We start from the raw sequence: 72089 nt of genomic DNA, 5'->3' as shown, positions 1-72089 counted from the left end.
TGATTTTTAATGATTTCCCACAGTATTTCCAAGCATTCATTAAATGCAAAGCACTGTGCAAAGATTTTGCACTTAACCAGTTAGATTAGGGTAATAATTATATGTCAAGTCGATAAGCTCTTGAGTAATGGAGGTGATGAAGAGGATAGATCAAATCAAATGTGAAGACTTACAGAACCACATGCATTCAAATGAGGCTCAGATTCACTCTGTGATGAGTGAGTCAAGATTTCAGATTTCCAAAATTGAAAAGTACCATGCTATTGTCTATTTTAAATTGGCATGTTATCTTTACAAATTATGTATAAACATATGCTAAAACTCCAATTAAAAATCATAAAGATCATTTAAGGGAAGTTAACTTGTACTGATAGTTGTTACTATTAAATAAAGTTTACAAAGCTTTAATGAAAATCTCCCGTAACCACAATGTCTTTAGGCAATTGTGTATATATAGTCTTAAAATACTATCTTAACAACCATTTATCAGTATACCTATAAAGAAGAAGAATGCTTATATTTTCATTTAGAGGTTTGATAATATTTATCTTTCTTTAATAAATTTTTATTGAATTTATCTTACTTGTTTCCCAGCCTATCATACTTAACTATGAAAAACAATTTCCTAGTAAATAAATGTTGGGTTTTAGTGAGCTAAACCAAGACAATATTGTCCTCAGATTATTTTCTCATATCATACACTCAATATACTTTTACAAGTAGGCAGGTCATTTAGTTCTTAAAGCAATGTCCACAATAATCACAAACAAATCCTAGGTGTTTGGGCAACTGCTAGTGTTTATATTTCTGTAAAGATAGGATATCAGGGTATAGTTAAAGAAATTTCCAAACAAGAATCAATCACTGAACTGATATGGAAGGAAAATTGTACTTTTCATCTGCATTTCTTTTAAGTTGTAATGGCTTGCAGAACCTTGTCTGAGTACAGGCATGAATTTTCATAAACTGTTTAGGAAGACCAAATAATTCTGATTATATTGGAATTATTTATATTCTGCATTTTGCTATTGATCTGTGGGTTATTTAAAGCATTTAGATATTAACTGCTACTTCCAATGTTTGATTTATACTCGTTTTGTGTCATTACCTTTCTGGAAGATACAATATCAATCATCCAATTTTCATTTCTTTGCCTGAACTTTCAGTGGGATAACAAACAAATAATTGCAAAGTCAATATCAAAGTATTTTGCAAATGTAATACTATTATTGATTTTGGAGAATCTCATATATTTTTCTAATGTATTTTGGTTTTATTCCCTTTCTACTCCTGCTTCTTAACTCCCCCAGAACCTTTTCATTTCTCCTTACAGCTTAATATCCTTCCTTTGTCTTATTTTTATTAGTTCTTTGAAAATTCCATGTGATATATTTGAATCATAATCATCTCCTTCCTTAGATGTTCTGACACTTCACTTCCTCATTATCCAAATTTGTGTCCTTATTTATATTTTTGAAAAAAAATTTAAAATGCATTATGTATCTTTGTCTTACCAACTTCTTGCTCTTATCCTGCCAATCTCTGAGCCCTATCCTAGTCCAGCTCCGTTTCAACTTGATGTCCTCTATCCCCACGTCCTTATACCATAGCAAAGGAGCCATTAGCAGTTGATGGTCGCTGAGGGAGGCAGAGCTATCAGCAACACTCAGCAGTAGTTGCTAATGCCGTAGTGGATAACCCCATGTTCCACTGCATATGGACAGCACTATCAGAACTCGTAGTACTATTATTTTAAAATATCCCTTCTTCACAATGTTTGAGTCTAAGAAATTTGGAGTTTGAAGTCTATCCTTAGTTATTTATTCAACAAAATGATTGGATTCTGTGTATGACATAACATAAAAGTTTAGTCTCATGCTTGTTTGTATATATACTTCATTTTCCGATGATCTTCATTCAGATTATTACTTGGCCATATATATTTGGCTGAAGATTCAGAGAAACAGTGCCGCCAGCCACAAGAGAGACCTTTTACCTCTACCAATGTTCAGACTGAAGGGATGATCCTCTCATCAGACTGCTTCTTCTGACAGTAACCTCAGACAGACTGTTTCAGACTGTACTGAGCTCCTGTCTCCTCCAGGCTTATATTTTTCTCTCTGAGCATTCATATTTTTCCTGTCCCTACCTTCATAGTGCTGGGATTAAAGACATGTGATTCCAGATCCTGAGATTACCTCCATGTGAGCTGTTTCTCTTTTTGACTGGATCATTTTCATGTAGTCCAGGGTGGCCTTGAACTGACAGAGATCTGTTTGCCTCTGTCTCCCAAGTCCTGGGATTAAAGGTGTGCAACACCACTGCCTGACCGCTATGGTTAGTGTGACTAGCTCTGCACTCTGATATTCACACAAGCTTTATTTGTCAGATCATAAACAAAATATCCCATATTTCTAAGTTCTTATTCTACTCCATTGCTCTATATGTCTGGTTCTGTACCGACACTTTGTGTGTGTGTGTGCATGTATGTGTGTACATGCATGCATGCATGTATGTTTCCATGTGTGTGTGTGGTGTAGGAGATTATCCTATTTGTGTGTTGATTTCATGGGTTGAATAAAGAAGATGCCTTGGCCTTTTGATAGGGCAGCCCTTACGTGGGTGAAGTAGACAGAACAGAACGCTGGGAAGAAGAGAAGAGTCAGGTAGATGCCATAAAGCTCTGGCCTGAGATGGACGTAGGTTAGAATCTTTCCCGGTAAGCCACAACCTCGTGCAATCATTGTCCATTTCTCCCATCACTTTCCCTAGTAAACTCAATGTTGCTTGTCTCTCACAGAAAAAGTTATACAATTCCATCCTGAAGTGTTTAAAACTGTCACCAAAGTTATAAAACTATTATTAACATAATATTGACCACAAAAATTACTGTTAGGATTTTCTTAGGCTTAAGGATTAAATATAAAATGCACCCTTGATCAGTAGCAAAGTTATAAAACTATTATTAACATAATATTGACCACAAAAATTACTGTTAGGATTTTCTTAGGCTGAAGGATTAAATATAAAATGCACCCTTGATCAGTATACTGAATCTCCCCCTAGTCCAACAGGTTCTGGTTTGGGGGATTCTGGAAAATTTAGAAAGGAGATCTTATTTAGAGGAGGTTGGTTATTAGGTACTGTTGTGTGTTCAACATGCTCTCCACTGTCCTTGTTTCTGCTTTCCAACATCCATGAAGTGAAGAAGATTCCCAATCCCAGGTTCCTGCTGCCATGCTGTTCTTTCAAATTGCAGGACAGCCAATAATTCTGGACTAAAATATTTAAAACTATTAGCCAAAATATCCCTTCTAATTCTTCCAGGTATTTTGTTCATAGTTACACAGAGGTTCGTAATGCAAGTGTCTCTGAAATATTTTTTTAATGAAAAGTGGCAGTCGTATTCTGTACAGACCCAAGAAAGTTTCTTTATTCCTTTATCCATGTTCAAAATTGGTATTTCCAGATCATGTACTACATTCCTTAAAAATTACCTTATTTCTCTAGACTATCATTTCTTCTAAACATAAAACCATGAAAGAAAATGGACTTTTCTGTGAGTTTATATTAAAGGTTTTCAAAGATGAGCAAGATATATGTTTCAAGCTACTCTGCATCTAATGAGCTGTTGAATATTAATTTAGATCATATCCAAGATGATCATAGGCATTTTCAGCTTTTGTAACTTACAGAAAATATTTGAAAAAGAAGCAGCTATTTTCCTCTTTTATAACAAACTGAGAAAAGAACCAGAGAAATGAATGGTTTTCCATAATAGGAATTTTATGCTAGTGTGACTCCAATGAAGGAATCACACTGCAGGGGGAAAATAAAAAGAAATGTACACCTAATAAATAACACTTTCCTTTATAGGTTTGCATAATTAGATCGACTACCACAGGGAGAAAAATAACTTTGCAAAGTATTCAATTCTTGCTAATAGGACAGCAAGATATCCACTAAATTGCCCCAGATACCTGTGCCCCAGTGCTATGTCTTACTGATTCCTAATTAGTTCTCGGTAATTCTCTTTCCCTCAAGTGGAAATCAAAGGGAAACCAACATCACAAGTACTAGACGTGTTGCACTCCATCAGTGCTCTCTTTATCACATGAGCCCTCCTCACTCTAGAATGCTTTTGCAATTTGTTATACATATGAAAGAACCAGGAATGTGGGGATGCAGCTGAGAGGCAGCGAGCATGCTTAGCACATGCAGAGACCTGCTTCCATCCCCAGAATATGTACAAAATTGCAAGAGTGGTGAAGGTAATGGAATATGTCTTCATTTTTCAGGTAGTTCCCCCTTCTAAACGTATAGAAGTGATTCAATAAAAATAGAATTAAGGTGTTAAATAAATGATTAATACCCAGATAAGACAAAAACTCCTTGACAATGCATCAGAGCAGAATGCTCTGCAATGCTAAGTGTTGGGATAGCACCAAATATTTTCCCATCCAGAAGCAGCTAAAATACACATGGATTTAGTAAGAAAGAAGAGCAATCCCTAGGCTCAATTCTTGAAAGCAAGAGGCAGAGGGTGAATAAATGAGGCATATAAGTTCACACCTATGAAATAGGCTGACAGAAAATGCACAAGGTTTTTCCATTGTATGCTTTAGGTAAGGCAGGAGGACAGTGTCCCTCTAAGCTTCCTGAGATCCTACAGCAGAAGGAAATTTATGCATATGTATACACACACACACACACACACACACACACACTGAAGAAAATGCTTTCCTATATTTGTTTCAGGGAGAAAACGTGAACAAAGTCTAGAGTAAGAAAAAAAATAATAGGAAAACTGAAGTAATTGAATCCATTCTAGAAATTATGAATCCTTATAAATCTAGTAGATTAATATATTGCTTGTTTTGTTTGTGAGACATTTTACTCTATAGTGCAGCCTTTAATTGTATCTGATCCCCTGGTTCATCTTTAAGAGGGCTGAGATTATGGGCTTGTGTTACCATGTCTGACATTATCATTTATTGTATATGTGAATTGTGTCATATTACCATGACTAAGTGAAGACACAATACTCCTAACCCGCAGCGATCAAGAAAGATAATTAATTAACAAAAAGGAAAACAGGCAAGCCACAAGGCAATACTAGAAAATAGGACTGGGAACCAATGTTGTCAATGTCCCAGTGGAAACAGTACCCCTTAGAAAAAGCTTTGCAGAGTAATCTGAAATTCCATGGGTCATATGGTAGGTATATTAATATAAGAATGTAAGGCATTTGATTCTGAAGTTTGTCCTTCTGAATGTTTGTTCCGGGCCCTTACTTGCTACCCATTAATGAAACTGTACCTTGGAGAACTTAATTCCATACTTCTAATATATTTGCTTTCCACCCATCCCATAGCTTTTTCTCTGAATGAACTTTTTTATACAAGTTAATTCAGAATTCTTTAGTTATTGCTGATATCCTTCTTGTTAGTACTATTTTAGTATAGCACCGTTCTGCAAAGTCTATTGAGTGTATAATCAAAGCCTCACCTGATAGTGTCTTAAAGATCTAACCTAAATGCTTCCGCATCTCTGGGACTACGTTAATCAAATTTTGTTATTTGTTTAACAAATAGTAGAAATAAGAAAATCAGGAAAGAGATGATAAAATTAGAATGCAGTGTATTTCAATAAAAAATGCAGTCCACTGTTTGTATGTCATAAGATCACTGTACATAATGCAATAAATCAAGCACAAGTGAATTATTAAACAATCCAAAGCATCATTTATATTATAACTTGTATCTATAACTGTGATATTGGATCATACTATGACACTTTTTCTTCTAATACACAATGCTAATGCCAAGTTTCTAAAAACAACAATAATTAATCTGAGTGAAATTCATTTTATAGGTGATACATGTGACTAGTGCATATATATTTATGAAATATATGTATATGGTTATATATACATAAATATATAATTCATATATATATAAACTATATATATATTAAAGATAAGCTTTAAAACTCTCCTCTATGTTTTGTTTTTATTTTCTTGACAGTTGTCAAAATAAAACCACACAAAACAGAAACTAAATCTTCAGGTCCTCTAGCTAAATATTAAAGTCATGGCATAGATTATATTACCGACTTGATAAATAAAACTGATGTCTTTAGAGTGTATTTTTCAAATGCTCTGGTGAATTGTAAGTTTTCATAGTGCCTTCAATAAGTATCATTGCTAAAGAGAGAAACATTGATTTTCCAATATTTGTCAAGCTATTTACAGAGTCAAGAACCATTTCAAAAAAGCAGTAAGAGGAAAATCTGAAAAGATGTGGGAGAGAGAAGGACAGCTTATTTCACCTGGGAACTATTTTGAACATGATAAGTCATACGAATCACACCTTTGATAAAGTTTTAAATAGAAACAGAAGAAAACGGATAAAGACAAACTATGTTTTGCAAAATAAGATTAAGAATTATTTGCCAATCACTTTTATCATTATTGATCATAAATGTTAAAAAAGCACTGTATGACAAATAATAAATTTGTAATTTAGTTATCAGTAAATGAAGACAACATTTTGATGCGTGCAAGTTAGCAACTACTTTAACATTCCTCCATTTTGTTTTCTAATCTATTTTTTTCTCAATAAATAAACTTTGCTTTTGTCTATACAGTTAGGTTGCTAATGTCACTGGCTTGAGTTAGTCAAAACTCAACTTTGGTAGCTTTCTTGTTCTATGTAGATATAATTTTAATTTTCATTTAAAAACATTGATATTCATACTCTATTTGTTAAAGATCTAGCAACTATCAGCATGTTAAATATTCAGTATATATCCAGAATGATTAAAATGTAGATTTTTACTCATTGTTATATTATAAAATAAAATTAAAGTGTAAGTATCTAATGTACATAATTGTTTGCATAATTCACTACATATTAAAAACATTAATGATATTGTCACTTATTGAGCTATGTGCTCGGTAATATCCATTGAATCAATTCATTATCTCGAATGTCAAAGAAATTGTTAGCTTGTGTTTACCAACAGACAACCTAAGACAGGAAGGACTTATGTAGTCTACAGTACTTCAAAGAAGTTATATGTGGGATATTGTGAATGTGTATCGCACCCCATGGCTTCCCGCATCCACATTCTTAAGTAGTGCACTCTCTAGCTTTCAGTTGGGCAATTTGATCTTTGAATGCATGAGATTTATATCTGAAGAAATCATTAGTGTTGATACAAGCAAATATATGCTATCAAAAGCAAAATTTTTGTTACAATATTGCTACAAAACAACACATTTTTCTCAAAACATGAAAGAATAAATCTAACTCAAAGTAGAAGCTGGCAAGATGAAGGTGCCTGCCACAAGTCAGAGGATCTGCGTTTATACCCAACAACACACATGGTAAAAGAAGAGGACCTACGCCTGCAAGTTTTCCCATGTGTATGTCATTTCACACAAGGGTAAACACACAAACACAATTAAAATGTAATATCAATTTTAAAAGTAAAAAGAAGTTAAATATCTCTACATTTTAAATTATTGAAGACCAGTTAAATAGAAAATGATATAAACTTGATAGATGGTAAGCATTTGACACACATACACACATACCATCTAGAGCAGAAAGAACATAGTGGAACTGAGAAATATTTTCCAGTTTGATATCAAAATAAAAGTAGCCATATCAACTAACAGAGAAGAAAAAAAAAACAGGAAATATACAGTGCCTCCATAGACAACTGATTGTCAACATACTGCACAGAACAAGAAGCAGACGCTTAACAAAATGTCTTTTGGAAATGATATTTAATTGCTAAATATTGGAATTAGGCATGAATCCATTACAAGATTTTTACTTTTGATCAGACTAAAGGCTTTTTAAAATAAATTTTAAATAAAATAAAACTAAATTTCTTTTTCTTCCCCTTTCTTCTATATACAAATAAAGATCAATAAAATTACTAATTATAATTAAGAATATATAAATAGAAATGTAAAACATCACCAATTATCATTTAATAATGCTAGCAAAACAATTTTCACAATAACTCAACATCTGTGTTCTCTGAGTGACTGACATGTTGTTTTCCTCTGTCCTCCAACCATGAATCTATCTTGTTCATTCTCATTCAAACAGAATGACAATAGAAGAGAAAAAATTGAATGTCCTTTTGAGAAAATAAAACAGACATGACATGTGCCATATGGTTTTTCTCCTCATAACTGTTTTGAATATATTTTAAAGTGTGGAACCATTTCATAAGTGCCCTTGCATTTCAAGCAAATGTATAATAAAGTAAAATTATTATTCAGTGAGAGCTATTAAAACTCAAGAAATTAATAAATGAGCAATACAGAAGAGCAGTATGTAAAAAGGTTCACGTTAAATTAAGGAAAACATATTCAAAAGTACAGAGGAGAGAAAAATAAGTCATTGCTAACCATGTAAATCTTGAAAATAATCTTTTCTTATGGATCATCATTGCCTAGCATCCCTTCTTTGAATGTAAGTCATTCTGTAACAAGTACAAGTACTCAAATTTGTATTGAAGGATTCCAGTGAATTTCTATTAATTGTAGGCATCAGAAATACAAAATTCAAACATCACCATTTTACGTAAAACCTTCCTGATGCTGTTGAATGAGTAATTCAACAGGAGGGGATACATATCTTTCACTTTTAATAGTTGATATCATTTCTTTACTTAAAAGAGGAAATCACACTTAGAAACATAACATATTATCATTTCATGAATGTAGAAACTAAAGCAAAAGAAAAATACGCAGTCGCAAATGTGTGTGTGTGTGTGTAGCAATGACAAAGGTGTGTGTATGGGTGTGTGTAGCTTTGCATACGATTACAAATGGATGCTTGTTGTTCTTATACCACACAAGTCTAAGTCTGAAGGTTGACATAGTTCACATTTAGTTATATTAAACATAAAATGCAATGTGATATTTGGAAATATTTAGAGGAATGTACATATATTACTTGGTGTCATTAAATAACCACTCTCAAGAAAATACCTAAGAGTAAAAAACTGGGGGCTGAGTAGAACATCCACAATTTGAAAAAAGAGGTATTTGAATAAAGAAGACAACTAACATTTTTTTTTAACTAACATCATTTTTAATGGCAAAAATCTCAATTTTTTTTTTCTCTGATGAATCATATGGAGAAGAAAATAAATGATTTCATATGTAATCTCACCCTGCTTACTTATTATAAGTAATAGCTTTAATAATAAATAAACTAAGAGTTAAAAGCATACAGTTGACAAAGTACTAATCAAGCAGAAGGACAAAATTTGGAAGCACAGCATTTATGTAAAAGCAGGGTTCCTTTGTTTTATCCTGTAATTTCAGTCATTAGGGAATGCAACCAGATAAATTCCTGAGCCTCATTGGCCTGACATTCTAAACAAATGGATGAACTCCATGTTCAGTGAGAGACACTTTCTCAATACATAGTAATAATGTAGAGATTGATAGAGGGAGATACTCAACATCAACCTGGGGGTCTGCACAGATGCCCATACATATACCCTGAATATCACACACACACACACACACACACACACACACACGCATAAAAATGTATAGTTAAAAACAACAGATTGTAAAGAAAATAGCAATTATTTCTATTATTTTATCACATGTATTGTCTATGGAGAATTGCTAAACCTAATCTACAACCATCCCCTATCATCAGCTGAGAATGATTACAAACTGTAGTGTAATTATACTCCTAAAATTATTTATTAACAATAAACATCTTGACACTAACAATAAACTATCATATAAACAAGACCAGTCCTTACATATATCACATGTATGACTTTTGAGGAATATTTTGAAGAAATAAAAACTCTTATTAATTCAGATATTTTACATGAATTTATTAAATATATTATTAGAGAATATATTTTATCAGACATGCTCTACAAAAAGTGTCAAATGTCAGGAAAAATATGTAATATGTTCCAGTGAATACTAAAAGTGTATTCCAAATTTTCTGGGAATAATAGAAAGTTGTAGTCCTCAACCCAATACTAAAGAATGAAACAGGAAAGTAAATATGCGGACGTTCAATACTTACTGAATCGATCACACATCCACATGACTTACACACTCCTATTACACCCAACCAGCAAACTGGAAACAGGACTGTGTGAATAAAGTCAACTTGCTATTTTGGAAAGAGCAAAGAAAATTCAATGAATAATGTGTAATCATTGCAACAGATGAGACTCTAACAACCAGACGTCCACATAAAATGAATCAATATAAATTGAGTATATCAACAGGGATATATGCTTTGTATCTTTCAGAAATACTCAAAATTAATTTTGAATCTAAAGGCACTATTGTGCAATATCTATGAAAGCAAAATGCACAATGTGTAATAAAAGAAGTTAACTTGATTTTGAGGGACTTAATGAACTTTTAGATAAAACACCAAAATTGAAAGTCTATGAGTACTGACAATACTAAATACCTTTTTATTCATTCTTAAGAAATATAATATATTCACATAGACACCTGAACAAATATTCCTAGTAGCTTTGCATTTATAGTAGAATATTTAATCAGAAACAATAATAAACACCCTCAGAAACTGAATGGTCAATCAATTTTTAACATTGATATGAGTGGTACTGAGGACCCATTGATAGGCAAAGAAGTTTTTCAGAGACATGCTGAGTGAAGAAAAAGGTAACCTCTACTTCACACACTGATACTGCAATCTATAGCATTCTTGAATCCACACAATTACAGACATGGAAAACAGACCAGTGGCTCACCAGGGTGTCGGTAAGAAGAGGGAGAAAGGTAACTGTGGTAACAAAAGACACCTATAAGGATCTTGTTAGTAATGCAAATGCCACTATTTTGACAAGATCCTTAACTTTATGGACTACTGCCTTACAAGCTTGTAAGTTATCCACAATGCATATATAAGCCAGGTTTTCTAAAAAGGCAGAAATGCTACAATTTACATATATCTAATACATATTTATTCATATAGATAGTATATGCAATTATAACATATATTCTAGCAGAATATATCTCTATATATGTTTATCTATATATCATCTATCAATCTATATGTATTCTACATCTGTATATAAATACATAGATATATATTCATTCTATGAGATTTATTAGGGTGGCGTGCAAGCTGTGGTCCAAGTAGGCCAACAATATTTGTGTCTTAATTAGAAAAGCCAATGATCCATTAATTAAGTCAAGTGGAACTTTTCAGAAAGTTTGAATCTATTACTGGAGTTCCATGAAATTCCTGGAGCTTGTGGTTTAAAGTCTACAATTGGAATCTGGAAGAAGTTCTAATACCAGTGCAAGAATACCTCGGCAACAGGATTGGTGAAGTTGCCAGAAAAAAAAAAAAATGAGGGCAAGCAGGCCAAAAAAAAAAAAAAAAGCTTTGTTTTTTCACGTCCTTGATGTAAGCTACTACCAAAAATTGTGGGCTAAATTTAGGATATAATTTCTGACCTCAAATGGTCCAGATTCAGAATATATCTTTCCATCTCAAATGATGTAATCCCCAAAACTCTTCACTGATGTGCCCAGATGCTTCAGATATTCTAGATATAGTTTGGAGACACAGAACTGGCTTAGAGCGCAGGCTCCTCCTGTGACAGATGAGACGAACCTGGGAACCAGTTGCTTGGCAAACCAAGCGTAGATGAAAGCAAACTTTCTCTGCCCATTTTTCAAACGTTCTGTCAGAATCTGTACCCTGGATAGGGAACTGGCCTTTGAGCTCAGTTCTCACGCTCTACCAGTTACAAAGGAGTGCTTTGCTTCTGTATACATGTTGCCTTGTTTCTATGTACTTCTTTTCATTTTTATTAGTTATTAATTGAGGCATTGTTTCTTGCAAGGAGCGGCAAGAGTTTCTTATGATAATGCACATGAGTAAAGGGGGGTTTCAGAGTTGAGGTAATGCTTTTTAGTCTGTATAAAAGCCATACAAAATAAAGCTTGTTATGCAGTTGTTCACACTCTGCATCTCCTGTGTCCTGATTTGCATGAGACCCTTACCCAGGGACCCCAATGCACTAGACGTTGACAATGTAGTATAGTTAAAGACCAATATCACCCGTCACACAGAATAACCTTGATAAAGATCACTGAATCTATGTCATTCTTGCAAATGCATATGACTTTATACTTACCACAAAGTAAAAAGTTAACTTCAAACAGTAACAAAGAATTCAAATGCATTCCACTTTCTTCTGATCAAGTTTTAAAGTAAAGCTATGAAATTAGGATTTAAGTGCAATTGGTTGTTATAACTAAAACTTCCTCACTCGTGGTAACTAATTTTATAATACTTGGTATTGTGACCTATAATGATTTTGTTTTTGTTTTTGTTTTTTTTTTTTTTTGAAACAGAGTTTTTCTGTGGAGCCTATCTCTGCCTTCCAAAAGAATACATGACCTCTGCTCATTTATGACCTATAATTTTTTAAGGATGTTTTGTTTCTCAAACTCATGTGGTTTATCAGTTATAGTTAGGTACTAAGTAACATTCAAATCTAATATGCTTGCAAACTTGTTTTCCTGCACCTGTCAAAGTTCTAAAATGCCGATGGTCATATTACTCTGAGTATTATGCATTCATTGGTGATGGTCAATGCCATTCTTATTTAATTGATGATGAAAATAATATATGAATATATTTGTTAAGAATATAAGAGATATTTTGGTGTAAGAGATCCTTCTGTATTTGTGTTGCTTTCAATGGTCATTAAAGAAACTGCCTTGGCTTAGTTGATAGGGCAGAACTCAGGTGGGCAGGGAAGACAGAGCAGGATTCTGGGAAGAAGGGTAGACAGGCAGAATCCATGAAGCTCCTGCCTGAGACTGACGCTGGTTAGAATCTTTCCCAGTAAGCCACAACCTGGTGATACACAGATTGGTGGAAATGGGTTAGATCAGGATGTGAGAGTTAGCCAAGAAGAGGTTAAATGGGCCAGGCAGTAATTTAATTAATACAATTTCTGTATGGTTATTTCGGGGGTTAAGCTAGTCAGGAGGCCGGGAGCTGGGCAGTGGGAAGCAGCCCACTTGTCCTGTAACAATATTTTGCATACAAATAAAGTAAAATCCTTATAACACAAATTAACTATATTGTTTAATTCTTTTCCATTTCTGATCACAATTTTGAAACTATTAATTTCTATTTTACATGCAGAATAGGAAATGAGTTCTTTGTTTTATTATTCCTTTCTAAAAACATAGTGTTGTTGTTTGGGTTATTCACATTAAAACATTAATCTACTTTAGCAATTATTATAGTTGTTCAGTGTTCAAAAACATCAAGATATTTCTAAAATTGATTTATCAAGTCAACAAAGGACTCTGATAACACCCTTAGGTTTTATAATTACAGTGTGTTCCTAGCTAATCATGGATCCTTTCATCTATAACCTTAAAATCAGATGAATTACACAAAAGACTTTACTACTTCTATGGGAAATCATAAAAATATTAGAACTCCAGGTGATTGCATTCTATGTTGCTATTGGGGTTTGTGGTAATAGAAAAAAATACAAAGAACTAAACTTTATTTACATCCTGATGCTATTATCACACTTTTAATTCAAATTTAAACTGTTTGAAGTTTTTATAACTTATTTCGGGGATTATAATATAATTGCATTGCTGTGTACACTATAAATATTTGACATAGCTGACTGGTTGTGGCGCACGCCTTTAATCCCAGCACTTTGTGTGCAGAGGGAGGCGGAGCTCTATCAGTTCAAGGCCAGTCTGGTCTACAAATGCTAGTTCCAGGACAGGCTCCAAAGCCACAGAGAAACCATGTGTGGAAAACCCAAAACTAACTAACTAAATAAATAAATAATAAAAAATTAAAGATTTGTCATATTGGTGTAATAAAACACTGATTGACCAGTAGTCAGGCAGGAAGTATACGTGGGACCACCAGACTAAGAAAATGCTCGAAAAGGAAAGGTAGAGAGTCAATCACCAGTCATAAGCAGAGGAAGCAAGATGAGAATGCCTCACTTAGTAAAGGTACCAAGACATGTGGCTAAACATAAACAGAAATTATGGGTTAATTTAAGCTGTAAAGGCTAGTTAATAATAAACCTGAGCTAATAAGCCAATTATTCTATAATTAATATAAGCCTCTGTGTATCTCTTTAGAACGGAAAGGTTATAGACTGGGCAGAACAGAATCTTCCATCTACAATGGTGTACAAATTTTTGGCAAGAATTTCCACATAAAGCCTAAGAAAATTTTACAACAAAATTCTAGACAGACAAGAACAGAGTCAAGCACAACATCTTGGTTGCCATCTTTATTTGTTTGACCAGTAGCCAGAAAGGAAGTATTGGAAAGGCAAACAGACAAGGAGAATTCTGGGAAGAGGAGAAGCTGAGAATCAGTTACCAGCCTTCTGCTAGAAGCTTTTGTTCTTTGCGTGTTTGCACCTACCTGGACAACAAGACTATTTCGTCACTAGAATTAAAGCCTGATTTTTTTTGTGATCCCAGTATAGATTAAACGCCAACTGAGATATCCAGCCTCAAGGACTGAGAAACTACTAGATCTTTGGAGATTCCATTCAGAGACAGCCATTGTTGGATTACATATACTGCTAATGTACATACAGTGAGCCTGTAAGTTATTTTGTTACTCTGCAGAACAGTGACTGACAACACCATGCGAAAGCTTTGCTGTTCCCTGTGAACTCTAAACTGAAATTCAGGTCTGGGGAGCTCTTGGAGCCTGTTACAGTCTGAAAACACGAAAGAGCTCTCTTTAACTTGTGATCATGATTAGAAAGAAATTGACAGAGTAGTGTTAATTATTCCCATTTTGTTAGGATTTTGCTGCACATATAACCACAGCATGGTCTTTCTAACATTAACAGAAAACATAAATGAAAGCATGTTTCCAATGCGGATTTGTTGACATTTTTTGCTTAATGTTAAGAATTAAATATTTTTTCACATTTCTCGGCTATTGCATGTTTGTAGATGCTTAGCATAAAATTTCTCAAAGAATATTGAATGCCAGAAAGGGATTACTATTTCCATTTTAAATCCTTATAATTTGTGTTTTCTTTTGATTCAGTCATGCAAGCATTTGTCACACACCATACATTTATTGCACATTTTACATTCTCATTATAAGGATGGTTGATTTTTCATATATTGAATTAGAAGTCACTCATCTAAAGAGAGATCATCTGTGTATTAGTCAACATAACTTTATTTTACTGCCATGAATACACATAAGAGTAGTGGTTATGGCCAGTGTTATTAAACAGATGTCAGGGAATTTCCCCTTTACTCTCTGTAACTCAAGAGGAGTGTTCTTTACTATTCTGCTTCAAAATTATGTTTCACCTAAAGAAAAATTGAGTCAATTTCATGCTTTTCCAATTTCAATTAGGATGTAAAACCTTGGTCATGACTAACATTCCATATCCAATTGTCAGGACCACTAGAGTAGCTCTACATATGAATATACTCGTGGACACAAAGCTGGTAAAGATATTTATTTGTTAGATCTTAACTATTGCATCTTTCTGCTACCTACGCAATCTTAGAAACTTAAAATGTGGGGGACTAGCAAGCAAGGGAATGAATATATACAGTGTAGAGGGATCGTTCTAAATTTTCACCACAAAAGGCAGCCAAATGGATAATTTAGAAGTCCAAGGATTCATAATTATTTAGAGAATGAGGAGACACCTATCAATGAAATATTACCAACGTGCTTTTCTAGTGTACATGGAAAAATAAGCATTGCAAGGATTCCATATGTGATAACTGGAGATATTCCCCATGAATAATGTACATAATCTCAGCTAAATACTAAGTAATAAGAATTTCTGATCTTTTAGTCATTTTTGGAATATACATGAACAATGAGCTAAAATTTGTATGAAACAAATTAAAAGGAATGTTACTCAAAAGGAACAGAAAACACAACTTAGTATTTAACCAAAATTTTTTAATATTTTACAGAAGAAAGTAACATTGTTAAACAGAAAATATCAACCTGAAATAAAAAGAACCTTGCATACTAGAAGCCAAATATTTCACAGTTTTAGAAATACACTTATATGTGACAGGCTATCTGTTTGAAGATTTTGTTAATGACTAAGAGAACAGTTAACGACTAAAATAACACAATACACTTCCTTGGAAAGGTATAATATAAAAACTTAAAATATATTCTATATTAAAATCCCAACTACTATTCATACTGTGTTAATATATTCAATGTCCTTTATTGTGGTTGAGGGCTGTGTTGATGTCTTTGATCTGACAGGCTGCTAGAGCCCATGTGTCTTTGACCAATGCTTGCTGTGGGAGCACATTCTGCCCCGTCAGCCAATAGCCTTTAAGATACCAGTTCACTTGGGTATGGTATCTGATACTGTAAAAAGCAGCTTTAAAATGTGTACTCTCTCTCTTCCTTCCAGCTCCTGTTTTTTGGCTGCTAGACTCTGTGCCTGTTCATGCACAAGACTGTCGTCTAGGACAGTGATCTGTAAGTTTTCCTTTCAACAAATAACCCATTCATTGTTCATAATTCTGAACTGGTGTGGGGTTATTTTGTGACTTCCATCATCAGATGCTGTCTCCAGAAAACATGTGGAAGCCATAGTCTCTGCTACCTACAAAGGGCAATGAAGCTTCTTTTGCAGTGGTATTGATGACTGCATCCTCACAGCTGAGAGTAATATAAGTCTTCTGTGCCTTTCCATTTCCCCCAAAAAAGAAAGAGTCTAGGCTAAAAGCCATTGAAAAGAACTCTTTAAAAGAAAGTGAGTATTATTCTATAGTGTATCTCTTCACAGTTGATACCATCTGAAGATGTTTGCGTGGGAGGATTTGGTTTTCTTTAAGGGACTGGCCCCTGGGAGTTTTACCAGGCTCCAGTGAGCAAAAGAGCAACACAAATTGTACTCATTATATTTTTTTTCTTTTCTTCTTTTCTTTGGGAAAGGTCACAAGGGAGGGTGGGGTGAAACTAAGAATACTGGGAAGTGAATATGATTGGGGCACATTTTGTAAAATGATCAAACATTCAAAAATATATTACCTTGGAAAATTATGTATAAAACCAAACACCCTCTTACCACATGATCCACTGTCGAAGTCACTAAAAGCATAGCTGCAGGCAGGAAAACTGATTTGAGTGAGTTAGGCAGGAAATCCATTTCAGCCAACTTACCCAGTTCTGGCTCAAACCTCTGGAGTCTGACCGAGGTCAGTTTATTTCAGGCATACTTAAATCTAGTGTAATAATAAAAAAATCCTAGTAACATATTCACATCTCAAGTGCACAATAGAAGTCAATATGTAACCATATCAAAATTGGCTAAGTACATGTGTCCTCAACCATGAAGTTCGATTCCATAGCTTAAGGTTCTAGGATCTGATGTGGTCTTTGACCAAGATAAATTAGAGGTTAGAAGATTCTAAAATACATGTGATATTTATCTCTTTTAAGGGTGTGTGGTGTTGTCTGAGAAACAAAGGTAGAGCTAAAAGTCTAGGGAGGGAGAGTCTAGGGTAAATATTCTGGGCACTTTGGGTATGACCTGTCCTTACACATAGTAAAGGTCACCAGGTTATTAACAACATCCACTTCCAGACTCTGCATAGAAAACAATTGAAGATATAACCCTGTTTAAATAACATTCCTAGCTTTTCCAATGCTTATCTATGAGTACTTGTGCCATCTATAATATACCAATCATTTATCTTGAATTTTTGTAAGACAGGTATAATTATGTTCATATGTGAGAAAAGAATCAAATGCAATTGAGAGCAGATGCTTAGGGAAAAGAAAAGCAGCGAGAACAATGAAGAAGAGTGATTGCCAGCATTAGGAAGTAGACAAGAAGAAAAAAATCAGATCTACAGCCTCTCTTGTTTTCTTTTATTGAAAATAGATTTTTTTTTCATAAAACATTATGGTTTCCCTTCTCTCCGTTCCTCTGAGATTCTCACCACTTGTTCTCCAACCTAAGTCCTTTAGCCCTCTCCTTAAAAAGCAAACTAGCATCTAAATAATGAATATAATAAAATGAGATTAAAAATATAAAATAAGTCAAAAATAAATAACTCAACAGAAAAAGTGCCTAAGAAAGAGCACGAGAAACACATAAAAACACAGAGTCACTTATGTTTGCACATATAGGAATTCCATAAAGTACAAAGTCACAAGGCCTAAAATATATGCAAAGAACATATATGGTTAACAATGAATTCCCTGACAGAATATTATGCAACAAAGAACCTCCAAAGTTTTCATTGAGTTTGTTCTATGTTGTCAATCTAAAACTGGGCATGGGGCCATAAATAGAATCAGATATTAGCTGGTTATTTCCTCAAGCTTCCTGCCACTATTTCACTAGGGCATCTTGTAGGCAAGAAATCATTGTAGATAAAAGAATATTTTAGCTGTTTTGGTGTCTATGTTTCTCCCTTGTTATCCTGCATAGTAAATTCCAGAACCTGAATATAATTTCGTAGGGGTGAAGGCTTTAATTAGGCACCAGCTTGACTTCTCCCTGTTCAATGAGTTGTGGAGGTACCTTCAGTTTATAGAGAGCAACAAGTAACCTTGACAATAGCCTGAGTTGTGTGGGGTTTCTCATTGAACAACGTTGGTGAATAGCTGGAAACCAATCCCAGTAGTGAAACTTGGTCTTTGTCTCCCGGTTATTTGGCAATTTCATTTATATCGCCTTTGTACATGTATATATTTTAGGAAGTTTCTATTCTACTACGTTTATATTTGTCACCTCAAATAAACTTTAATTTTAGCTGTCCATCCCTTATTTCTCCTTTGGATCCTTCTTCCCTTCTGCTCCCTGCTTGATCCTCCCATTCCTTACCTTATCCATCCATAACTCTCTCTTTTTTCAGTTTCCTAAGGAGAACCAACTCTCCCCATGGTCTCTTACTCTATACCTACATTCTGTGGTTATGTGGATTGTAGCTTATCAAAGACTTAACAGCTAACAACAACATGTAAGAAAATACATAGCACATTTGTTGTTCTGATTCTGGAATACTTTACTCAGGATAATTTTTTCTAGCCCCATTCATTCACCTGCCAATTTCATTTTATTTTTCAGTGGCTGAGTAGTATCCCATTGTTTAAACGTGCCACATTTCCTTTGTCTAAACATCCACTGATGAACCTCGAGGTGGTTTCCAATTTCTGCGTATTTGATTAGAGCAGCTGTGATTATTGTTGAGCAAGTATCTCTGTAGTAGGATGGAGCAGGGTATGGCATTAAAATTGTTTGACTTGACACCATAGTGTCAGGTACATTTGTGTACATTTATAATATATATTATACATCACACACACACACACACACACACACACATCAGAATCAAACCTTTAGAAGTTTTCCCCTCTCTTCCCCAGTAATCCTTAAGCTATAGGTGCAGGAGATGTATTGCTGATTTCTCTATGTGAGTGAGGCTCCTTAACTCTGTTTTGATTAGTTGGGGCTTTATGTAATGATCTCCATCTGTTACAAAGAAAACTTTCCTTGATCCTGAGATTATAAGGAATAGTCTTCCCCAGGCAAAAGCACACCAGTTGGTTATCAAATAACAAATGAACAGCCCTGAAGCCATTCATACAATTAAACTTGTATAGATTGAGTAGGTTGTATTAATATAAATGAAAACAGGAGCCTCACAATTGAAAGGACCTAAGAGGGGTTTTGGAAAAGGGAAAGGGAAAACAGAAAGTGATATAATTATATTATATTCCCCTCAAATAAAAAAAAGTTTAAAATACCCCAAAGCAAAGTCTAATGCAAGCCATAGACTCTGATGATTCTATATACATTGATTATTTTAGATAATATACCAATCCAGAGGAAGATGCAGGTAGAGAAGACTGATAAATTTAAGAAAACTATCTTTTTCTATAAATTTTATACTAAAAGTAAGTATGGTTAAAAATCATGTAATAAATTTAAAATAACAAATCAAAATATTGCTTATGTGCAAATTGAAACTCAAAACTATTTAAATCTAGTATATAATCCTGCCTATAACAAGATGGAGAAAATATACAGCATGTGAAATGACTCTCACAGAAATAAAACATCTGGTTTTAAACATAAAGCAAAGAAAAAGCATCCCACAAATCACAATCCCAGATAATTTAGACAACAATGAGGACCCTAAGAGAAACATACATAGATCTAATCTACATGTGAAGTAGAAAAAGACAAGATCTTCTGAGTAAATTGGGAGCATGGAGACTTTGGGAGAGGGTTTAAAGGGAAGGAAGAGGCAGGGAGAGGAGCAGAGAAAAATGTAGAGCTCAATAAAATTCAATAAAAACAGAAACAAAACATCTTACAGAAATAGCTGCCCATGAGTTCAGAAAAGATTTCTATTTCAGTACCTCCAAGTGAAAGGTTTTTATTTATTTTTTTTAATGGAAACTTTGGTATGTGATCTCCTTTTCCTGAAGCAATTGGTTACTTAAAGTCTGTACCGTCTAAAGTCGAATCTTGTCTGCATCCATTACTTATGCAACGTGCCTTCGTGAGGAGTATCATCATCTCATCAGAAAGACCAATTGTGTATGTGATGGAACCCTGTGACCTCCCTGTAAATCCACACTGCTGTTGAAATCCTTATCTCTTAAACAGCCAAGGTCAGATCACATGACATCTGACAGACAAGATAATATCCAACTTCTTTTACCTTCTGCTTACTGTGGTAAATGATAACATCATCTTTGAATTTTGTTCAGATTATTCAGTGGTACCTTCACCATTGGTAGTTAGTTGTACTGAATGTTTTATTCTCTTTGTTTATGTATCAGTAGTGTTGAGGTTATCTCTAATGATTATAACTGAAAACAAAAGACAAATTGGATCTATCACTTACTTCCATAACCCAGAGCTCTACTAGGCAGCCTTAGTCTTGATAAGTAGGCGTCACCGTTAATATTACACAGCATCTTAATATAAGAAGATCTCAGTTACCAGCAACTTTTATAATCTGGAGAAATGTGTATTCAGAGTATTTTATTTACATTTTAACCTAAAGACTTAGATCATTTTAATATGTTTGGATTTTTATTTAGTTTATTTTAGGATTATGAGTATTTTATCATCATGCATGTTTGTTTATCAGATGAGTGCCCTTTGAGGTCTGAAGTGGGTCCTTTTGAACTGGGGTTACAGACCTTAGTAAGTAAAGGAGCATGTGAGTGCTAATGATGGAACAGGTCTTTTGAAAAAGCAATCCATACCCTTAACCACAAAGCCATCTCATTAGCCTGATTTATCTCATGTTAGATTTGCTAAAATTGAAAAAAAAAAAAAAACCAAAGTCAGCAATCCATTAAGTCATTGATTGATAAATAAATCATTTTTAAATATTTGGATACCCAGATTATCATTGTTTTCATGTGAGAAATGGATAAATATGAATAGGAACTCATTAAAATAGCAATTAGCACAAAACAACTTAGTTTTGATTTATTAAATGTCTATTAATTTATTTTGTGTACATATATACATAAACACCTGGCTCAGTCCATGCTGGAGATAAGATGACAACTTGCAAGAGTCTGTTTTCTCTTACCATGCAGGACGATACAATTAGACTGCGGATGTCAGACTTTGTGACATGCACCTTTACCCACTGGTAAATCTCTGGTATGATTTTAAATATAAAAATTCTGCATGGTAGCTAAGAAAAAATTTGGCTAAATACTATGCTAGTAAAGATATCTAAATAAGCATAGAGTAAGTCAAAAAATGTTTACATACTTTTAAAATTAATGCAATCGAAAAGAAAATAATGTAATTGTGTCTAAAAATACAAACAAAAATGTTAATTGCAATTAAGAAGGCATATATTATATCTTTATAGTAGTCTAAAACAAAGATCAAATATGTTTCTTATTTCAAATAAAATGAAGTTCTAATAAGTCTAGTCATGTCTTCACCTTTATAACAGTTTATATAGTTGACTTTTTTGTAGGCATAAAGGTTATGTTTATTAAAATATATTGTCTAATTTCTGTATACTGCAAATTTTAGCAAAATTAGAACAATATGATAATTATTTATAATTCAGTAAATGCATATCCTTAAGACAGAATATGTGTTGTAGAAGAAATGTTGTTTTTCCTACCAGAATTTCAGCATTGATCAGGTTAATCTATTGATCAGACTTGGGAAAGAAAGAATAATATCTGTAGGCAGATTAATGGTCACTTAAAAAATTCATTATATTATCTTGGGAATGTGTAAATACATTATATAACAAGTTAACAAAAATTAAAACCAGAAATAAAAAAAATAAGACTCATTTCACTTACAGAAATACACATTTTTATTTTCTATTTGTTTATTATTTATTGATACATTTTCCTTCATAGAGTTTCTTCTGAAGTGCAGATTATCCTCAAACTCTCTATTTAACTAGGGTTGACACGGGGAGTTTTTTCTAAAATCTTCAGAAAATAAAGTAAATTTTCAAGCATGTTATTTGACGCACAAAGAGTCCTTTATATGCAAAACCTGTAGAAGTGCAGCGGTATTTTTGTGTGTTTGCTTTTAAAGCCACTGAATTTGTGGAAGTCAGTTTAAGAAACAAGAGAAAATTAATAAGATATATTACTTTCACATATATATGAAGCAATTGCAAAATATTTACTTATCTATTCAGAAAATATAATGAATATAGATACTATAACTGGATAAACTTAACGAATATTGGAAATTTTAGGAAAAAATGAAAACAAAGGACTAGAGATAATTCATATTAAACAATATTTTCCTTGTTTAGAAAAATAAATTAAATCAGACATAAAAGAAAACAAATAATAAACTTTATAGAAAGGGATTTCAAGACTAAAGATACAAAACCTTTAAACATGTTCTTCACGAAATTTTAAAGAAAGAAAAATGCAAATAATTGCTACTAAGTCACAAAAATGTTTAATCTATTATACCAATAGGTGTTTTAGTTTAAAAAATAAAGTTATTTTTACTTGACTTTATTTTATTTATATGTATGTTTATTGTGGTGTTTTGAATAGCACCCACAAGATCATATACTTGAATGCTTAGTCACTAGTGAGGGTAACTCTTTGATATAATTAGAAGGATGAGGAAACATAACCTTTTTAGAGGAAGTAAGTCATTGGAGGTAGGTTTTAAGGTTCAAAAGACCATGCTATGCTCAATTTCCTTCTCTCTGCCTGAGAATGGGGATGAGGATGTAGCTCTCAGCTGTGGTGCCAGCACTATTCAGGCTGGTATGCTCCTCACCCCTCTCCAATACGGTAATAATGGTCTAGACCTCTAAAACTGTAATCAGCCCATAAATGATAAAGAAATGTTTTCTTTGTAAGAGTTGCTTTGGTCTTGGTGCCTCTTCATAGCAATCAAAAAGTAACTAAGACATGAATGTACGTGTCTGGGTGTGGTATGCAAACTCCCATTTGGGAGATTGTGGAGGTCAAAGTCATTGTATTCTCCCGGATCTAAAGTTTCAGCTGATTAGATGCTGACTGATGTGGGTGCTCGAATAAAAATGGCAACTTCTGGAAGAGCAACTTGTGTTTTTAAATGTTGCGCAGTCTCTCTAGTTTATAGAGCTATTGTTAGGGGCAATTAAAATATACACTTCGTAATTTGTGTTTGTTTATTTTGATGGTATCTTGTTATGTAGCTCTGAAACTTTGTATGTAGATCTGGCAGCCCTCAAATTCCAAATTATAACATTCCATTGCCTCCTTAGTACCGCGCACCACGCCGCCCTGTCTGCGCTCTGTGCTCTGGCACCCAGTTCACGAGCTTCGGGCAAGGGGGCTGGAGGTTAAAATACACAGACACTCACAGACAGAGAGACAGCGACAAGGGTCATCCTTGAATTCTCCAAGAATGCCCCCTTTATTGTGTTCAGGGGCAGATTATATAGAGGCAGCCACGCCCCAGCCAAACCCACCAGAAACCATTCTCCAGCCATCAGGAACTCCTGAAGGTCTCATGCTCAGAGCAGCTATAGGCACTCAGATCAGAGGATTACAAGAAATTCGGGATCTGGGGTCTCACTGCTCCCAACACTTTGTGCTGGGATTAAAACCTTGTGCCACAATGCCAGGCCATGCAACACTTGAATTTAGTTAATGATTTTTGCTAGATCTTTATAAAGGTGAAACTCACCAGTATTTATATAACAGAGCAAAAACCCTAATATTTAAAGTGGAGAAAAAGTCAGAAATAAATGAAGATGGATGAGGTAATCTATAAATATTTATGAATATAAAGAATATGAAATGATTGCACAGGACAATTATTTCAAGTTTACTTTCGTACTTTTACCAGACGTTTTCCAATAATCATATCAGAGAATGAATCTTGTTCAAATACTGTTTCATGTGAGATGATACACTTTGATTTACCAACTTACTACTTTTGTAATTAAGTAATCAGAAATATCTTACTTTTCTGTTGATCTGAAAATATGTCTTATCAAAGAGAATTTTTATTTTTCTTCAAAGATCCCACATATGATTCATCTCCATGTTGAAGTCATAGAAGCAGAAACAAATGAAATAAAAAAGAAAACAACAGCAAAACAGTAATATAATATTACAACTAATTTTTTTCAAAAATTCTATAATACCAAAATTTAAATGTTAGCTGAAAAAGTCATCTAAAAGACCATTAATCTAGAAATTCATCCCGTGTTGATTTGAAATATGCAGCTTTCTGTTTGTTTAGTTTCTTCCTTCTTTCTTCTTCCTTCTTTGACATCATTTCCTTAGGTAGAACTGGGCTAGAACTTAAAATCCTCCTGCCTTAGACTCCCATGTATTAGGATGGCAGATATAGGACATCATTCCTGTATCTTGATTTCTTGATGAGCAATTCATTGATTGGCAATTTCTTGATGAGCATAGGTTTTAATGATATCTAAGTAAAATACCTAAGCCCATTTTAATTGTTTCAATGGCATAATTTGATGAGAGAAAGTACCATCTAACATTGTGTCATGCCATGCTGGCAAATGTGTTTAATCCCAGTACTCATGAGGTAGAGGGAGGTGATTCTCTGAGTTTGAGGCCAGTCTGCTAAAGAGAATGAATTTCAGGACATCCAGGACTAACAGAAAATGTAGTTAAAAAGTAAAACATTTCTGGCTTTTAATGCTTTTTTATGTTGTGATTTATATCATTTAAAAACAATGAAAACTAGCAAAGAGACAGCATTGAGGACTTTAATCGGCTCCAGAATCTTTGTTCTATGGCTCCTTCAGCAACTTTTTAAGAGGCAACACTTTAAAAATATTCCAACATTTGCACAAGTACTTTAAACATAGTTTCTTTTCCTTAGCTCCTTATAAACACGTGGCACCTGCAGCAATGACACTGTGCAAATGAGCTGATGCTCTTCTATAAAGGCGAATAAATTACAGAGGGGACACACTTGGTAGAAGCATAATAGTTATTAGTAAATTATTCAGGAAAACGTGTTCTTCCCATAAGGACTGCAGGAGCGCTGCTGAAACGCTTCCATCCAGAAAACATAATGATCCTAATGAGTCAAATCCAAAACTCCTAAAGTCTCCTCTGATGGGCAAGTTAATTTTCTATGTAATTAGCTAATTGCTTTAGAGTCTAAATCTGCCTCTCTGCCTACCAAAGACTTCACTGTGTATCATCTTTTAGGTACACGTATTTTTACTGAAAAATCAAGTGTAAAATATGTTCTTCTTGTCAAGAGATTTTAAATAATTACAGAACTAGTCAATTCTAAATGTATGATGTAACTATTTTAGAAATAAAAGCCTGGACTCTTCTGACATTAGTTTTTTATTCTATGCATCTGATGTTACATAGAATCTTACATAATATGTAAAGATGGTACCACATTCTTTCCAAAATGATAGGAAACGGCATCAAGCTGATTTATCCTTCAATGTCTTTAAAGGAACTTGACAAACAACAAACCCCAAAAAAAAAAAGCCCCAAAACAATAACAACAAACTTATAAATAGCAAAACATTACACCATTAACATGTAAAAACTCAATCTATAAAATGACTATATGGTTATAACTATAAAATTACTGTGAAAAGTCAAAATAAAAGTGTTTATGGGTTTTAAATATTCTTCTTAGAAAATAGAAAACATTGATTTGGCTGTTGTGCTTTTGAGTGTAATTTCTCTGATCATACTGCTTTGTATGGCCTTCCTATCTCAATTAGTCATGTGACCTGGAAATGTATATTTGTCTATAGCAGAAAATAACTTACAGGAATATCAAAATATCATTTCTTGGAATGTGAAGTTATTATAATATCAATAAAACAATGTGCATGCATTAATGTACAATAAAAATATTTATATTTGTTATGTGTAGTGTAATAGCTGCATACAGTGTTTGCATACACAAAAAATAGACTGCAGAAATTTGCCTCATTCTTGAACTCATATGTGTAAGGCTGTAAAATTGAATGAGAAATTCAAAATTGTAGCAAAACACACATGCAAACAAGGGACAACAGTGTGTTAGCAGCACTTGACAGAGGCAGAATCAAGGACGGATATTTGACTTAGAGATCAATGATATCCATCAGTTTCCCACACTTTTCTGTGCAGAATTGCTGAATTTAAACGTTAAAATTGAATTTCAAATAAACAAAGCTTAAATATTAATGTTCCACATTTACACTAAAAGCAATTATATGAAATTCAAGTTTAACTCAGTCCATATAGTTAATCTAGCATTCTTCTCTCTGTGACCCATGGCATTTGTTACGCAAAAGACTCACTGTGCTTTAGTAAAATCCATTTGACCAGTTACAGCAAAGATCTCTGGAAAGAGAAGATATGCTTGTAGATGAAACCTCTTTATGAAAGTCTTTTCTCATTTTTCTATTTTCAAAATCCATATGGACCTCAATTGAAACATTCAAAGAGAAAAATCAAATATGTCTGCATGAATTGTTATTTAACCAATCTCTAAATGAGAAATATAAAATTACTATTCTATTTAGTTATTTCTCACTTTGATACACTCTTTGAGAATTTTGGAAAGTCTGTTTTGATCATATGATCCCATGCCTATCCCCTCCAAGATCTTGCCACCATTTACTAGACAAATAAGTTTGCATCTTTTAATTTTTTATAATTAAAAATTAATGCCCAGGTTGTTCATATGCTCATATGCCTTTGGAACTTCAGGGATCTGATCCAAAACAAACTAACTCTCTTTATTCCAGAAGCTATCAATTGACAATAGCTCCTCAGCCAGGGGTGGTACTTCATGCCAACCTTCTTTTCCATGCTAGATTTCATATTGTTTGAAATTAAATGTCTTGTGCACAGTGTCTTAACTTCTCTGAGTTTGTATTTACAACTGCCCAACTGTTTCTAGAAAACCGTTTTCTTGTTGTCATTTGCCACTTGGTTCTTAGAATGTTTACCATTCTTCTGCAATAATCCCTGAACTTGGAAGGATGGGCTACGATATTGATATTCTACTGAGGACTAACTATTTTTCAGTATCTTATTCTTTGCCTTTTTTTGGGGGGGGGTCCTCTGTATTAACTAAAAAGGAAGTTTCTCTGATGAGGGTTGAGAATTTCTCTAATGTATGAGAATGAACACAAGTCATTAGGAGTTGTTTTAATACTCTTTATATTTAGCTGAGTAATAGTAGTTGATTCTTCCCTAAGAACTTGGCCTATCTAATAATTGGATCTTGGTCCCAATAAGATGCTATGATTTTTTTTTCATTTTTTTACTCGTTAGGAGCCTGCCACCCAGCTCCCAAATTAATACGTGAAGATTTAGTCTTACTTATGAATGCCTGGTCTTTCCTTGGCTTGTTTCTAGCCAGCTTTTCTAACTTAAATTATCCCATTTCTTGTTAACTATGATTTGTCACTGAGCTTTTTACCTTTCTTTATTCTATATAGCTTTATTTCCTTCTTAGTTTATGGCTGGCAGTGTGGCTTGCCCCTGACATCCTTCTCTCCTACATTTTTTGTGTCTCCCTCCTTCTCTTCTTTTTTCTCCTATTTATTCTCTCTGCCTGGCAGCCCTGCCTTTTTCTCTCTCTTGGCTAACTATTGGCCATTTAGCTTTTTATTAGACCAATCAGGTGTTTTAGGCAGGCAAAGTAATACAGCTTTACAGAGTTAAACAAATGCAACATAAAATATTACAACACAACTTTACATCATTAAACAACTATTCTACAGCATAAACAAATGTAATAAATCTTAAACTAATATTCCTATATAATCTTTAGAAATATCTTTAGTTATCTCCTGTGGAAGAACAGTCTTGTACCCTGTAAAGATTGGTCACTTGTCTTACTTTAATAAAGTGCTGATTGGCCAGTAGCCAGGCAAAAAATATAGGCTGGGCAAGCAGAACAGGAAAATTCTAGGAAGCAGAAAGGGTCAGTCTGCAGTCCTCACCCAAACACAGAGGAAGCAAGAAGAGAATGCCTCACTGATAAAGGTATCAAGCCTTGAGGCTAACACAGACAAGTTAATATAAATTATAAGCATGGATAAGAAGCCTAGGCTAATAGGCCAACCAGTTTATAATTAATGTAGACCTCTGTGTGTCTCTTTGGGACTGGATGCTGTGGAATCAGGCAGGACAGAGATCTCTGCCAACAACTATTCCTTCCCTTATCCCCTCCCCTACCTTCATCTCCCATTCATGCTTAAAAGAGTAACAGTTTGTAAGGAAGAACAAACTGTTTTAAACGACATAAAATACATTACCAATATTACATCTAAACTTGATGCCCTTAATTTTTTCTAATGCTTTGGGTCCTTATAGCATCTAAGTATTAAATTTCAGATGGCTACATCTTTAATCCACATTACTTCCTAACCGTACCTTTGTGTTATTGAAGGGAGTTTCACTGGCCAGAAGTATAATTTCCAAAGCAAAAAATAAGAAAATCAACCACAACATGGAAGAAAACACACATTTAGGGAAATTTGATTCTTGTAAAATTTGCTAGTACAAACTTTTAAGCCTGGGATGAAACAATGATTTGCTACCTCATTGACTGCTGTGGGAAAATTGGATGCAGAATTGTGAATCATATATATTTTTTAAAATAATAATACCAGAAGAGGAATTGAAGAAATTAAGTCACTGCTAGAATTAAGTTCTGAAATTTCAATTTTTCCAAACAAAAATTAGTTTTTTTTAATAAATGAATTGGATTTATTGCTTATACTTCTTAATTTAGTGTGTGTCGGTGCATCATCCTGATATGGAAACAGCATAGTTTTCTAGAAATGAGATGGGTAGGATTTTAATCAAAATTGAGATAAGAACAGTTTTGAAAAGACAGGAAAGTTCTGATAGATAGAACAACTTAGAACTAAGAAAAGGTAACAAATAGATGAGCATATACTGAGGATATCGTTGGGCAGAGGAATCACAGGAAACCCTAATGATAATGTACTTTTTAAAGGCCTCTTGTTGAGATTTATGTTTTATTGGATGCCTTGTTGCAGATTTAGGACCTAGAATTCAAAATTGTATTAATTCATTTATTTTATGGTTTGTTTATTTTCTCAAGACAGGGGTTTTCTGTACAGTGCTGGCTGTGGAAGAATTTGCTCTTTATCCAGGGTGGCCTGGAATTCTGAGTTTAGGCCTGCCTCTGCCTCCCGGTTAAATGTGGGGATTAAAGGTATGGGTTTCCATCATCTTACTAGCCACAAATATTAAATATTAGAAAGTTCCAAAGGGAAGCAACTCCACGTCAGAAATTTCATGGAACTAGAGATAATCAGTTCACAAAATTAAGATAACACTGAAGAAAAAAATAACCAAGAAGTACAACAGTATGGTAAATATAGCATAATTTCCTTGTTTTAAGAACAAAGACAAGGTCATGAATCACAATTTACCATTTTGCCCATACAACAAAAACTATTTGCAAAGGCAAGATAGCTTTGTTGGATGTGACATTTGCATGCGATTATGTCAAAATCAGATGAATTAACTGGCGGTGAAGTAGTTAATTGGTGTATGCTTAGGCAAAATTGAAACAAGTCACAAAATCCAAAACCAATTTACTCTGCATATTAATGCATTTGACACTCATTAGAGACAAATATAAATATCTAATAAACAAATATAAATATTTCTAGGTTTATACTAACTGCCAGAAATTATAATTCACTCAAAAAAAATCGTCAAAGTAAAGTTTGTATTAGAGAGACACATCTGTCAGTCATTCGTTTCTTAGTTACCAGACTGGATTCTGGTAACATTCTGGGAAACAATTTTAATACTGCTAAATATCACATTTACAAGACTGTTCTGCTATGAAAATGTATTTTTATTCATTATTACCAAATATCTCCACAAAGTGGATACATTCTCAAATGATTCAATTGAGGATTTGTATGTTTCAGTATGCTATTTTATCCTGATTCAATAAATCAATCAAAAATAGACATAACAGAAATATTTAGTCTTTACAATGCACTTTTGAAATCTGCTCTTGCTTTCTGTTTAACTTCTTCTAAAAAAGGACAATAGCATTAGCCAGATTATTGGATTCTAAAATTAAACGTTCAGATGAAGTCTCAAGAGAATATAATTTTTTTTTTATAAAATAAGGAAAAAGTTGGATTTGTTGTATAAAAATTCAGTCAAGTGTTAATTAGCTGTGAACAAAAGAGATGACTCAGCTCTTGCTACTTTTGCAGAGGAACCAGATTTGTTTCTCAGAAACCACATGGCTTCATAAAACTATCTATAACTCTACTTCCAGGTACTCAAATACCATCTTTGGTCTCCATGGGCAAAAGGTACCACGTCGTGCACATACATAATTATAGACAAAATACTCAAACACATAAAATAGAAATAATACATTTTTAAAATGTTGACTACAGATATTATGATTTAAAAAAAACTATATCTACAGAATGCCTTCATGTAATAGTATACAATCATAATTTCCAAAACACCTATGTTTTTCAATATATATCACATCAACCCTAATAATTTTTGAGATAGAATTCTCTACCATAGTCCAGGCTGGTTTCAAACTCATTGGAAATTTTCTTTCTCTTTCTCCTGAATGATGAGATGACAGGAATAAGGAAAAACTATGAACCCAGAATTGATACTTTGTTTCCAGAATGAAAAGAGATTTCAGGAATAATGGAATATTTATGCACTCATTTAATTCACTGAAAAATAAAAGAATGTTAGTTTTTACTACTTAAAATCTAAAGCAAGACATGTTGCTTTATTCATATCCTTTGTTTAAGATCTAATATATTATGGAATGCAGTTAGAAACTATACTGGTTTGGGCAAGTGGCAGGAATAGTCCTTTAAAATTCAGCTTGGCTAAGCTTATACTACCTGGCAGAAATTACATCCTATTCAGTGGCCTGAAGTCCAATTAGACAGCTTCGGTTCCCCTAACATAAGAGTTATTACTGCATGCTTTGGGATATATTTCCATATTTCTCATAGTTCTTAGCTTTCCAGGACTATCCATTGTATTTCTTTCATCTCAATATGCATTATACATTAATTGATTAGCCCTAATCAGTTCAAGCTACTTCTTCTGAGTCCTATGTCAGAAGTGTGTGCTGTCTTCAATCCTGGGAAGCAACCAAGGTAAGCAGGAATATCTTCACACAATTTAGGGAGTTTTACACACTCTCATGACCAAAAAGTAACCCCCAGCATTGGAAACTTTGTTAACTAGTCTAAGATTGTTGTGAATATTTTCATATATAACTTTAAACTGCATATACCAATATGTAACTATATATATAACGTGTGTGTTGTCTACTCTGATGGCTACATGACACAAGATTAGAGTCATTAAGAAAGAAAGAACAAGTCAGTCAGGCATTTTTTTTATTAATGATTCATGAGGGTAGTCAAGCCCAATGGGCACAGTCCAATGGGGACACCTCTGGAATCTCTCTCCGCTATTTCTAGTTAAATAATTCCCTGTATCCCCAGTTTTTTTACTTGATATCACCAGTGTCCTACTTCACCGTTCTCTAGTACCTACCCCAACCATTTGCCTTTTATTTTCTTGGTTTTTGTGTCTTGCTAAATTCTAAAACTCAAAGAAACATGAGGGGTTTTTAGATAAGTGCAGTTCTCACTCCTCATCAAATGGGCTTTTTTTTGCAGTAGAGATCATTATAGAAAGCTATTACTAGTCAAAATCTGGAGAATAAGTTATGATATGGGTGCCCAACTCCAGGTGACACACAACGTCTACACCTAAAGCTAGAGAAGAACGAAAGGAAAGGGACAGAAAGATCGGAAGAGGCAGAGAACAAAGGTATCTGCTGTGGGACACTGACTACTTATGTGACAAGGAAGCTGCACTCAGGAAATTTCAACCAACAATATTGTTACTTAAAGAAGATGAGCACAATGAAAACAATCACTGACATGCCTACATGGATAAGGACAAATCTGACAATGATGCACCCATATAAGACGTACTACAAATTGTCAATGGCTTCTGAGAGAGGAATCTCAGAATTAAGTCCTTGAACTCTCCAGAAATCAGAACCCTAATAAATTATCTACACAGAAGTAGTCAGCCCTAAATGCACATGACATGCACACACACACACACACACACACACACACACACACTACTGAATAGACTCTGCAGGCTTTATGTGCATGTATGTGTGTGTGTGTGAGAGAGAGAGAGAGAGAGAGAGAGAGAGAGAGAGAGAGCGGGACAGACAGAGACCAAAGAAGAGATGATGAATAATTAAAGAACAGATATCATGAATTTGAGAGGTAATAGGTATTTTAGTGGTTTGGAGAAGGGATAAACATAAAATAATTTCAGTACCCATGTATAAAATTCTTTTAAACATTTTAAAAGATCTATTATTTTATATTTATCAGAAAATTAATCTTTATTTACCATTATAGCACAATAACTGTGAGAAGACACTGCACAAAAATTTGCATATTCTTTTAGGAAATATGTACTACTTTAACCAAAAAGAAATCTGCAGACTACATGCAGTGACTAAAATAATTCTGGACTACAAATGAACACTTTTCATTTCATTTTCATTTTTTAAAGACAAAGCAATACATGTCTCCATTATCTCCTGAACTGGGGGACTAATGGTCTGTGGAAAGATTTGAAATGTCGAACATTAAACAAACCTCAGATTTCAGAATTTGAGCAGACAACAGTTTCATAGAGGAGCTTTTGGTGGTTTAACCAAATATTCATGCAAATCTCTTTGTATCACATTTTGGATCAGTGGTCTAGAAAATCTTCTAAAAATTGCAGACATTGTAATCAAGGCTTCAGATGAAATCCTTGCAAGGACGTTGAAGGAGAAAAAAACAGACTCATCTATGTGCTGAGATAATACTGCCCCAAATCAAGAGGTTGTACATTAGCTTCTGAAATTTTTCACTTAACTGTTAATGTTATTTTTGGTATTACTAAGTAATGATTATTAACACAATGTTATGAAGTTCTTTTTATAATACTAGATATTTTTGATGAAGCTGTCTCATAATTGTGGATGCCAATTTTCTTAAGTTAGAGGACTTTACTGCTGAAAAGTATCTTCATTCAGTCTTCACATACTGATCTAGCTTTATATACCATTGTCATGAAAGTACTGCTTAAAATTCAAATAAAATAAAAATATTTTCAAGAGGTAACTTTTTATGACTGTTGTACACCAAAATTTGTAGTTTGGTATTTGAAAGATCCATTACCCGGGAACTTTTCCCCTTAAATTAGATTACCTATATTATATCTAGCACAAAGGAGGATCAGAGATATCCTAATTAAATATGATCAAGTGAGGTTATATTATAAAGAAAATATGGTTCTGGGATTTATTTTATTTAAACACTTCTTTCTAAATGAAAACTTCCCAAACTTGTTCATTAGCACCTGGTAGTCTTTATTTGCAAGTAAATTTTTTTGTTTGTTGGTTAAAACAATGTCGCATTTTGTACATCAGGATAGCTTTGCACTTATTAGGTTGTCTAGGTTTGCCATGTGGTCCTCTTGCTTCAATATCCTAGTTTGTGGTTACAGTCATCAGTCATGATGCTCAGCTCCACAAATATCCTCAAATGATTTCATTAACTTTAAGAAGATATATTTTAAGTAAGGATAATCACGCATTCTAGTTTTGTCTTGAGCATCACTGAATTGACAAATAAATTGATCTGAAATTCTGAAATGTGTAATAGTTCATGTAAGGTGCAACATTTAGCAAGATATTATTCCTATAGCTTACTTAAAATCTATCCTGTTACCACAGTTCCCTTTCCCTATCCATCCTGTAACTCTCTTAGCTCTCTAGTTTTCTACTTTTCCACATGGAGAATGGTGAGAATCTATCTCATTATCTCGGTAGTTTAGATCATTCTTAAATCTACAGATTTTCCATCCCTTGTGACACTTTGTTCATGAAACAAAGAGATTTGACATGTACCATCATTCCTTGGTTTAGCTGAATAACTTTTAAGATAGCAAATAAGCATATTATTTCAGCTAAAGTGGCCAGCTTTCTTCAGAAGCTTAGTCAAAATGTTGTTGCTATCTAAACAGTATGACAAGATACATTGTCCAGATTTTATTGGTACTGAAACAAAGATAGTGACTAAAACAGCATGATTTCGTTGCCTTAAAATTTTAGCTTTCAAAGTCAGAACCAAACATGGATCTTATGTTAAATTAAGTTTGTCCCTAGGGCTGGAGTGCACTAAGCAGGGCTTCTTAGTCCCTGTTCTATTGCTGTGAAGAGACACCATCACCAAGGCAACTCTTATAAAAGCCAGCAAGTAACTGGATTTGCTTACAGGTTTCGAGATTCAGTCCATATTCATCATGGTGGGAAGCATGGCAGGAGGCATGGAAAGCATGATGCTGGAGAAGTAGTTGTGATACTTCTACTTCCTGATCCAAGAAGAGAAAGAGAGAGAGGGACAGAGAGACAGAGGGAGAGAGAAACAGAGGGAGAGACAGAGAGACAAAAAAACTGGGGCTCACATGGACTCTTTAACCCTGAAAGCTCATCTCCTCCAGTGACTCACTCCTCCAACAAGGCCACACCTCCAAATCCTTCAAATCCTGTCCAAGAGTTTCACTACCTGGTGACTAAATATTTAATTACATGAGTCTATGGGCACCATTATTATTCAAACCACCGTCCAGGGAAAGATGGCTTCATGCTCCCCCCCCCAACCCCGCCTTCTTCGGGAGTTTTTATTCATTTCTCACCTATTCTCCAGGTTACATTTTCCACCTTGTTGCATTTAGTAATCTCCCCTGACTACAATCAGGAGAGGTTTCTCTGCCTTTCAGTATTCAAGGGTTTCAAGACTCTGTATGGATTACCCAGGCTAACTTCCTGGGTCAAGAGCTTATATTAGCATATTTGTAAATCCTCTTACAGTATGAGGGAGCTGCTCAATATGCGGCTGTCACACAGAAGTATTATTGTAGCTGTCCTTGTTGGAACAAAAGGTCCAATTCTGTGTCTCTTTTTGACATGTTAGCAGCTTATGATTCTCATAGTAGAGATGCATTAATTCAATGATAGGTGGTTACAGTTCACCTTTTCTACCTATTTATAGTTTATTAAATGGGATGCAAAAGTATTTCATAAAGTCTTAGGCAGAAATCTAACAGTATAATGCCATGACATTATTGTTGCAGACTCAGAGTTCAAATAGGAGACAGAATTTAGTGATTAATTATTTGTCCCTACCAACTTTAAAGGGACCCTTTCACTCCCCATGCTTTACAGGATCACATGTATGTACCCAATTAAACTCAAGAATTTAAATCAAGTTGAATATTTTATTCCATGGTTACTCTGCCTGTTACAGTTCTATATATCCTATCTCTGTCCAGGTGGATTTAATCTAATAAGCTTATTAATGACTTTTGAGTTTTTTAAGCAAAGCAATGCTCTATTTTATGAGCCTGTGTTTCTGTCATGGTTTTATTCTGTATTATGGGAGAGAAGAGAAGATCCAGGTATCTGAGACTGACTATTACAAGAAAATTCACACTCCTCCAAAAAGCTACTTTTGAACACATAGATAAATGTTAGTAAACCTATTTTGAACACCCATAACTTCATAAACTCAGGGTCTGTGGATAGTATTGTGATTATTCTTTCCTTTCCTTATTGTTTTGCAGGATGGAGCTTCTCTGGTAACACTGAAGTTCCGGAAACACTCTTGTTCATCAGAGGGAGCCTGAACTCAGAGTTCTGCTAATTATGCCTGGAGAGAGAGAGTGCTGGGATTAAAGGTGTGTCCTACCACTGCCCCCTTGTGAGTATCCTCTGCTTAACAGCTAATATCATCTTATGAATGAGTATATATCTTGTTTGTCTTCCTGGGTCTGGGTAGCCTCGGTCAGGATGATTTTTTTTTCTAGTGCTATGCATTTACTTGCATTTTTTATGATTTTTTTCTTCTTAAAGCTCCTTGTGTTAAGTATGACATTTTCTTTATCTAATATTCAGCTGTTTGACATCTAGGTTGTTTCCTGTTTCTGGCTATTATGAATAAAGCCACTATGAACATAGATGAGCAAGTGTCACTTTGGTAGAATGGAGTGTCTTTTGGGTATATGCTGGGTCTTGAGGTAGTCTGATTATCAATTTTCTGGGTAACAGCCATATTAATTTTCTTAGTAGCTGTAAAGTTTGCACTCCCACCCAAAATGCGGGAGTGCTCTCCTTGTTCCACATCCTAGAAAGCATGAAATGTCACTTTTGTTATTGACTTTGCCATCTGACAGGTGTAAGATGGAATCTTAAAGTAATTTTCATTTGCATTTCCTTGATGGCAAAAGATTCCTTTAAATGTTTCTCAGTCATTTGATATTCCCTTATTGATAATTCCTTGTTTATATCTCTACTTCATTTGTTAAATCAATTATTTTGTTTGTTGTCTATTTTCCTGAGTTTTTATATATCTCTATTTTATATTAACTATATATTAATTAGTATATATTAATATATAAAGATATGTGTTAAATATATTTGATATATAATATCATATATTAAATAATACATATTTAATATAGAAATATATATTGGCTATTGGCCCTCTATAAGATGGGGTTTAAAGTTAGGCAATATGAACTAATATACTATTTCAAGTTATATCTAATAAAATGTTACTGAAAAATGCATCTGCATGTGCAGATGTATGTGTATGAAACATGTGTCAGGAACCATGTGACAAGAATGTGGATTAAGTGCATTAGAATTGCCAAGTGGTTTTTCTATAGAGATTATAAAACTTAACAATTCAACCAGGAAACTGTTTAACATTCACCATTATTTTATATTGTATTGTTTATAAATTTAGTATGATTGCATATCATTGAAGATTTGTGTAATGATTAATGTAGCTTTTTATATAACTATTGGTACTTTTGAAGACACTTTCTCCAAAATTGTTTATTCAGTTTTTTTAGCACTGTATACTATGCTTTTTGTTTGGGGAGTTGACTATACATTCTGAATAAACAGTTCCTGATTTACTGGTAATGTGTTCACTCTTGTAAGAGCATCATTGGAAAAATGAACTTGTGCATTTTGGGTGGACTAGCTTATATCAGTTTTCTTTAAATATTTCATTCTGCATGTGTGCTGCTTAGAAAAATATCCCTGCAAATGATTGCAAATAGTTTTCCATATTTTTAAAATGTTCATATCTACAGTTTTAAAAATTAGATATTTAATTTGATACAAAATAAATAATGCCAAATACATATATATGTTACCTTCGGAAATGTTAAAAAAACAAAAATTATTTTCCCCTTACTTATCTGAAATCAGAATTAGCATCCTATTAAACCAAACAAAACCTTTTTCAAGGATTTACTTTCACCTTTTAAACAATATTGACAATTTGAATAAGCATTCACATCTATGTAGGGATAGTGATGCTCTTACACTACATATTATGCCCTATTTAATTTTATGACATAATGATGAAGATTTATATTATGTCTTTGCATAAATAGGCAATCTTCTCATTTTTACATCTTTCTGTTCTGTTTGAGATAACCATGTGTGTGTGTTTCCATTAATTTTAAAATAGTCTTGCTCCAGTTTAATAAAATCAACCTATTATCATTTTAACTGGATTTATGAGAAACTTTTTATTTAGTGGTTTTTATTTTTCTTTGTTTATTCTATTTATTAAAGCATAGATTTTTATTTGTTCCCTTTTTATTACCATCAAATTAACTACTGGATATTTCTTTGAATTAATTTCCTTTTCATAGGAATCTAGTAGAGACTGGGTTGGATCACACAGTATTTTAAGGTTGCACTTCTTAAGAAAGCTCCTCCCATAATGGTTGCATTAGTTCCCATTCCTTGTAACACTGAGTAAACACATTCCTTTTCTGCACACCCTCAACGGGACTTGTTTTATTCAGTATTTTGGATATACTCCCTTTTACTAGAGTAAAGTGACATTTCAGTGTGCTTTTAATTTGCACACCCCAATTACAGATCTTGGCAAAGAAATTATTTACATTTTTATGGACAATTAGGAAATCAGAAAGTTTCATTCACAGCAAAAATTAACTGATTTGGGTTGCTTTTCATGTAGTGCTACAAATGTCTAGATTTAAAACTATGTAGTTCTGTTATGATTATTAAGTGACGGACTAAACAACTTCAATCTTCATGCCAATTTGTTATGCAATGTAGTAAAGGAATAAATCACTTTTTATGACAATCTGATGAAAGTTTATCTTTCCAAACTGGCAAACATCCTAAGGCAGACATCTCATGAGCACTGTAAAGTAAATATCTTTTCAGCATTACTTTAAATTATCATCTTACATAGCATTTTCAGAATCAAAGTTACTTTATCATCTAGTTCAAGAAAATATTTCATGGGTTGATGACTAAAGTGCTTTCAATTTTTACCTATGAATGCATGAATTATATACTCATAATATGTTTCTCCTAAGACATTCCCACTCATCTCAGTAAAATCACAGTATTGATTTAGGGCATATAGGAATTTAATTACCCTCTGTTAGTAAGTGGGAATGAAGAAGTCTTTAAAATGAATCAAAAGAAATAAAGATGAGTCACAGGGATAATGACAAATATTTTGTCATAATCTACACCCTACTCAAATGCTACTTCTCTGAGTAAAGATTCCTAGTATCAGATTTTAGTTAATAAATATCATAACATCCCTTTCCTTAGTGTGAGAACTGTCAGAAAAGACAAATAAAAGAAAACTAACAGAATAAACAATTTCCCAGTAGAAATTATCTAATGATGAAATGTCTGTTTTTCAAGAACTAGTAGAATGTGTCTCTCTTGAGAAAACACTTCCAGACACCCACCACGTGTATATAATTCCCTAATTTCAAGTCACCCACGGCATTGTTGTACTGTGTTATTCCTCAAAGTTTTCTACTCTGACACACTATAATCCAAGTACAGTGAAAGCAAAAGACTCCTTTTCACCCTGCTTGGTTAACTAAGTGGATTAATAATATGAAAAGCTTTATCAAAATATTTTTTCACTGGAAAATAATATATTAAAAAATAGGTCTACTCAAAGTACACATTTACTTGGAAACTCCTGTGCAGGACATTTCATACAAGCATATTTGCCTTATTCCTCCACAGTCGATCAGCTTCCCTGCTAATTGTTAAATCATTCCTAAAAGATCTCATCCTGTTGAGAATGGGCTCATTAGTATCATTTTAAGTCAAGCTCTGAGCACTCACAATTTTCTGGCTAATGGTTAGAGGCTTGGTCAGAGCATTTGGAACACTGGTGTTGGAAGCATCTGCTGCAACAGTTTCAGCATCTGCTGAGGCTGTCCACATGTAGCAATTGCCTTTGTCAACTGTGCTGTACTCTTCTCCTATTTGCCTTGAGCAAATAGCCTTTCAACAAGCTGTATCTCTTTGAGGAGGAATTTCTGAACAGCTGCAGCATCTTTACAGTCAGGTAACTTGGGAAGCCTAGCTTTCTCCTTTGTGAGCTTCTGTTTCATTCTTCATTCTTGAAGCCAGTTCTTCTTCCTCCTCCTTCTCCTCCTCCTCCTCCTCCTCCTCCTCCTCCTCCTCCTCCTCCTCCTCCTCCTCCTCCTCCTCCTCCTCCTCTTCCTCCCATTCCCTCCCCTGCCTTGAACTGTCACAAATGTTGAGGGCCTAGGTTGACCCTGTGCAGGCTCCCTAGCTATAGGTCCAGAGTCAATGATCTCCATGAACTTTTATCTTCTGTTTCTGTGGGTTCCTCCATCATAACCTTGACCCCACCTTCGGGCTCATACAATAGTCCTCACCACACGCTTCACTGGCTTGGTATGTGCCAGGCTACAGTGGAGGCTCAACAATCCACCAACCTCCAGTCTAGGCAGAAAAGACCAATAGACCCTTTATAAAATGTACTCTTCTATTCTTGCAGGTTATCTACAGTCATGTGGTGATAGACAGATTTAATAGAAATGGGTTATTAAGATGTGAGAATTAGCCAATAAGAGGCTAGAGCTAATGGGCCTGGCAGTAATTTAATTAACACAATTTCTGTGTGATTATTTTGGGTGTAAGCTAGCCGGGTGGGATGGAACAAAGGACCCATGCTCCTCTTGGGCAGCTGGGATGACAAGCAGCCCATCGCTCTTCCTTACTACAGGGCTCAGTGAACCTTCTGGAATCCACATTGGAATGTCCACTGGTATTATGTTTCTCATCCCTTTTTAGAAAGTCTTATTGTTGAGAGTTCATATGGGTAAATTTCTTGTCATATATAAGACACCATTTATTATGTGCTTTAGAAGACAAACAATTGTGGAATAAAGATGATCCTAATAGATTCTATTAATATTTTACTATGAAAAGAAAATGAAAGGCAATTATATGTCTATAGTTATCTACTACTTCAGAGTTGATTCTCTTTTGATAATGTTTTTAAAAATTTTTATTTTTTAAATAAAAAATTTATTTAAAAAACATTTTTAAAATGTGTATTTAAAAAACATCTCCCACCTACTATTTGACAATGGCATTGTTTCCTGAAAAAAAAAATATTTGCATGTGTAAAAAATAAAATCCAGTAAAAAGGAAATTATTTCTCCTTTTGCTATTGTTTTTTTTTTTTCATAGCACAGGGCACTCTTCAGCCAACTCTGAGGTACAGCAGAGATGGGTATCTAAGGAAATATTGCCAATGAGACATTACACTCATGCCAAAAGTCTAACAAAATAGACTTTAAACTAAAATCAATCAAAAGAGACAATGAAGGACATTTCATATTAGTCATAGGAAAAATCCATAAAGAGGAAATCTCAATACTGAACATCTACAACCCCCAAACAGGGGTACCCTCATTTGTAAAAGACACAGTTCTAAATCTTAAATCACACATTAAACCCCACACACTAACAGTGGGAGACTTCAACATCCCACTCTCACCACTGGACAGGTCTGTCAGACAAAAAATTAACAGAGAAATAATGTAAGTAACAGATGTTATCACTCAAATGGACTTAACAGACATCTATAGAATACTACATCCAAATATAAAAGAATATACCTTCTTTTCACCACCTAATGGAACCTTCCAAAAAACTGACCACATACTAGGTAACAAAGGAAACCTCAAAAGATACAAAATTTGGAATAACCCCATGTATCTTATCGGATCATCATGGCTTAAATTGAGAATTCAACAGCAACACTTATTCCAAAAAGCCCACAAACACATGGAAATTAAATAATGCCCTTCTGAATCACAATGGATCAAGGAAGAAATAAAGGAAGAAACTGAAAAGTTCCTAAAATTCAATGAAAATGACCACATAACATACCCAAATTTATTAGACATAATGAAAGCAGTGTTAAGAGGAAAGTTCATAGCACTAAATACCTACATAAAGAATCTGGAAAAATTCCGCACTAGTGAATTAACAGAACACTTGAAAACTCTAGAACAACAACAACAACAACAAAAAAAAAAAAACTCATCCAAAAGGATTATACAGCAGGAAATAATCAAATTTAGAGCTTAAATCAGCAAAATGGAGACAAAGAAAACAATAAAGAATCAATGAGACAATGAGTTGGTTCTTTGAGAAAATCAACCAAGTAAACAAACCTTTATCCAAACGAACCAAAAGGCAGAGAGAGAATATCTAAATTAACAAAATCAGAAACAAAAAGGGGAACATAACAACAGAACTGGAGGAACTCCAGAGAATCATTACGTCATATTTTGAAAACCTGTACTCTACAAAATTGGAACACATAAAAGAAGTGGGCACTTTTATTTTGGATAAATATCACTTACGAAAACTAAATAAAGACGAGTTTAAGCAAGTTAAATTGACCTATAACTGCTAAAGAAATAGACAAAATTAAGAAAAATTCTTACATTTGTCTCGATTTGTTTGTCTTGAATTTTACTCTATCAGTTTCTCACCCATCTCATGAAGAAAATATCTCTTGAAGCTGAAATCTTATGAGGTAATTTCTAGCATCGTACCACGGTGACCTTTTCAGTAGTTTATGTGTTAATTGACTAGACATTCATTTCACTTCCTGTAAAGATGAGAAGGTTATTAGTAAGCATGCAGTGCCTCATAGATCACCATTCAATATGATGTTTATTACTTTTAAAATATGTAAATTGAAATGATATCTGTCTTGCTTTTGTATAAGAAAGAGAGTTTTTTTATTTTTTTAATTTATTTATTTATTAAAGATTTCTGTCTCTTCCCCACCGCCGCCTCCCCTTTCCTTCCCCCTCCCCCAATCAAGTCCCCCTCCCTCATCAGCCCAAAGAGCAATCAGGGTTCCCTGCCCTGTGGGAAGTCCAAGGACCACCCACCTCCATCCACGTCTAGTAAGGTGAGCATCCACGAAACTGCCTAGGCTCCCACGAAACCAATAGGTACAGTAGGATCAAAAACCCATTGCCATTGTTCTTGAGGTCTCAGTAGTCCTCATTGTCCACTATGTTCAGCGAGACCGGTTTTAACCCAGCTGGCCTTGGTGAGTTCCCAATAGAACATCCTCATTGTCTCAGTGTGTGGGTACCCCCCTCGCGGTCCTGAGTTCCTTGCTTGTGCTCTCTGTCCTTCTGCTCCTGATTTGGACCTTGAGATTTCAGTCCGGTGCTCCATTGTGGGTCTCTGTCTCTGTCTCCTTTCATCGCCTGATAAAGGTTAATATTCAGGAGGATGCCTATATGATTTTCTTTGGGTTCTCCTTCTTATTTAGCTTCTCTAAGAACCCGAATTATAGGCTCAATGTCCTTTATTTATGGCTAGAAACCAAATATGAGTGAGTACATCCCATGTTCCTCTTTTTGGGTCTGGCTTACCTCACTCAGGATGGTGTTTTCTATTTCCATCCATTTGCCTGCAAACTTCAAGAAGTCCTTGTTTTTTACTGCTGAGTAGTACTCTAATATGTATATATTCCATACTTTCTTCATCCATTCTTCAATTGAAGGGCATCTAGGTTGTTTCTAGGTTCTGGCTATTACAAACAATGCTGCTATAAACATAGTAGAGCATATACTTTTGTTGTGTGATAAGGCCTCTCTTGGGTATATTCCCAAGAGTGGTATTGCTGGGTTCATGGGTAGGTTGATCCCGAACTTCCTGAGAAAGAGAGTTTTAAATATGTATATATAAAAAGTTGCTGTACATCCAGGATTAGGTGTTTCTGTTATGTGAATGAAATTTATAAAATACACAATTGACTAGAAATATATATTTATTTTATATTATATTTATTATATTTGTATTATAATATATTCAAGCTTCTATTAATACTAAAAATATAAAAAACAAATTTTTAACCTTTAAACAATAATTTAATATATTATGTATATTAAATATAATACTAATTCAATGATCATTAGTCCTTTGCCACATATTTGTCATTTGCTAAAGACATTTTATTCTTCGGAAAAATTGAAATTTATAATAATTAATAGAAAGCAGTCTATGAAAAGATTTGAGGACAAAAATCATGTATTTTAGCATGTATATAAATCATGTACTTTTAGTATTATTATACTAATAATACTAGTAATCCATTATTAGCTTGATGAAAAAGTTCTTAGTATTTAAGCATTTAAATATATCTGAAAATTTCTTTGAAAGTATATTTTAGATAAAGAGAAACACAGACAAAAAAGAGCAGGGCTGTGAGGGAGGCCATATCTATGTTTACTATGACCTGACAGACTTTGTTAACTCCGCAGAGAGTAAATGAATGTTGATAGTATATGATCCTAGAAAAGAAAATACTTGTCCAACTACAAACTGCATTCATAGACTTTTCATTCATAACAATCTAGATTCTCCATACTTTAGTGCTGATTCAGGTGCAAGCTAATTTTTTGGCAGTTTGATATCCAAGATATTTCACTTTTGAGTCTTGCACTGAATCTAGGTTACCCCTAAAAATAAAAATAAAAAAAAAATCACAAAGGGAGCTGTGTTTCATAGCACAGCGGCATAGTTTTCTAGGAAACAGATGAATCATACCTATAGTAATGTCTTTGTTTTCCTCTTGCTACATATACAATTTTTTATTTGGGTAGCTAAATTATTCCCATATTTCATGTGTTTGCAATGGTTCCTTTGAATATTTATATGTTCATTATATATCTATTGTTTTTCTTCAGGAGTTTTAGAGTCGAATAAAACTGTCACAGAATTTTTTATCTGAAATGTATAAAAAATGTGATGGTTGGGGTTCTTTTTCATTGTATAAATAACTTAAAACATGATATTTAGAAATATATTACACACAAAATATTAAAATTAACTGTGATCTGAATATGACAAAATTCTTTACTATGTCAATTTTGTCAAAATTAAACTTAATGTTGTACAAAATATTTATAAATAATTTAAGTTAAAACTAAAAAATTGAGGGAAGAATAATTAGTTTAAGACTTAGCAGCTGCACAAAGCTGTGGGTTTTGACCTCACCCAGTACTCCAAATAGTAGATATAAAATAGACAGCAATTACAGCATTTAAAAGACAGAAAATCAAAAGTTCATTGGCATTCAAGCTTTATAGACAGTTAGAAGCCAGCCTGAGGTATACCATGTGAGAGTCTTTAACAAAGAAAGAAAAAAAAAATGGGGAAGGCCTGTAGTTGTTCTTTTTTTTTTTAATTTTGTTTTATGTTTTTGTTTGCCTATTTTTTCCCTCTCTTTGTGGGTCCACCACTTAGCTTCCAAATAAAAACACAGTAACTTATTCTTACTTATGAATACCATGTCTTAGCTTGTCTTGTTTCTAGTCAATTTTCCTAATTTAATCATTAAAATTAATTAAAAAATAAATAAACAGAGCAGCATTGAACATCCATGAAGAAGTATGCAAGACAGGCATTTCAGCTATCTTTGTACACATTCATTGCCTTCTAAACTCTTTAACTCTTTAAACCATTTTGCTTTAACTATTTTTGACACTGGGCTTTTTACTTTTTTTTATTCTATATATCTTTCTTTTCTTCTTACCCCACAGCTGGCTGGGTGTCTGGGGCCTGGAGTTTTTCTCTTTGTTTTGTTTTCTCACCCCTAACAACTCCCTTACTTAGATTTCTACTCCTATTTCTTCTCTCTGCATGCCAACCCCACCTGTCCTTTCTCTTTCTTGCTTACTTATTGTCTGTTAAGCTCTTCATTGGACCAATCAGGTGTTTTAGGCAAGCAAAGTAATACAGCTTTATAGAGTTAGATAAATGCAACATAAAATAATTCAACACTCATTTGCATCATTAAGCAAATATTCTGTAGCGTAAATGAATGTAACCCATCATAAATTAGTATCTGCAGGAATAGACAGAGGGAGGGCAGGAGTAAAGACTTTTCCACAAAGTGCCGGTATCAGGCTAATGCTTTGAAACTCAAAAGGTATTTTGATGTGAAATGAACCTTTAGTTGAAATAGAATACATATGATAAGTTATGTAGATCTCATAATTATGTGTATACCATAAGTTGTAGACTCCAACTGAGTTGGTGAATAGAGATTAAAAGTATTCTGAGCATTAAATTAACTCCAAGCACTCTTATACTTGAAAAACAATACAATTGTAAAATTAAATTATGATGCCCTTTGATTTTACCTTGACTTAACAAGTTGAATATACATATATAACAGCCCTAGACATGACTTTCGGGGTTCGTGAGAAAAATCTCTGAAAACTGCTCCTTGACAAAACTATGGACATTGAGAAATTTGTCAAAATTAACTGACTCAAAACTCTAGCATATTTTCAACATGCTGTGACAATAAGACAAACTCATTGAAAACTTCTAATTACCTGCTAAAACAGCACGTTTTTCTATTTCCTGTCTTCTAGACGCAGAAACCAGCAGTACAACAAATACTTGAGGGAAGTGGCTTTTCAGCTTCCGCCAACTTTGTGTCCATTCAATCATCACTCTTATTTGCCAGTAAATAAAACTCATCGAAATTATATTAATCTGACAAGACTCAAAGGTGTTTGGAAGTGAAAGCCTTCCCCTTAGATCATTTGTCAAAAGCAATTAGAAGGGAGTGGTTAACTTACAGCTGCCTGAGGCAATAATGCTAATCAAGGTGAACAGGAGGGTGATAAAGAAAATGAACAGGGAAATTTGAGGGATGAAATGTCCATGGGGTCTACTTTAATACTATTACATATTTATAAGAGTTTAGAAACAGTGAATATGTGCAAAGCATACCTGGTAGGCCTATCTTGCATCTGGAAGCTGCAATTATGACAATAAGAAAAACCCAAGGCAAATAGCAACACGGGCCAGTTGTCAAAGATTTAGTAATTTATTATTTTATGATGAATAAAGAGCTCTTCTGGATTACCAGCAGAAATTTCAAATAAGACAAAAATATCAATTCTCCATATTATAGATGATACATATTTTATAAAACACAATGGCACACAAACACTCAGCAGTAAAACTAGCAAAAAGTTAGTGAACACTTTAAGACACTGAGAAAAGAAACTGAAGAAGATGCTAAAAGATGCAATTACTGCCCTCCCCACAATCATGGAATAGTAGGATTTAGACATTCTACCAAAAGGAAACTATAAACGTAACACAATCCTGATCAAAATTACCAATCAATTCTTCACAGAAATTGAAAAAGAATCTTAAAATTCTCATGAAAACACAAAAGACCTAGTGTAGCCAAAGCAATCCTGATTCATAATCAGACTTCTGATGTTATCACCATCAGATTTCAAGTTCTACTACGAAGCTATAGCCATAAAAACAGCATGGTGCTGGGATTACAATAAACATATTGCTCATGGAATAGAAGTGCTGCCCACCCACAAGCCTACACTCATAGAGTTATCGGACTTTGACAGAGGTTATAATACACATTGGAAAAACAATAGCATCTTTAACAATTGTTGCTACTCAAACCAAATAACTATATGTATAAAAATGAAATTTAATCCTGTACAAAGCTCAACTCCAGATGATCAAAGACCTAAACATAAGACCTGATTCTCTGAATCAGACAGAGGCACATATTGATATTGTGATTAAATTTATAGTCACAGGTAAAGACTTTATGATTAATTGTGAATTGCTGAAGCCTTAAGACCAACAATCAACAAATGGAACCTCAGAGGACCAAAAAGTTTCAGAAGCAAAGGAAACCGTAATCTGATAAAGAAGTAGTCTAACAAATGTGAAAAAAAAAATTCTTGGTCAATTATATAACCACAGATGTTAGTATCTGCAATATATAAAGAACTCAAAAAAGTAAAATAACTACAATAATAAATAAAAAATAGCAAGAAAATAGACAACGTAGTTTAATAATGAAACATTGCACCAGAGAGATCTCACAAATGTAATTTGAATGACTAAGAAACATTTTTTTTTAATTTTCAGCATTCTTTGGGATCAAGAAAATACAAATTAAAATGAATATGCAATTCTACCATAAATGGGATAGGAGGTGGAAAGGAACTAGGAGGAGCAGAAAGAGGGGAAACCATAATCAGGATATATTATATGAAAAAAATCTATTTTCAATAAAAGAAAAAAAATCAACTGACACACACTTTGAACTCAGAGAATCTGTGGCAGCATGAATAGGACCTGGGCTTGTCTTACTCAGTGCTCCAGTGCTGAGAGACGGAATAGGACCTGCGCTTGTCGGTGCTCTAGGGCTGAGAGACGGAATAGGACCTGCGCTTGTCGGTGCTCCAGTGCTGAGAGACGGAATAGGACCTGCGCTTGTCGGTGCTCTAGGGCTGAGGGACCGAATAGACACAAGTACCCATCCCCAACCTAGAAGTTACCTTTAATTGTTAAATATCCACAAAAGAAAAATTAGTTTCTCCTAAAGAATCTCAGTGGGCATACAAGTCCCGATGAGAAGGCCCTATACTAAGCAGTAGATGGCAAACAAACACCGAAGAAAATTCCATGTTCTCTTTGGAGGCTTTTTAGTTTAGTTTAGTTTTGTTTCAAAATGGCTTGTCTGGGTATTTTTCGTATTTAATCTTACAGAATGTTTGCTCAGATATTTTGGATTCCAATTATGTTTTAATGGTTTTTTTTTATGTATGTGAATGTTTGCACCTCATTATATGTATGTTTTTCTTGTGTTTTTTTCTTGGTCTTTTTTATTTTTCACCATTTATTTGTTTTGTCTTATTCTCGTTTGTTTTTATTTTATGTTATTTTTATTATTGTCATTTCAAAGTATGTACTTCAGTGTCATGATTGACTAACTGTCAATATATCTATTAAATCCTATAAAATTATCACTGTGGAATGAAAAAGACCACAAATACTGTTGTGGATATGGGTGAAATGGAACACCTATAAACTGCTTACAACAAGACAAACTCATCCAGCCACTATGGAAATCAGTGCAGAGATTCTTCAAAGAGCTAAAAATAGATCTACCACATTGGCAATTATACCTTGGGGCATACACCCATAGGACTGTACAGACCACTATACTTCATGCCTGTTCAATGCTGCTCTATTTATTGAATGTTTTAAGTGCTCCACCAAAATCCATCTTGGTGGACCAATGACTTTTATTGGTGTTACTTACAGTAGTGTGAGTGAGGGCGTCCTTACTTATAGGAGTGTAAGTGAGAGCGTCATTACTTACAGAAAAAACTGCATCACCAAAGCCTGCTCCTCTTTTTAAAATAACCAGGGAGTGAAAAATCCTAGATATCTATCAATGGATGAATGGATTAAGAAAAATGCTGAATCCACAAATTCTTCTACTATGAATATCATTGTATTATCATACACCATTAGTGGAATATCATTCATCTACTACATAAAACTGAATTATTTAGTTATTTAAAAAATGAATGTATTTGAAAAAAATAATTCTGAGTAATATAACACAGATCTAGAAAGACACGTGTCTTTGTTGTAGTTGAATTTAACTTTGAATCTTAAGATACATGTACTCCATCTGGAATATGGAGCAAGGTCAGGAAACTAGTAAGTTGACATAGAGACGGTTTCTATAGAAGACTGAAATCAATTTAATAAACTGATAAAGAGAAATAAGGGAACAACAAGTGCTAAATGGGTTATGAAATGTAGGGCAGCATAAATACTAGAGAATGAAAACGGTTAGCTATTAGGAAAGAAGTTTCAAATGTTCTATAAACCTACTGCAGTAGAAACTTCCTAAAATGCAGACACGCACACAGGACACACATACACAACACACAGATCTAATACATATAAGTGTTGATAGTGAAAGAAATTATTAAAACAAATACCTATGAATATTTGAAACTCGAATTTATCAAATAGTATATGAATTCTAAAAATTTCTTCCCGTTGTCAACCCTTTTATGCTGACTAACTTTTGATAATAAAAAATAAATAAAACTGAAGTACAGGTAATGGTATAGGCAATAGTCTCAAAAATTGCTGTTCAATATTCGTTAAGATGCATTATGACTTTATTTAATTATTTAAGAGGCACTATTTTAAAGATGCTATTATGAATGAAAAACTTTAACATTATATTTTCTATGGGATCTTTCTGTAAAATTAAACTAAAAAATTTATATTATTTTTGTGATATCACAAAATTATACAATAATCATGCAGAAATCAAAGTTATAAAATAAAATAAATATATACCAGATTAATGTATTGTGTCCTAAAATACATAAATTACTAATAGACATAATCAATATTTTAAAAATAAATTATAAACCACCTAGTGTTAAAGTAATTTGCTGTCCAGCGTTGACAATGTTGCCACAAGATTTATTCCATTTATCTTTCAGATGCTTCATTGTATTGGCTTTTTCAAATGCTTATAATATGAATTTTATATTTATTTTTGGGTCATATTCAACTTATAACTACAGTGTCTAGTATTTGAGGTCTTAAAGTCTCTGTGCATATTTACCTATTATATTTCAAAATTAATAGAAAAATATTTCTTCAAATGTTGTATGGCAAGTCCTTCTCAGAAAAAACACTTCCTGCCCATTTCTTTTCTAACAGGTGAAAATGACAGCAAAATCAATAAGAAGAATTGTAAGGTCAGGATGAAAAACACTTCTAGTTCAGATCTTAATTTCAGGAACAATTTGCGTGACATCTGTGCAGTCTCTTCACGGAAGCTTAGCAGATGTGACAGCTAATTAATTATGAGGCAAGATTCGACACTGGACAGAAGACCGGCAGAGGAGCATCCATCTCGAGTGTCAACAAGCGGCACGATGTTCATTTTCTTAGGCCTGAAAGACATAGCTCCAGTAAATCATTGTTTATCTTTAAGCTCAAAAAGGAAATTGAACATGACATGAACAATTACTGAGGTATTTTTAGAGAAATACATTCCTGAGAGAGAAACACAGAAACAAATTAGAATCTGTGTGTTCTTAAGGACTCCTTGTGGATTTTATCTACATTATATGGAAGATCTGAAATTACTTCTCCTAAAAATGTGAGACTAACAGACACAGCAGCCAAAATAAGTAAAAAATAGAGCTATTGAACATCCATAAATTATATAGTAGAGATACAAAATGTATTATTATTATTATTATTTAAGCATTCAAAGTTTCAGGTAATGCTGTAATTATCTGTTAAATAGTAATATTTTGCTGAAGGAAAGCAAATATTTCGAAACAAATATTTTCCAGTATCACTAATACAGAAATGTAAATTGTACAAAGTCAAATACTATTTTTATATCTACCTATGAATAAATTAAAATAATTGAAATACTGTAGAGGTTAAGCAAATCACTAATCTTCACTGATCCTTTAGAAAAATTGGGGTCACATGAATTTAGCCTTGCCCACAACTGAAGAGTTAAGTACAAATTATTCCAACTTACTGGAACAGACTTTCTTTGGACAAAACACCAATGTACAAGAATCTGCAAAGTAAAAACTAAGTGTGAGAAACTCAGGGTGGAAAGGCAGTGATAGAAACTACTTTGTGATCCAGCCCCTGTGGAAGACTCACCCTTAAACTTTTATTTATTTTTAATTAAAAGAATTATTTGTTTGTATTTAAAATAATTTTTAACTTTAAATATACTTAGGTCATATTCCTCCCATCCCTTAAGGCCTTCCAGATCCTGCCTCCCCCTTCCTACCCAACTTATATTCTTTCTCAAACAATAACAACCAAACAAAAACAAAAAATGAAAATAAAATACCATACCAACCCCCCCAAAAAAAAACAAAACAAAACAACAACCCCTATAGCAGACACTAACCAAATAAATCACACACATAAAATGCAGTGTTGTACAACTTATGTTGGTCACCTTCTTCTGAAATGTGAGGTTTCCACTGGTGTAGTTGACATAACCAGTGTCATGCCATTGGGGAAAAAAGTGATTTTTTCCCCTCTTTCAAAAGGTATAAATGACAGTTCAGTTGTTAACTTTTACCCTAGGGGCTAAATTTTCACTAATTATTTAATTCATTCAAAATATAACTAAATAAAATGTAATAGAATAATACTAAAAATAAATTACATTGAGATTAGACAAGACAATCCAACTGAGGGAAGAGAGCCCAAGAGAGAAAGCACAGGAATCCGAGACTTAGTCACTTGTACACTCATAATCCCATAAAAACACTGAACTAAAAGGCATACGACATACCCAGAGAACCTGGTGCAGACCCATTTAGTCCCTGTGCTTGCTCCTTCAGTCTCTGTGAGTTCATGTGTATCAACCCAGCTGCATTTAGAAGGCCTTGTTTCCTTGGTGTTCTCCATGTCCTCTGATTCTTATATTCTTTCTGTCTCCTCAGACTCAGGGGCTCGTAGCCAAATAACCCACTTAAAAATGGGGCACATATCTAAACAGAGAATACTCAGTAGAAGAATCTCAAATGATCGAGAAACACTTAAAAAGTGTTCAACATCCATAGCATTCAGGAAAATACAAATTGAAACTATTTCAAGATTCATTATTATACCTTGTTCAATGGCCAAGTGCAGCAACAAAATCTATAGCTCACAGAGGCAAGGATGTGAAGCAACAGAAATACTCTTTCACTTTTGGTGAGAGTGCAAACGTGTATAAGCACTATGCAAGTCAATATGGAGATTCCTTGAAGAACAGGGACAGGTTCTACATCAACATCTCACTATACTACTCTTGGGCATATACTCAAAGGATGATCTGTTCCACCAGAGAGACACTGGCCCAACAACTGTCGTAATTGTCTTATTTATAATGCCCAGACTGAAAACAATGTAGATATCAAAGAAAATGTGGTATGTTTACACAATGAAATATTACTTAATTCTTTAAAAATGACATGAAATTTATAGAGCAATGTATGAAACTAGAAAAAAAAATAATTTTCAGTGAAGAAATTCAGACCCAGAAAGACAATCATTATATGTACACACTTATAAAGGTATGCTAGCAGCCAATTGGTGGCGCTGTATGCCTTTAATCTGAGAACTCAGAAGGCAGAGGCAGGCAGAGCTCTGTGAGTTCAACGCCAGCATGGTCTACAAGAGCTTGTTCCAGGACAGGCCCCAAAGCTACAGTACACCCTGTCTCAAAAGCCTCTCCCCTCCCCAGAAAAAGATATTAGCTTTTAAGTAAATGAAAATCATGATACAACCCACAAACCTAAAGAGGCTAAGTAACAATAAGTAACAAGGATAACTCTAAGAAGGTCACGTGAATCTCCCTGGGGAGGGGAAATAGATTTTGTGAATGGATTAGGGACTGGTAGGTATGGAAGCAGGAGGGAATAGGAGTCGAGGGACAGAATATGGGAAAAATGACTGTAATTGGAGGGTGTTTAGGAGGTATATGGAAACCTAGTGCAGCAGAAACTCCCAGCATTCTAGGAGGGTGATTCTATCAAGTACTCCTTGTAATGGAGGACAAGAAGTGTGTTCCAGGCATCTTCTGTAACAGTGAAATTGCTAGTGGTGGGACTGGGACGCCAGCACAGCCACAAAACCTGTGCTACTAGAGGGAGCCGAAGCTGACACTGCCTGTATAACCAGAAACCAGACAGTGGATAGCCTAAAGACATAGGATAGAAAAAAATCAATAAATTGATTCCTAGTGATATTTTGTTATATTCATAAATCCGTGCCTAGCCCAATTTACATCTAAGAGGCTTCCCATGACAGCTGATAGGAGAAGATGCTGAGATTCACAGCCAAAAATAGGTGGTGAGAGAGCCGAAGTCCTCCCAGCGGAGTTGGGGGAACCACATGCAATTTGGAGAAGTGTTATAAGAAACCAGAGGGGTCGAGGACATCAGGAGAATGTGTCTCATAGAGATTAAAGTGGCAATCACAGAGCCTGCACAGGTCTGTGCTCGATCTCTGCACATATCTATATGTTATAGCTGTGTAGGGTGGTGGCTTTGTGGGACTGCTTACATTGAAAGTTGGGGTATTTCTGACTCTTTTGCCTACAGTTGAGATACTTTTTCTCTTACCAGGTTATCCCCTGTGCCTAATACGAGGGTTCTTTGCCTAGTCGTATTGTTTCTTGTTATGCTGTCTTCAGCAGAGTGGCCTGTTCTTTTCTGGGAAATAAAGGTGTGAGTGAGAGTCTTGGAGGAGTGAGGGAGGGGACTCTGAAATATATTGCATGAAAGAATAAGTAAAACGAAAACCCTTCAAGTTTCCAGCAGGAGACAACATAAACAAGGTTGGCAGGTACCCTGCCTTTCTCTTAGCAAGGCCTGTTCTCTCAAGAAGCTCCTTGTCCAGGGTCTAACACTTCATAAATGAAGGCTTTTCATATGAGTGAAACATGATGGATTCCAAAAAAATTCAAAAATAGTTGTGAACAACTGAATTAATATGATTGTCAAAGAACTGAGGTGTTAAAAGAGGGAGGGGGGAATGGAGAGAAAGAGATCATTTAGTTTTTTAATCAACTACATAATCCTCCACACATCACAAATGCTAATGCAGACATCAAATAAGTGTAGCAGGCCAGAATTAAAAATAAAATTTAAAAATAGAATACTTGTTTGAATGAAGGGTTTTAAGTGGGATTTAGATAAAGAGTGGATCATGGGAAGAATGTGCGCACATGTATGTGTGTGTGCGTTGTATTATGAAAAAAAGAAAGGAAGGAAGGAAGGAAGGAAGGAAGGAAGGAAGGAAGAAAGAAAGAAAGAAAGAAAGAAAGAAAGAAAGAAAGAAAGAAAGAAAACCACAGAGGTTGGTTCCTTTCAATAAGAGTCCAACAAGATTCAGAGTATATATATAACTTCAAATGCAGTTTAATTTCAGGGATGCATTTTCGAGTACAACCCAACAGAAATTTTAATTTCCTGAATGCATTCCCATTTAACAAATTTGTGCCATGAAGATCCTGTGGTGTACAGCATAAATTATTTGTGTTCTTTTCAATAATTCATAAACAGACTCCTGTGGATAAATAGGTTAAGTGCTAACACACAGCACTGAGGAAAGGTGTGAAATGCTCTGGCCAAACAGAGCAGCATCTCCTTTTCTGAATGATGAAGAGAAGATTCTCAGACTCCTGGATTCTTGTGCTCTAGGTCAACAAGAGAGATATGTGGCTACCATCCCAGAGAGTTGTCGGAATAAGGTGACAGCTATGACAGTGATTTAATGGAAAGCTTAATGCCAGCACATGCATGATTCTTAACTGAGGTTCTGAAATTGTACTGCCTACCAGCAACAATTCTACTATTTATAAATTTTGTTGCTCTTAAAGTTATTACAGAATTCTGTATATTTTTGTTCTCATGATTGCTTCATTTTACTTTCCTCTTTATTTTTGAGAGTTTCATTGATATACTCAGTGAAATATGATCATATCGACTCACATTTTACTCCCACCCTTCCTTCACATACTCCATCATTCTTCCCTACCAACTTTATGTCCATGATTTTTTTTTTCTTTTCTGATATCCCACTAAGTCGAATTTTTGCTGTCCATACCTGCATAAATCTGGGGCCATTGATTGGAGCATGAAAAATTGATCACTAGCAATAACCTCAATAAATAATAATTAGATCTGCCCCAGTAATTATCCACTATACATAGCTCTTCTATATATGTAGGATGGGATTACTAATCACCTACAATATATATGTTTGAATTTTGGCCGACTGGATCTTATATACTACAGATGCTGTGAGTTCATGGGTGAGATAGCCATGCCACATAGAAAAGACAGACTTCACGAGATTTCACCTTATCCTCTAGATCGTGTGTTTTTTGCTTCCTTTTCTAAGACATTCCATGTGCCTTAGTGATGGTGGTAATAAAAATCTTCCATTTTGATTTAAAGTTCACAAATTTTCCACTAGTGACCATAGTTCTATGAGAAGCTGAGTCAAAGGAATAGTTTCTCACTTTATTTTCTTTTAAAAATCCAAGTGTATTTTGCTCTACAATTTTATATCATTTTGTAATTTTAATAAATGTTTTTCAAAAACAGCAGCCTTAAGTCTTGGTCATCTTGACCAGCACAACATTATTTTTGATTTGTGATGCATTTTTAAAATTAAATAGACTTGATGTCACAAAAGTAAATATTAAAATAATAATAAATGTTTTAATGGAAAAAAAACTGAAGAGAAAATTTTGCCATCCCATATGCAGACTCAAATAGATTCAGTACCTTATCTTTTCAAAATACAAATTTAAATAATCACAAATAAACTATAAATAATAATATTTAATTAAAATCTCTCATTAAATTTAAATTACACAATTATAAAAGAGATATCTTTTGCTACATTTCTCAGTTTCAATTTTAAGTGTATAGATGCCCAGCTTGCATGCATGTTAGTACATCACACATGTTCCTTATTGAAAAACAAGCTTATACCTGGAAAATATTACTCTAAATTTGATATTTTCATGGACAGTATACAAAGAAAAAAAAACACTACAATCAGACAACTGAACTTTAACAATACTACAAATAAAAATGCTGTTACAATAGCTGTGCTCAGGTCTGCTAACTCACATTAAGAGAAGCTAGTTACACCATTATAAAGAATAAAATCTACATCAGGTGCAGACCTACAGCTCCAGGCCCATCCTATAAAAAGTAAGAAAGTATTTGGTTTCCGTAGTCATCCTCTGCTGTAGGAATTTCTACAGCTAGTAATTCCTTAAATGCCGATGTAGCTCTCTCTTCCACCTGTTTCTGCTTTTGTTAAAAATCAAGCATAAGCCTTGCTTCAATACCAGGCAATGATTTCGTGTATTGCCTGAATCTACTTAACTCTCCAGAGCAAGTAGAAATCCTGGGGCAAAGAAACTAACAAAAACAGTGGAACAGCTGAAGGCCTTGCAAAGGTATCACATCAGTGAAATTTTCTACAACAAGAAAGGAAATAAACGAAAAGAGCAAATCTAATAGTAGGCTGTGCTTCTCCCCATGCGGCAGCTCTGGTGTCTACAGGAAAGGTCAATGTGTAAGCTGAGAGAAAAACCACTTATAAATGCTGGAGGATACAAAGGGTGTTTACCTCAGACCAAGGATGAGGGGCCTGAGAAGTGCACAGGCTTGCTGTGGAACATAAATGCTGTACCTGTAAAGACAACAACATAAAAGAAGTAACTCGCAAAGTTGACTGTGTGATAGAGTGTCAGCAATTATTTCAGAAGGACGCCAAGGCAGTTAGAACTTTGATTATTGCCAATTGTACTTGAAACAACATATTCTTTACTTAAAATATTAAACAAGTGTAAAGACAAGCGTTAAAAATAGCACTCGGGAGGCAGAGGCAGGCGGATCTCTGTGAGTTCGAGACCAGCCTGGTCTACAGAGCTAGTGCCAGGACAGGCTCCAAAGCCACAGAGAAACCCTGTCTCGAAAAACCAAAAAAAAAAAAAAAAAAGAAAAGAAAGAACAAAAGACTGTGACTTCAATTTGTGTCACCCTAATGGCTTTAATTTCAACGACTTTTCAGAGAACTAGTAGCTATTCCCGACTTTGAGAAATATCTATTTAAAATATCACATTGTTTCTGTGGAGATTTTAATTTCTCTTTAGCCTGTCATTGTTTTGGAAATTAATGCCTAGAGGTTTACAGATGTTTTCATATTCTATAAGTTGTTTTTAATTTCATTATCTTATGAGCTGTTCTAAGGTTTTTAATGTAATATTACTTTATCTAATTTTGCCTTTTATTCTTGTGATGTTTGTCTTGTATCTAATAAATCATTGACCAGGGCTAATAATTTTTTACTCGCTTCTACCCCCCCACACTTCTTCTAAGCATTTAAAGTTACTTATTTGATATCCTTTTTAGATGATATTTTGCTAATGGTCTAACACAGGACTCCAATTTAATTGTATTAAAAATGGATTTTAAACCCTAACTATACCAATTGATAAAGAATATATTTTCCCCATTGTATAGTAGCACATATTTTGGTGAAGTTCAGTTGGAAGAATAAATAGGTAAATAGATAAAAGATGTAAGCTTTGAGTTCTATTGTGTTCTAATATTCTATGTTTGTCAGCATAAAACTATTCTACTAATTACTGGCTTACATTTATTATCAAGCTAAGAAGTTAGATATTATTGATATTCTTCTTCTCAGAATTGTCTTGTACATTGTATGATACAATGGAAAGAAATCCTGTAATTTACAATAATTGAAGGGAATTTTGCGAATAAAATAACTTTACTCAGAAAGAAAAAATGGTGATTCCATTTATCTCTTATGTTATAAAGCAACTGAACGCATAGAAGTAGAGAAATAAAATGGTGATGATCATCAGAGGCTGAAAGGAAGATATAACAAAAAATACAGCACACAAATTTTATTATATTAAAATAATGTTAATAACCAGAAAAATGTATGTATTGTGTTATAAATAAAAAAATCAGTTTCCATGGATGAAGAAGGTATAAGCAGTGACTGAAGCATTTAGGGGGGCTGGGGTTTGCCTTAAATAGCTGCTTTTTAAATTGTTGTCATTTTATTTTGTATGACTTTTAATAATCTAGAAAACTATTCTAAGATATAAAATCAGATAACATGTATATAAATGTTAAAATTTCATGAGTTCTGATAAGAAGCTAAAGTTTTAAATATAACTGCAAATATAAAGAAGAAAGATTGCTAGAAATGAGGAAAATTTGAAGACATATCAGAAGAATAAATATAGAAGTTAGCAGCCTAAACCACTTTCTCCTCCTTTGCTGTAGCACACACATGAATAACACAACTTTCATACAATTTCTGTTCACCTAATTGGAGCTGTCTCTGCTTCTACAGTGCTATACAATATGACTGAATACAATGGGTTACTACTGTAGCAATGTGCATCTGTTATTGTTAAGATATCCCACCAGACATCTTAAAGTAGTATTTATTTTGATGATAAAATCATGCATTATTTTATACATTATACTTTATTTACACAATATGCTAATGATGAAAAATGGTAGTACCCTGTTAAGTGAAGAATATAAATATTTATTCTTGTATTTTACATACAGGAAAACTCAGTGGAAAAATTCACTTCCTTATTGGATAGATGAAATTATTATAAATAATACAGAATAAAATCAGAAAATATTTTATTCCTCTTTTCTATAATAGAATGACAGGTGGGTGATCATACTCTGTTGGTGGCACACACACACACATATATATATATATATATGTATGTATATATATATATATGTGGGTCCAATTATGTATTATGGAAGGAAAAATTAAAATGTCTTCTCTATTTTTAAAAAAAAAACCCTAATGAATTGCAAATTTTTAACACGTATGAAGAAATTAGAGGACTGAAATGTTTTCGATAAGTTTTTAATTGATGCAAATATGTAAAAACTTTAGGAATACAATAAGTATGGGCCTATATACTACAGATGATAAACAACTTCAGGTTAAAAGGTATATTTGAAATTAAAATACTGCCATTATAATGCCACAGTAATAAAACACATGTTTGGAGACAATAAAAATACATCTCCTTATATAAAGCATAAAGTTATTTCTGTAATTTGACAAAATGTAAGTACATTTATGAAAACACTATAATTTTAAGTTAATATGTTTGTGCTAATAATTAATGAGAATAACTTTGTAATTTATCTACAAAGCTGAAGGTTAAAATTAATATCAATTGCTCAATAAGTTAATAACATACAGTAGATATGAAAGATTCATTTACATAATTGCAATATTCAAGCATCAAAAATTACATTCTATCATTTATGACCACATAAAGGAAATAAGAGATTCGTAGGTTAAGATAAATGAGCCTGACAGACAAGGAAAAATACTGTAAAATATTTCTCAGTGTGGACTCTAAATATTAGACTTGCTGTGTGAGAGTAGAAGCAGATAGATTGGGTTGTAGTGGGGAAAGTAGGAGAAGGACGATGGATCATTGCGAGCTAAGTTATGCTTAGATTTTGTGCTGTTCCATAACATGATTAGTATAGATAGGAATACTATACTATTTATTTAATTTTCTTTTTTATTTTTTGGTTTTTTGAAACAGGGTTTCTCTGTAGCTTTGGAGCCTGTCCTGGAACTAACACTTGTAGATCAGGCTGGCCTCGAACTCACAGAGATCCGCCTGCCTCTGCCTCCTGAGTGCTAGGATTAAAGGTATGTGCCACCAACACCCAGCTACTATTTATTTTTAAAAATATATTTTTTTTATTTTTCACCTAAAAAATTAAATTTACTTGAAAATGTAGATATGTTTAATCAAATTTAGCCATTATGCAAAAATTACAAGTGTTAAAACATTAGTGAGGACCAGCCAACATGTACAATTTCTGTTTTTATTTATGACTTAAAAATCTATTTTAAGTGCATAAAAATTAACAAAGAATATTTGTTTAAGATATTGTAATTAGGAAAAATTGCCTGGATGAAAAAGCAAAAAGAATATTGTCTGCTGTATCTGGAGCTAAAGAAGGTTGTTAGGAACCATGTAGATGCTGGGAACTGAAACCAGATCCTCTACAAGAATCCTAGGATCTCTTAACTACTTGAGTCACTTCTGCTGTTCCATTTTTAGGTGTCTTAAAAATCACAATGCCACTGTTTTAAGAATAAAAAAATTAAACCTAAGTCCTCTGACTTGATAGTTCATGCATGTTCTTATATTCTAAATGCTGTAATTCACAGTTACCTGTTAAGCTATCTGATCCTGATATTCAAGAACCTGCTCCCTTTCTCATGCTTAGCAAAGAGTCCAGAAATGACAGAGCCACTGATCCCACAAAAGCATCAACCGAGGGTAGCTGAAAATGCTGTTGTTTCCTAGAAATTAGGATTTTATGTAAACATGGCATAACCATGTCCTCAAAGATAATCTCACTCTTTTAAAGAATTTTGTATACCATGCCTTTTGTCCTCGACTTTTCCTGCTGTTTTCTTTCACAGTTCGAGGAAACAGTGACATATATAGCTCACCTAAGCTGCTCAACATTGCAGCTTCTGATCTAGTGAGATATGCTTCTGTTCTGTAAATATTTTATAATATTGATCTCCAAATATCTTAGGTTTCTTTGAAAGCCTTTGATGTTTGAAAATAATGTTTGGCTGAAGCCAAACCTTGTTGTTTGTTTAGTTTTCCCTTTTCAGTGACGTGACTTATTTTCCAATCCTTTAAATATTTAAAAATGTTTTTTTTCTCTGCATAATTTCTCTCTGCACACTAAGATTTGAAAATAGGAGGCTGGTTTGTATCTCANATATATATATATATAATCTCCATCTGGCAAATCAAAGCTGTTGAGTCCCACCCAACATATTTGTCCATGCTTGTGGAGAAATGTGTGGATTAAGAAAAAATAAGTAAGAGACAGGAGATATAGTCAGGAGGATATACAGTAAATACTGAGATTCACCTGGCATTCATTTCTCACAGCCTTTATATACCCCAATCCAAAAAGGAGGGGGAAGGCATATAAGACTTCTTTACCATGATACAAGGAACAAACAAAATAATTACCTTCATAGTATCCAAAATATCAAGTACCCACTCCAGAAGTAAAAACATCTTGTTAGTAGCCACACCTTAGGTCAAACCTCTTGTCATATAACATTGAAGAACAGGTCTGAATTCTCTGACCTTTAGTAAAGGTGGAATAGAGCCACTTCTTGGCCCCCACACAAAGGCACTTCAGAAAGAGTCTATCACCTTCATACACATTTTGCATTGGGAGAAAACCAAATCACAAAATGTTGTAAGAGTCTATTATCCGGCACACCTGATATGGATACAGGAGGGTACACCAGTCTTTAGTGTCTTTTCTCTTGTCCTTCTGTACTGCAGTCTAGTTACTCAATGAATATAAATTTCTTAAACATTATTTCAAGTATAGAAGTCCTACAAACATTCTCCATATAATGACAGGTACACCTCAATTTATTTGTTGATTTCTTTTCTCTACAAAAATTCATTAGTAAGGTCAGGTGGTAGACAGTGTGGAGAAAGGCATGGAGACCAAGCCTTGTTTTTGAAGCTTTATGTACACATATGTCTTAGAATTTTTATTGTTTTGGAGAGATATAATGACCATGACAACTCTTATAAAGAAAACATTTATTTGGTGTGTGGCTTACTTATAATTTAGAGGTTCAGTTCATTATCTTTATTGTGGGGAGCATGATGACATGAAGGCAGATGTGGTGCTGAATTATGTCCTGTGATTTCTACATCTTGCAGGCAACAGGAAGTTGACTGTAACACTGGGACTATCCTGAGCATAGGAAACCATATCATCTAAAAAGGCTATACCTACTTCAATAATGCCTTACCTCCTAATAGTGCCGCTCCATTTGAGGCCATTTTTTAAACCAACATAAAGTAAGAGCACACTATCACAAATAATGACAAATTTATAATTACTGTGTGCACTAAAATAACAAATTATCACACAATGGAAAATAATTACCAGAAAGTGGAAAGGCCTGAAATGATAGGTAAATGTCACTGAAATAAAAAGATTTTAAAATATTTTATTAATTTCTGTAAAATAAATAAATATATATGACCAATTAGAGGCTGAAAGATATCAAAATAAATGTCAGTGAAATATTTATATATGTAATATTAATGTTTAGCTATCAAAGCAGAGAGCACAATTCAGTAGTAATATTAGGACAGCCACGTGGATAAAGAGCATGTTCAACATAGTGAGAATGTGATACAGTTACACAAAGGAATTTCATTCAATATAGGTATTAAGATTTGAAGAAATAAACCTGCTTCCCTGGTATTTATTATTTGGAAATTGCTTCCGTTTTGAAAAAGAATGTGAACATTATCCAGAAGAGGGCCTTATGAGATGGTGGTTGAGCGGAGCTTTCCAGCAAGCAACGGGAGTTCAGATGCTTAAAACATTAACATTTTGGGTAAAGGAGATGTCTACTCACGTAATTTGTCTATTTGACTAGATATGAAATAACTAAAACCCAAAGGACTAGGCACACATGAGAGGGATTTTTTCCTAATTAAATCATGGGAAGTGGGACAATTCACTTTTAATTTGGATCTTTGAGCTGCAAAGATAAAATTTTAATCCAGATCTTTTAATGTTGCAAAATCCTTTAATCTGGGCAACATTTTTGACTGGCAGCCTATATAAAGACAAGGAAGAAGGAAATGTTTTCCTTTTTCCTGCTTGACCTCATCCCCTCTCTCTAGCAAGTCCATTCCTTCACTGGAATATATGGCTGTTTCTTCAGTATTCTGCATATGCTGAAGATCGGCTGAAACATTTAACCGAATGCACTGAACAACTACTGGATTCTTGGACCTTCCGCTCATAGGCAGCCACTGTTGAATTAACTGGATCACAGTCTGTAAGTCATGGTATGAAATCAGAGAGAAAGAGAAAGAGACGGGGGGGGGGGGCAGTGAGAGCGCTTCCATTCTATAAATTCTATTCTAGAGAACCCCGGGTAATACAGTAGGTATAGTATAGTAGTCCACTCAAATTCTGTCCTCCTAAGGGGATCCCCAGGGTGAACTGACAATGCAGCAGCCCTGCATTTTATTGCAATTACTTTGACTCAAATAGTAAGGTAGAAAATAATAAGAAAGGTCCTCTATACCATCCTTTGCTCTCGGCACACATCAACACACACGACACACGACACACAAGTATGTGCACTTATAATACTCTCTCCACAATTACATGCTCCCACAATGTGCTTACACATTACACAAATATATAAACACAAAGAATTCCTGACGAACCTAAATGAGAAGAGAATATATAAGATAAAATGCAGTTTCTGGTTTTATGTGTTGAAGCAAAATGTGTACAACTCCTCAGACTCCAAAAATTGAGAAATAATTATTAAGGAATCATTTTCTCTAATTAAACACTGATTTAATCAGCGTTCTTGCCTTTTTAATATATGTGTTATGGGTTGTACTTAATTGCATGTGTGAAGATTTGTGTGCAGTTGTGCATGAATATATGTATATATATAGGCCAGAAAGTGTACGTTGTGCCTTCCTACTTTTCACATTTTTATGGTCATGGTCTCCCTGAACCTCGAGCTTTCCTTGTCACTTAGTCCATCTGGGCATTACCTGTCTTTACTTTATGGGTGTTGTAGATAAGAAATGTTATAGGTATAAACCTGAGGGATTGACTTCAAAATTCAGATTCACTTAATTTCACAAGTACTTTACAGATTCTGTCTTCATATATGTGAAGAATTGTGTTGGGTATATTCTTCAATAGTTCCCATGACTTAGTAACTCTCATTACAGATTCTTTGAATTTCTAGTTAATATGAATGAACTAATATGAAGTATCTGTACCATTTTACAATAATTAGAATATTTCATTTGGTTGCTTTTGCTTTGAAATTGACATACCTCATTGCAGTGGTCAGAACTCTTCAAAGGACCAAAGGTTCATTCTCAGAGTGTCAACTGTCCCCATAAATTTGAGCTCAGTGTTATCCTGTGCCTTCTGTAATTTAGGGCTTAGATTTTCTTCACAGTATTTTTTTAACTTAAATTGCAAGATTAATCTCCCCAAGGAGTACAAGAGTCTTATTATTTGTAACTACATGTGATATTTCCATCCTGTGGTCATTACATCAATACAATATAATTCCAAAAGATGCTTTATTCTCGAGAAAATGAACAAAAGGAAAAGGCTGTTTATTCATATGAAAAGAAAATCAGTTTCACTTTAATTTATGTAGTGACACTGTGAATCTAGGAAGTGAAAATTTTCACATCTAAAGTTTAACTACCAATGAAACTATATTTTAATAGATAATTATAAAACTACCAGGTTTTATCCTTCTCAATATGAGAGATTTCATTACACACAGCCTCTAAAACATTTTCAATGCACAGATATGCAATGTGTCTAAGCACTAGGTCATATAAAAATGGAGGATGATAGTATTCTGAATATTGAAATAAAGACAAGACCTGTTAGAATGAACAAATTAATGAAGTACATTTCATCTTTTGTAAAAGTTTAGACAAATGGAATAAATCTGACATTTGCAGATAAGAAAGAAATAATTCTATTTTTGAAAATATGTATATCAAACTGCAAATATATGCAGTTGTATGAATTTTAGAAGTAACAAGTTTACATTAGCCAGTAACTTGAAGATAATTTTATTGTATACACTATGGTTAAGTGCATTTCCCTTAAGAATAGAATATTTTAACATAATTACTGATAATATAAAATAAATTTCTAAATCTAGAAAAGAGATTTTAGGTATTATAACAAATACACTTTCCTTTCATGACTGTTCTTTATTGTCCTCATTTTCATCCTCATTCACATCTCCATTTCTAGGTATTTTGTTTCACATGTAATTTATTCCCCATTTATCCTTCATAATTACAGTGCCTGCTCTTCCATCAGCTCCTGCAATTTTTAATCAAAGCAGCTTCCATACATTAAGAGTTTCCAATACATCTAATGCATTGTGCATATAATTAAAGTAAACATTAATATTTGTAGTTCATGATTCATTAAGATGCAATTATTTGTGAGACATTACTTCAACTAAGATACTAAACAAGGTCTTTAGCAAGTTATGGCATAAAAACGTGGCTTTCAGAAACTACAATTGCATCATTACAAAATAGTGGATTCCATTTAAAACACTGTGTTGTCATTTTTCTCATTGGTATCACAGAAGGAACTTTAGGAGTTAAGAGTTTATTTGGCTCAGAGTTAGAGAGTAAAGCCCATCACCAGAAAAGGTCATGAAAACACTAATATAATGCTGCTGGCATCTACAATCAGAAAGCAAATACAGATGAATGTCAGTGATCAAGTAGCTTCTACCCCAGTTCACCGATGGTGTCACTCATATTGGATGGAGATGGATCTTCCCAACTTTGTTTAGCCAAATAAAGAAATTTCTCAGAGGAAATCAAATAAATCTCTCTCTCTCTCTCTCTCTCTCTCTCTCTCTCTCTCTCTCTCCCTCTCTCTCTCTCTCTCTCTCTCTCTCTCTCTCTCTCTCTCTCTCTGTCTACATCTCTCTCTGTCTTTCTCTCTCTCTTCCATGATTCAGCATTTATTAATTCAACAATTATAATTGCAAACATTTAATAATTTAATCAAATTTTAATAGAAATTTCTGATTTGTGATAGTAATATACCCAGTATAAATAATTATCTCTCTAGCTATTCCCCACCTACAGAATTTTATTTTCAACAGATTTCTTAAAATCAAAAAATATTACATCATTCAATTTAATCAATTTTCAAAAAAGATTTCATTTATCAACACTGTGTATATGTTATTAGGTATGTGAATGTCTGAACTCATTTGTCCTGATGTAGAGGTCATGGAACAACTTCAGAAGTTGCTTATTTCCTTCCCCGCAGCCTCAATGGATTGCACGTAGTCCTTGGTGTTGAGTAGAGTGTCAAGCACTTTAAATATCTCTCCAAGTCTCAACCGGCTTATCTACATATTTTGTCACTTGTTCATATTTCCTCTGTCAAATAACTGAAGCAAACCATGTTACCATCAGTAAATAGTGACATTGTTATATAGAAATAGAAAATAAAATTGAAAACAGATAAAAATGAAAAAAACTCCAGCAGCATCTCGTCAATATCTATGTTGAAGCTAAAGAGCAGCGCACTGTTGCGATTCCCAAAACTGAGGTTAGGTGCAGGTGACAGCTGCTAGATTGATGACACCAATCACTATAGGAAGTTATAAACCAGAATGACCAAACAAAATAGCCAAAACAAAATTTAAAAATCTGTTAACTTTGTTCGAATTATAATCACTTACTAAAATAACTGTATTTTCTACAGTTGACTGTTGAATATGATGAATATTGGTTAACTGTACTTCTTGAGAAGTTGTTAAAATTAGTATATTCTCCTATTCACAATTTGACCAAATATGTACAAATAAATTCCTAGAAATAAAAATTTAGTATTTAGATATTTTCTGAATATTTTTATTAATGTTTAGGAATGTGTGTGTGCTGGTATGAGCTCACGTGGCACAGCGTATGTGAGGATGTCATAGGGCAAAAGTGTGAAGTTGAATCTCTTCCCTGTATAAAGGTTGTAGGAACTGAACTAAAGTTCCCAAGAATTTGTGTAAGCATCTATAAATGTTGATCTGTCTGACCAGTCGTGGAAAGGATTGCGAATGCAACCCTAACTTGACGAATGCCATTTTCTTTGTCATTATTATTTTTGTTTTTTGTCTTTGGCAACATCAGAGATTGAACCTGAAAACTCATGCATGGAACTCAAGCACTTCTTTGATGAGCTATATTCTCTACCAGTCAAAGTTTTTAAAGTAATTCAACAAATCTCTTAAAGGACAGTATCCTTTTTCATCACCACTGCTGAGAACAAAATAAATTTCAAATGCGTTTAATTTGACTTCCTTGTTTATGTGCTTAAAAAACTGTATTAGTTAATTTGTCTTGCTGTGATGAAGTAACAGGACCAAAAGCAGATTGTACAAGAGTGGTGCTTTGTTTTTTAGTTTCTTTCCTCATTTTTTCCTCCTTGTCCTTCTCTTTCTCTCCTCCTCCTCCTCTTTTTTTTTTTCCTTTTTTTGCTTGTTTCCAGATCCATGGGTCCATTATGGTGCAGAGGCATGGCAGGCATGGCAGACAGAATCAGAGACGGCAGCAGGAACAAGAATCTGAGAAATTACATTTCAACAGCACAAAGGAAGCAGAGAAGGAGAACTGGAAGCAAGGATCTAAACTCACACCACCACCAGTGACTTACTTCCTCTTGTAATGCCCAATGTCTGAAAGGTTTCACAGCATCTACGAACAGTGCTGTTATTGTGCATTATGTAATTCTATTGTTCACCACAAATGTATTTTCTCAACAACTTACTCTTATTAGAGGTATTCTTATGAATTTATGGAACACTGTGGGGTTTCTCATACTTAAAATTCTGACCTAACTGTGGAAATTCTATTTGATCATACCTAGGGCCATTACACCTGCATACCAAATGTTTTCTCACACAATGATGCTCAATGTTGCACATTTTGATACTAGGTGACCAAGAATTATTCACATAAGAACAAAATGAAAATGATATTTTATAATTTTTATTTCATATTTCTCCTTTCAGTATCCAACATAGAAAATAACTGGTCTACATTTAGTTATTAAACTGCAACTTAAGCAGCTCATCACCTTTCTGAGAACAAATTCTTCCTCAGGAAGATGACTTTGTTTTTCACAAAATAAATGTACCATGAGTGTATTCTCCTTAAATGTTCCTGTGACTGGATTTTCAAGTTTATGTGTTTCTGTTTTATTTTTAACTTGTCATCGTAAAAGGATGTAGCTATTTCTCAACACCTTGAACTCTTGGGTTGAATTTGCTTTTGGCTTAGAAAAGTACCAATGGGCCTGTTTAATGACATGTAAATTGGGGATGAAGATCATTTGCAAGGAGCTTTGGGATCTTTCTTCATCAAAATTAATTAAGTTTAGTTCACAGATTTTGACATCTAGATTGGCTGATTATCTAGGCATCTTTCAAATTTGCAGCAAAGAATTTGACTGTGTCCCAACAGAGAGCGTTTTCAGGCTTTTGAAGTTCCAATGATCCCCATTATTGTATAATTATTTTATGAAAGAGTAAGACACATTTTTTGAAAGTTTTGAATATTGGATCTAGGAGGTGAAGAAGTCTTGCAATATTCTTTTCTGGTACCCAATTTGGGAGTAGTATATTTTATTTTCTTTTTTAAATCTTTTGTTTTAAATGTCTTATATATTTTTTAGTAAACACAAAATAATCAAACCATCATGACTGAACTAAATCTAATTATCTCAGTGGCCTGGTTCCCAACTTATCAGATGTTATGGTTTCACTCTATGAAATTTGTATTAAAGGAAAAGATAAAATTTAGCCCCAAACAGCTGAGCCTCAGAGTGCTGAACCATGAAATACCAATGCTTTGTGAAGAGGAATAAAATTGGCCTCTAAGTGGATGATTATACGTGAGAACTAGCCACACCTGTTTCCATTATCTTGGCAAATGGACTGTAGAGTCTTCTAAAGGTCACTGATGTATTGTAGGAAATCATGGACTACCAGTGTGCAGTGCATTTTACAGCAGCAGGAAACATACCTGCCCCTCATGTAGTTGCTTTTCTTCTACTGTAAATTCAGCTTGGTTTTTACATGTGAATGATGCTAATGTAGCTGCTAACCTTTAACTTTCAACAAATTACCGTGCATAACCTCTATACAACAGCTACTATCTTACCTTCCTAGTTTCACCCGCTAAAATAAATACTCATGCAGATATAGAAATGACATTAGTGATGCATACCAGATGCTATGGGGTAATCTACCATCTTAGGTAACACAAGCTCTCGGTACACTCCAAGTCACCATCCTCTGTAGCATTTTTATTAAATGTAGGAGTTCTGCCCCTACATTCATCACACTGCTTCGGATTAAACAATGCACACACACTGAGCAGTTTGAAAATCTTACTGTAGGACAGTGGTCTTCTATCTTTCCTAAAGCAAGGGTTTATGTACAAGCTGTATGTGACAATTTCAAAGCTCTCTCTAAAATACAAATCTTAATATGCTATAGAAGCTTTGGTCTCATTAATTCTAAAACATCATGTGTGAAAGAGATCGTTGGTTCTCACCCTCTCTACTGCTGTGACTCGTTACTACAATTCCTTATGTTGCCATGACCTCCAACCACAAAGTTATTTTTGTTTCTACTTTATAACTGCAATTGCTACTGTTATTAATCGTTATGTAAATATCTGATTCGTAGGATATCTGTTATGTGACCCCTGTGAACAAATCGTTCTACCCACAGACTGAGAACTGCTTCCATAGAACTTAAACACCATTTTAAAGTCAGTGTGAGATCTGTGCCTGAAAATTCACAGCCTACTAACTTTAAAAGAGAATGCAGTCTGTTTGCCATTCAAGAGCTTTGCGAGTTGAAAGACCAAGGAAGCCTATGCTTTCTTCATAGTCTTAGTGAGCACACACAATGTGTGAGTCGTAGGGAACACACACTTTTCCTTTCCTTATAAATGGCAAATCTTACTATGACCAAGGCAAGAAACCCCAACAATCACGACAAAAAAGGAAAATTCCTGATATTTGAGAGCTGTTTTAGACAATCTCACTTACTGCTAAATGCTAGGGGGTATCAATGATGCCTGCCTCTCCATGATCTTCCAATGTATAAAGACTAACATGATACAGTGGGACAACACCTTTTGAGATACCGAGTGAGACTAAATTATGGCAGATTCAATTGTGACAGAGAAAACTGTGATGGGAAAATAAACAATGGAGGTTTAGTGCCTTCACTACATGTGGAAATTTAACTGCTGTTGGTGGATTCTATGGACTGGAAGAGAGCAGAATCTTTGGCAGTTTGATAGCTGCAGAAAAGGTGCCAGGGGCAACGCTAATTGCTCCTATAAAAAGAGTACATCTGGAACAGAAATTGGAGTCATCATCAGATTTTATGTTTTGTCTCTCACTCCTGCCATGCTTCATCTTTGTATGCCAACACTTTACACACACACACACACACACACACACACACACACACACACACACCAGCCAAACAGAGTTGTGATAGAAATAACTGTCCCAGATTTTGGCCCTTTCCCTGAGAATGCAACATGGAACATATAGATTCCTTTCTGGAGAAAGGATCAGATTTTAGTGTTAAAGGTTAGTTTTCTATGACTGATTCCACTGGCAGCTGATTAATATCTAAACTCAAGGGCTTGCCTAATAGAAGCATGGGGACATTTTAGATCTTAAGAAAAGTGTAGACTGAGAACCAGTAATCAATGATATTATTTCCAGCTATCCATGTGAGCTTTAGAAATATAAAACTATTTGCCTAGAGAAGTTTGCCTCTGATTCTAAAACTGGATTTTCTCAAAATCAAATGAAACAACTTGATAAACCTTATCAGCCATCTCTGGGTAGCACAGTGAATTCCTAGTTTCAAATACACATAGTCATATTGAGCAAATTGTCCTACTCCTTTGTTTCTCTCCTATGACATTTGAAATACATAAATTGCTCAGATATTTACCATTGTGGGTTGTGAACCAACTTTGATATGTGATATCAATATTTGTATTTGGATTGTATTTTCGTTTATCATTACATACCTACTGTGATCAGAAAAGTGTACAGTGTAGTGAAAGAAATACAGACAGGGGAACTGGCATTCTATTTCCAAGCAACTAGCTCATGTGAGTTATTGAAAGATGTGTAAAAGGAAAAGACTGATGAAGCCCAGAGATAAGAGGTAAGACAATAGGCATGCTACAGATATAATCCAATTCTAATTCTTTAGTCACATTCCCTAACCAAACAGTGATCCAGAATTCACAGAAAAGAGCAACGGGTTATGAATTTCATTATGTTTTAATCAATAGCACATTGGACTTGGATTAACTGGCCCTACGATACCACTTATTAATTGAAAAACCTTCTCTGATCTTAGAATTGTAATGCTACAGCTAATGATTGTTTCTCCACGTTTCCCAGTGTTTTCAAAAATGGCCAGACTCTTGCTTCATTTAATATTTACTGCCCTCACCAAAATATCTTACTAAAATAACCAAACCGTCAACCCAAAGCCATGGCCTGTTCATAACATTTTCACAAATACGTTCCATGGACTTTATAATTACCACCCAGGATACAGCCACACAACTACAGGATCCATGACAGGCTCGCAACTAAAACTGGACTCCCATAAAAGGAGGTTTCTTTTCCCTTTGCACCTACTGTTATGAGGCAAGTAAGATAAAACCAAAACCAGTCTGAGCAAGTACCTTTAACAAAATAATCTGGTGAATCCTAATCACTAAAACAAGTATGTTCATAGTTACCAGTAATAAATGTCAACTACCAATAAAAAAATGTCAGACTTTTTTTCATCCCTTTAAGAATTAGGTTCATAATTTCCAGCATAGTTCCCTGAGGTTAAGACATAGTGATTG

This window comes from Alexandromys fortis, unplaced genomic scaffold, assembly GCF_014885135.2.
Source record: "Alexandromys fortis isolate MF-2015 unplaced genomic scaffold, M_Fortis_MF-2015_v1.1 scaffold_35, whole genome shotgun sequence".
Taxonomy (NCBI): domain Eukaryota; kingdom Metazoa; phylum Chordata; class Mammalia; order Rodentia; family Cricetidae; genus Alexandromys; species Alexandromys fortis.
Note: the sequence above shows the minus strand (reverse complement) of the source record.